General features: G+C 29.4%; 2 protein-coding genes across 2 annotated transcripts; both read right to left on the bottom strand.

Moving 5' to 3' along the window:
* Positions 1-927: 927 nt before the first annotated feature.
* LOC112599238 (ell-associated factor Eaf-like) lies at positions 928-1,299 on the bottom strand. The gene has a single exon (XM_025346057.1). It carries the CDS (start codon positions 1,297-1,299, stop codon positions 928-930), a length of 372 nt encoding a protein of 123 aa, XP_025201842.1.
* Positions 1,300-1,358: 59 nt separating this feature from the next.
* LOC112599239 (pituitary homeobox homolog Ptx1-like) lies at positions 1,359-32,179 on the bottom strand. Its single transcript, XM_025346058.1, has 6 exons — positions 32,088-32,179; positions 31,321-31,686; positions 16,814-16,924; positions 16,381-16,637; positions 3,159-3,347; positions 1,359-1,811 (listed from the first exon to the last, which is right to left on the bottom strand). Exons 2-6 carry the CDS (start codon positions 31,592-31,594, stop codon positions 1,359-1,361), a joined length of 1,284 nt encoding a protein of 427 aa, XP_025201843.1. The 5' UTR covers positions 31,595-31,686; positions 32,088-32,179.
* Positions 32,180-59,844: the final 27,665 nt, after the last annotated feature.

Below are 59,844 nucleotides of genomic sequence, written 5' to 3' on the forward strand. Positions count from 1 at the left end.
TATCGTATACACGCTGTACAAAATACGCATAACATACCGTTTTTACACGAAACAATTAATAATAGTAATAGTAATAATAATGATAATATGTCCGACGGATATATATGTTTATATAATAATATGATAGACTTATATAATATATGTTCATTTAGTACACGATTGGTTGGAGCGTAGGATAAAAAATTTAATATTACAATATACATTGTAACTCGTTGAGATTTGGGGGCTGCGGAGTTTTGGGCTGAATAGTCGAGTGGACCGTCGTTGGCGTCGTTTTCTCGCAATACGCATCTTAAACATACACGGCGCGAACGGCGATCCACTGTGTACGAATATGACGGGTTAGTAAAAAATCGATCGACAAATAGGATAGGTACCAGAAGGGTGGGTGTAGCGACGGGCTGTGTGGGTGCGAGAAGCGAAATGAACATACCTAACGCGATACGGCCATGCATTTTTGAAATAATGGGGCTTGCTCCGCAAGAGTATACGTAAAGTCGCATAAAAAAAAAATAAAATAAATTGTAAAACTTAATGTCTGTCGTTCAAACGTCGAAGATGTTTCGATTTTCCGATAGGCCCATATATATATATGTATATGTATATACATGATAAAATACACATTAATCGTTTCTGTTTGGCGGGGTAAAAGAGATAAGAGGCGTTTAGAGGACAGGACGAAAGGGTAAGAGGAGACGGCGGCAGTATGTACAATTCACACGATATATTATGTACAAAACACGTAAATTATTTACACTTAAATACTGTACAGGGTGCAGGGTTTTCCGGTTTTCTTGGGTGTTAACCACGCGGGAAATCGGTCGTGACACACCCTTTACTTATATATATATATATATATTATACGCTTATATACACAATACAAAACACATACAAACGATGATGACGGCGACGCGCGCAGACGATCGATTAAAGCATGGCCACGGTGGTCGCGTGCATTTGCGTCAATTCGGCGTGTGGCTTGACGGACCGGCCACCGCCGTCCACCTGCAGCTGTTGTTGCTGCGGTTGTTGTTGTTGTTGGTGCTGCTGCTGCTGCTGCTGGTGATGGTGATGGTGGTGTGGTTGTTGTTGTTGCTGCTGCTGCTGGTGGTGATGATGATGATGGTGGTGATGAAGTTGATCTACAGTTAGATTGTCAACGCCCGTGTCCACCTCTTCGCCGTCGTCGTCGTCGTCGTCGTCGTCGTCGTCATCGTCACCGTCACCGTCGAGTTCGGTCACCGCGGTCGTTCCCGTCGGCACCGCCTGCTGCAGACGCACCGCCGTCCCGTCGTCCATTTCCTTTGAACGTCCACAGGCTTCAATCTGTACCGGACGCCTCCGTCCGCCGTTCCGCTTCAGACCGGCGTCCGGGCCTTCGCTGCCGGAATTTCGCCGCCGCCGCCACCGCCGCCCGCGCCTTGTCCGCCGCCGTACTGTTGTTGACACGACGACGACGACGACGACCGGTTGCCGCCGTTGGCCTGCGCCTGCTGCAGTGAACCCGGCGAACCTGCGGGCTGATAACCGCCGAACCCGGACGCGTGTTGCTTGGCCTTGAGCCGGAGGCTGGCGATGCTGCTGGACATGACGTTGCACGGCTCGGCCGGCCGGTGGTGGTACACCGAGTACGGCGTTGTGGGCGGGCAGTACGGTGGCCCGTTCTGCGGCGCGGGCGTCGGCAGCATGGACCCGGCCGCCGAAGTGGCCGCGTTGAAGCAGTTGACCGGCGCCTGGTGGTGATGATGGTTCACCGTGCCCAGCGGGTTCACCGACCACGGGAACGTCTTCGATCCCAACGGGCTCGGCACCTGCACGATACGTCCACACGTTACATGACATTTTATTTTTATTGTACGTATAAATGCCTACAAATACTTTAAGTTATTACTTATAATGTGTGTGATGCATAAACACAATTATCAAACGATAACGGTCATCGTATCGATATTCCATAAAAATAGACCTAGCTACAAACACAAAGACACTCACTCGATACTAAATCGATCACAAAACAAATGAAGTATCTTATGGAAAAAAAAAAAATGAAATAAATTACCTACTGCTTTCAAACAAATTAAGAAGTATAAGATTTTCTATCGTGAAATGGAAAATAAAAGATCAAATGATAACAATCACTCTAGTCAGAATAGGGAAATACGAATCCAACCCTCTCTTTTCTAATCATCAATGAACCTCCCTTAAAACGTGCTGACACGTGTAAGTAAAACGTTACAGTAAATTACATTGTGACTAAATCCCTGATATACACGGAAATACGAAAAACGAATCCTTATTATCCAAGTCTCACTCCGATACGCACTTCACAAAAAAAACTTGGAATCAATACAATTTATTTTCCTGTAATATGAACTTAAGTCAAAAACTGTGCATAATGTAATTTTGTTTTATTCATAATCTGTTTATCTAATCTAAAAGTAAGCCAATAACCATCAGTATATAGCCTTTTAATGGATGATTAAAAATAATAATAATTGGATCTGCAGAGCGATTGCCACGTAGAAATATGAGTGTAATGTGCATTTAAGCCAATTTTAATTTACGATTATTTGGTATTTGGCGACTGTAAGAATTGTGTATCGGCGATGATAGGTTTTAATATCTACATATTATACTATGCATTCGATACCAAGACAAAATTATTTTAAAAATAAACAATATTTTTAATTCTTTTACATTGCCATTTAATCTGAAATATATTTATGATTAAAGAAATAAGATAATTTTTTTAAATTTATTTTGAATTTAATAAAATTGCTTTAACAAAATTGAAATATTATGTTCATAGTAAGTATACCCATATAGTATATTAAAATGAGAGGGAAAATATATTTTAAAAACTGGCCAAACACATTCCTGTAAATTAGGCACTGAAATAGAAATTTGATGATATTATGTAACTTGCAAAAAATAAAAATTTTAAATTTTGTAGGAACTTAAGAAATAAAAATGTGATACATAAAGTAGCAGAGAAAAAACACAAATGCATTACCACGTAAAATATCTGATCGTCGTACATACTAATGATCATTTTTTTGTACTTCGGACGTTTACTTACTATAATACTCGTATGATAATATGATGATGTGATAAAATTTATATTCTATATAATCTATTATGTTTATATAAAATCTCACCTTGGTCGCCCAATTATTGTACGACGTGTAAGCTGTACTGTACAAAGAGTCGGTGTCAGTAAATGGTTGCATGAGACCATTGAATTGCGTTCCAAACCCGTTCTTAAAGTCCACGGCCGCAGCCGCTGCGGCGTTCATCGCATTTCTTTCGCGTTTCCGCCATTTGGCTCTCCGGTTTTTGAACCATACCTGTGTACCATAAAAATATTTTTAATGAGTTTATATTATAGTATATTATGCAATCGTATAATTTTATTTTTATTTTTTTAATAAACAATTCATAGAAATTAGTATATTTTAAAATAATGCCTTTTCTAAATTATTTTAGACTTTAGTTTTCATAAACTATAAAAAATGATTTTTACGCCGGTATTTCTTATTATAAAGAAATTTTTACGGAAAGATGTACGACTTCCCAATATAAGTATCTAATTGTACCTACATCAGAAGGTGTATGTGAATGTACATAAGTATTTCACTTTATTCCATACGACCAGCATAAAATGTATGTACTTTGCAAGACGTTAAAATAATAGAATTTTGACTTTAGGAAAGGGAATATTATGCACTACAACGATATTCAAATGGTTTATATTCATTATTTAATTTCATTATAATTATTTTAAAATTCAAATTGAAAATAAACCTGATCAAGACGTCAAATTAGCATATTTTTACGAATCGAAAACTAGTTCAATCCCCGCAGTGCGGCTGTACAAAAGTGTAAGCGGGCCTTATTTATTATACTTAAAATAAAAAATAATTTAACTGACGCGCGTTTATTATTTTTATCTGTCTACCATACGGTTTCCATCTCTGACGGAGTTGAGGGATAAAACAAATTACAATAAAAACACGACGCGCTCGACTAATAATGGCTTTGATTTATTCTACCGTGTGTATAACACTTGTATATAAATTTTATGTCGGAATCGTTGTTTCCGTGTATAAGATACGCGCGATTATCATACACTCAAGGGGTGCAGTTAACCGTACAACGATATAATAATAAACGATGTGCGTGATAGATTATGCAATACCCTCGCGCACAATAAAACTCGGTAGCTAAAAGATTTCACTAAGAAAATGTGTTTATTTTATGGCCGGTTCAACAGGTGTAAACGAAAATATGCTGTATTAAAATATGCTAACACCACCATGGTTGTCGCTATGTATATCTAATATATAAATATATAATAAATTAGGTACAAACAATTCGTCGACCGGAATATGTTTAGGAATAGACGAATAGAGTGTATATATACCTACTATGATGCATAATATCGTATATTGATTAACAACAAAAAAATGTTTGTAAGTATTCATTTATCTTTCTATTTTTTTTACTTATAATTACAGTTTCCACAATTATCCTCTGTATTTAGTTTCGTATAGTTAGAGATTCTCGGATAAAGGAAATCTTGAACAATAGCATCACTTAGAAAATGCGTATTTTTAAAAAAATTACGAAAATCTAAAATACTTATATAATTAAGTTTTTCCAAAGATCGACAAATATTCGAAATATATTGTGTTTCTGTGATGTGTTATAAAAATGTCGATTTAAAAAATAATATTAATTAAGTGGTATTGCCGTGATAATAGCTTTATATTATTAGAAGTAGTGAAATAAATAATTATATTATACTATAATATAGTAAAAATATAAGTTTGGTCACCGCCGGTCCCAATATAATACAATATAATATGATGTGGACATTTTTTTTTTTTGCGTTTCGGCCAGATGGTGATACGTATATAGGGTGGGGGGGGGGGTCGAAATCCAGACGCAGTCGGTAGTCTCTATTGTGTGATATATAGTGAGTCGCGGCGCGATCTGCGCGCCTTAAAGTATTCGCGGGGCACATCATCACGATGTTATTATGCGCCTATGATACGCACGCGATACCGCGGTGTTTTGGGAATCTTTTTGCGTGCTCGGCGCGGGAAAAAGGGCGCTCCGGATCCGTCGTTATGCTTCCGCCTCCTGCTGCACCGCGCACCGTCACGACGACGGCGACGGCACGTCATTAATCTTGGACCTGATGGGCCGGCCGTAACGCGCTCGCGGATACCGCAGCCAACGCCGCGGAAGGATGGGACCGCAGAGCGGCGATGCTACAGCCACAGCATCCGACGACGACGGTAAATAACGAGCCTCCGACGGGCGCCCGGCGTTGTCAGCATCAATCAGAAAGCTCGTTAATCTTTATTACCTCTCCGCCGCGCACTCACGACCACGCATATAATATATATATATATATATATATATATATATATATATAATGATGTATAGATGACGACGGCGTGATGATGGGTGGTCGCAGGGTGGTTGAGCGTCGGGTACACCCCGCGTCCGCCGCAGTGGTGAATACTCCCGTCCAATACATATATAGTATATATTATCATGTAATATTATCTATCATGAGGTTGATAATATATATGTATATATAATATATTATATTATGATTATTAGAAATAACATTTTTTATGATGTACACGAAGTGATCGAAGTGAACGCGATGAGTTCACGTGGCATTACGTCAAAATATTCCACGACAAATAAATCATATTATTATGATCACAATAACATAACGCAAAAATTATTGTCCAGGATATTTTTAGTAATTTAAACCCTGTCGAACATTAACATTCCATGTAAATTCTACACGTCATCAGTTCTGTATATTATGTAAATAAATAAATATGTCGTATAAATCAGTGCCGTAATCACGAGAGGATTTTGGGTGTCATATCCACCTGCAGTTCTCCACCCATGACATTTTTTTTTTTTTAAAAGACTAGCACATATCACATTTATGTACCTATATACATTCCCAAAACTATAGTATACTTTATAAAAGTAATTTAAGAAAACTTGAATCTCTAAATACAAGCCACATAAATATATTATATTGTATTGCGGGGTGCGAAAATCATCCATTGAGAGGTCGAATATTATTTTATCGTGAAGCAATGACGCACATCAGCTGCAACATTGTATATTATATAATTTATAATAAATATATATTCAGTGAACTATCTATATAGAGGACAGCTGTGGAGAATTAAAAAATGTCCATTATTGAGAAAACATCTAGATACATAGTGGACATTTGTGAGAAATTACTAAATGTCCATTATGGGTAGACGCTATAAAGAATCAGTTATACATAAACACACACACACACACACACACACATATATATATATATATATATATATATATACATTGAAATTGGTATGTATTGAAATATTTATTTATTATTTATTATATTATATAATATGTATGCAGTAAAAAGTCGGTATAAAAAATTTTGTAAACATTTTAACGTAGGTACGTATTCACATAATGTGCAGCTACATTTGATGACTGAACACATAACCAAACCGTTTGTCATTTTTCGAATAGGAAAATCTTTAAGATAAGATAAAAATATATGAATGAAATGTATAAAAGATAAACATAGTATTTTTATTACTTAAACACTTTTGATTGTGTCCATTTTTGAGAGCTAATTTTTAATTTTGGTATCAGTTTTTAGTATTCACGTCCACTATTAAGAGGTTATAACTTATAACTCCTATTATGTGCATACATTTTTTCTGGGGAGTTTAAAAGTGTTCATTATTGAGAAGAGTTTATTAACTATTGAGAGATGCCCATTTTAGAGGTTTCACAGTTTATATATATGCAATGATAATAATAACTAAGTATTTATTTATATATGTTTAAAATTTACAATCAAACTATGTATGACTATCATAAATTTGTAATAATAATTATGAAAAAATATACATAATTTGTTTTACTTGAAATAACAGTACTAGTAGTACTACAGACTGTCCACCATATTGCAGAGTGTCGTTACTATTTCCATAATATATACAGATATACTATAGTATCAACTGTCAGCATTTTTTATTTTTTCTATGTAACTGTATAAAACGTCCAACAACCAAACAATGTATGGCAGAACAGCGGTTACCTATACTTTCCCCTTTTGTTTTTGTTATCCACGATTATTTAAAAATTTATCATACAATTGTTACTTTGACCTCCTAAAATACCAGCCTAATCAAAATTGTTTTTCCAAAAATCACCATTAAAGCTTAATATTAAAACATATTAACCTATTATTCATTACTATTATAACTTACTGCTACCAAAAATTATGTCACAGAAAAAAAACCACATAGTTGTAAGATCAATAAGGTATACGTTCTTCGCTCCGCTTAGAATCTCAAACATAGATACATATAGATATAAAATAAAACTGTAGATGCGCTATCTTCTGTGTAGAGGATCACCGAGTAGCTAGTATTATTAAATAATATACATAATATATTATTCACAATCCGCATAGTAGACCGAACTTTTCGGTTCGTTTTAAATTTACGATCGCGTATAGTTAAATAATATGACGATACATTTTCATTGTTATTATGTATATTTGCCTCCCGTCGATATGGGCAATTTTTCATTACATCGGATTACACGAGTCAATAACATATCGTGAGGAATAGTAATATCAAACGGTATTTATCGTAATGTACGTACGGCGCGGCGGGTATAATGCGTTAATTTAAACGGATTTAGCGTATTAATGCGCGCGCGGAATATAAATAATAATATACACACACAATAAATATATAAATAACAATGTAACGCGCGTGTGTACACATAAATGCCGGCACGTGTACATATATAATAATACTAGTATATAGGGGGTGAGGGACACGGAATATATAGTAAAGAGAAATAAAATATCGGAAAACCGATTGTAATAACGTTCGGCAGATCGGTGGTTAGTATAAAATATATGCACATATTATAATATTATACATATATATATATATACATACATACAGTACACGTTTTAAAATCTCGTCAGGTCATAAATTGATTCTTTTACTGTCTCGGGGGGTGAGAGGGACCACGGCTAGAGCACATCCCTCACGATATACAGAGTGATTCACCCAGTGTGCTTAAACCCTTTTTCTATTATTAAATACTCGTATAGTGTAGTCATTTAAAATCAGATTTTTGAAATTTTCAAGTATACTTTAAGACAACATTTTAAAATTCTTGATATTTTGTTATAAGGAGTGTCTTATGGAGATACAATCTTCTGTTTTTCAAATGAAAACTTCCATTTTCTACTGTAAATTATTTCGTGAACAATTTTCATGTTATTATATAAAAACCAAAATTGAGTTTTTAAATTAATTACATTTATGGAGGTACTATAGGTAATAGATCCGTGATAATATAATAATTTTAGTAATTATGTAAATTAATCTATCAAAATTTAAAATTTGTAAAATTGAACCTAGAATATAATAAATAATAGATCCAATTATATTACATGATTAGGATTTAAGTATTTGTAAAACCAATTTTAAGGACTATATATTTAGTGTTAATATTATAAAAACTAAAAAACTTTTTGTTGGAATTTTAAATAAGGTAGGTACATAAAATTTATCAAAAAATATATCCACTAAATTGTTTAAGAAAAAAAAGAGAAGTTCTTATTTGTAAAATAGAAATAATTTTGATTTTTATATTATAAAAATTCAAAAAATTCAAAAAAATACAAAATTTAATAAATAAATGACCTTGTTAGGTGAACCACTCTGTACATTAAATTATTTACCGACGGGAACACTGTACGATGGAATATAATATGTATACTAGCGTACACATGCACATATGTGTATACAGTGCATTCATTATACGTTTGTTTGTGTGTGTGTATATGTGTAAGCCAGTGCCGCAGAGTGCTGATCGATTAACAACGGCCGAGTAATCCGCGGTGGAGCGCGCGCGCGTCCAGCGAGGTGCACGCCTCGGTTTTCGTCGACGCACGAAACCGGGGCGACCGACCGTAAATAATAAAATATTATTTTATCCACAGTGTCATTAAAAGTTATTATTACGATTTTATTATTATTGGTAATTTCAGGACCCGAGACGTAGATTTATTTAATCGATTTAAATTAAAAAAAAAAAAAAAAAATCGAAAATTGCCTTAGAAAAATAAATCTTATAATGCACTAAAATTTAAACATTTATATATTCGTTTGATTGTATTCGGTTAATTATTAACAATTTCAAATCACAAGATAATTTAACTATTAAAGCGGCCAATATAGATCATTTTGATGTAAAGTATTTATTTGATAGTGTTTTCCGATAACCGTTTCACAAAAAGTCACTCATAATAATAGAGTAAAAATAAAAAATATAAATTTTATTACTCGTGTGTAATAAATATTTATTTCATAAAAAGCTCGATTATACTACATAAATGCAATATAAATATTGTACATTTTTACAAAAGAATAATTTTTAACTCAGAATTCACGTGGTATGTTTTTTTCTATGACATCTAACTACGCGCACCTAATTAACGATGACATAGATACAAGAAAAATATTCTACAATACAATTCTTACGAAATGTACTTTTCTATGATTATTTTATTTGGTACCTATACATTATAAATAATATTATTCTGCGCATATTTATAATTTAATAATATTATATTTCGGGTGTAAGCATATACCAGGCTCTAGAGAATAATTTATTCAAATAACGCAATACCTATATAATGTATAATAATTTGCAAAAATAATAATTGAATAACTTGCTATATTTGATATTGATATATAACACCTATTTTATAACTTCAAATAGAAGTATAAATATAGTATAGTATTTCGTGTATATCTATTTGGCATGTCAACTTAGATCAGTCATTCAGTCAGATCGAAATCCTTTATACTATATTACAAATAATATAACAGACATAACGTAGATACCTACTTTTTAATATAAACAGATCTTTTAAAAATTATTTAATAATAACCACTACAGGTTCTAATAATTTTGATCAAATTTAGTTTTAAAATAATAAAATATATAGTAGAAAACTTACATTATTTCTGTCAGTGAAACATTAAAACAGTTTTATAGATATAGAAGTCACTATAAATGTTACGTTTATTGTTAAAGGTAAAATAAACATTTTCTTGCTATAGATTCTAACAAAATGACTTATTTGCTTAAGAAGAATTTGTTTAAATTCTGAATAAAAAAAAAAAAAAAAAAAATTGAAAATTGTATAGATAATTAAGCTTTGTTTAATATTTTCAAATAAAAAAAAATAACAACCACTTCTCTGAGAATCTTATAAATATTTTAATGTTAATACTTGTAAAAATGTTTACTTGGTTTTCTTTTTACTGTAAAGGGAATAGTAATACTGTTTTGATAACTTTGATAACTAAAGATACGAGCGGGATTCAGTCTTTGGAAATCGCAGGGTGGCGAAATCGATTCAATAATATAATGTGGATTTCTGGGTGCAATAAAACAACGGTTATTGTATAGAATATATATACAGAGGGTTTGTCCTCGTGTTTTATTGTGTTTCGGGAACTTAAGCATATGATCCTACAGGATGGTGGGGCGTCAATATGGCGGGAAGGGGGTGGCAGTGCTTCCGTGAATACCAATAAAATCGGCACCCCCGTGGAGGAAAGAGAGAGAGAGAGAGAGAGTCAAAGAGATAGGGGAAAGAGAACTGAATCCGACTTAATTGAACTTGTCCGCGACCATAAGCGAAGTCATTCGTCAAAACCAAAACTTGCAGTCGAACCCCTAGGCCACGCGACCTTCACAGCTATTCTAATCCGCGAGCTCCCTGTCCGTGTGGTAATCCCGTGTGTGCTTTGATTACTGCACATACCACTGTGGATTTCCCTTTGTCCACTGTGTCCCTTTCGTCGCATCTCAAGTATCTTCTCGGCGAAAAACAGGAGACCTAATATTGGTTTTTGTTTCGGTATATTTTCCCCGGAGGATAAAATTACGATATAAATATGTTTGATCACACGCCCGCTCAATATACGAAAACTATATACATAATTTCAATTGATAACGTCAATAGAGCTAATTTGTTTACAATATATTACTGGGCGTAACTCTCATTTATGTCTAACTGTATTATATTATGATGATGGATTATGATTAAAAGTAGCTATACGTATACATAATGTTCTATATAAGTATATATTTATTGTGATTATTTATCATGTTAACTATAGTATTATATATTAAGCATGCACTATTGCCCTATATTTATAAATATTTATGTTGTGTATAATTTTAAATATTAATTTACATGTATTGTGTGCATTATATACTATTAATATTTAATATTATTTAATATGATTTTATAGGATATAATGTGCTTACTTTTAAATAGGTTTATAATAAATTATAGACGAAATATGTATTTTGCTAAAAAATTTTTATAAAATATTTATCACATTTTTAACACAAATATAAAATGAAAGACATTTCACGATTATCTTTATATAGCTACTATGTATTAATCATATTCATTTGCATATTTTTTGATATTGAAATAGTATAATTTTTTATATTATACATGATTTACCATCAGTATTATTCAATTTTAAAAGTATTTTTGTAATAATACTTAAATAATATCAGTAAATAAAAAAATGAATTTGAAATATTGTAAAAATTCTGAAAATATGTCATTGATTGATTAAGTATTCTATTAAAACAATGTATCAACAAAATAAAATATAAATTAAAAATGTCAAAATATCTTTATCGTATTTAGCTTTTGGACATGTTTTTAAGTGTTTATTTATAGTGTTGTTTATGAATACTCGTGGAATTCATGAATCTAAGAGGTTTGCTTTTATTTATATATATTTAATTTCCATCTGAAATGGACGGTTTTGCTTTTCAAAATGGCGTTTACGGTTATAAATCACTTCAATTGAAGGTGGCCTGTTCTTTCTATCACATAAATCTTCTCTTTCTCCGCAAACGTTTTTATTCATTTTTTATTTAACTAAACCACTCGGAAATTCTCTTCGTTCGTTCGTTTTTTTTTTGTGTTTTTGTTATTTTTTTCCTTCTACTTGGACTAAATTATAATGAATCATAATTTAAAATTTAGAATCACGCGCATTTTAACAATATTGCCTAATATACATATATTTTTTATGATTAAATTTACAAACAATTTTATAACTTTATCAAGTACCAGTATAAACAAGATAAGTACACGAAACTGGTGTGTGTTTTTAGATAGAAAACGACGAGTGGAATACCCGCGTTAGTATTTACCAAGTTGTAAAACACGACACTAGAACACGTTTTTTTTTTCTTCCCATTATTTGTCATCATATCTGCCCTCTTATTTAACAGATAACAACAAACGATTACATGTCGTCGGCGTGTTGACTCTTTTGTTGAAAACGACCGACTGATTAGAGTATTTATTGAGTAGTATTTTTAGTTCTTTTTTTTTTTTGTAAAGAACGCGGTCAAAAAACGACCAATATTTGTGTTTGTTACACATACGTACGAAAGAGTTACAAATGTGCGGCTAAATAGCTTTGTTTTTTTTTCTTCCATTTTTAGTTTACTAAACCTTTGATCTTCAAAAAAAAAAAACCTTTTTTTAAAAATATTTAAGAACTAAATGAACAAATATACTTTATACTTGGAGCTAGTGTGCTTTTAAAAAATATTTAATTTAAATTTGTTTATTTGTTATGTTATTACTTAATATTGCAACTCCAACATTTAAGTTAATAATTAAAATAACGAGGAACTTATAAATTATCATTTTCACGTACAATTTTTATTTTTGTTTATATTATTATGTGTTATTTGAGATATAAGTTAAGTATAATATGTTCATTGCAGTATATATTATACATGTGTAATAAAGGTTTTATTATTTTTCAACTGTCTACAGAATCAATAAATAATGCTGTATTATTAAATTGCTTTTGTTGTTTTTTTTTTTTTTTTGTAAAAACATTTTAACAACTACTAAACTATTAATATATTTATTATTATTAAAATCTTAGTAATTAATCTTTTTCTTCTAATTTATAATTACTACTACATCATTAAAAATAGGTACTACAGAAGAACAACTTCAAAGTTATAATACTTAAATATTAGTATTTTACAAAGCTTATATTAAACCCAATCAACGAACTCACACTCTTCAGATGATAGCTGACTTATAGTTTTACATGTATTATTAAATTAATTGGATCATTATATAGGTTCATGTCTAGAGTACCTACTTTGGAATATAATCTTGAACCTTGGATGAAACGCGATCAAATAATTGAAACAACTAAATAGTTTGCTAATGCGACTTATACCTATTTTAAAAATCCCTTCTGCTAATTCCTTTATAAAGAAAGCGAAGACCTGTTTATTAATTATTTGTATTTAGGTATTTACGAAATTATAAATCGTATTAGATATAAATAGATATATATATAATTATAAAACATTATAACATTATCTGGTAAACACATAGTAAAATAAACACCTCGTGCGAAAGTCAATATAATATATGTATTAGGAATAATTATAATAAATTTCCAAAACGTAAAATACTGGTCTCGAAAAACTGCCGATCGTGTAGATGTACAGAACGTATGAGAAAGCTTACATCGATGCGGTTCGGGGAAATAAAATTTAATTACCCAAACTCAACGGCGGCGGCACTCGTTAAAGTGTTAAAAAGCTATATTTATGCGTCCCGCTCGATGGGCTTATACATAAATACGGGTCATATAAAAACAATAATCTCTGTTGAAGTCCAACCCGGTGACCGTATATCAACCGGGAACACAAAATGGCGGACGAAAAATCCAGATTGTCAACCCCCCGGTTGTCCACCGCCGACGTCAGAGGGATAACGCGCGCGAGCTTTACCTATACAATATATATATTTTTTTTGAGTGTAGGTATATGTGTACAACAATGGCAGGTATTTTAATTCCTAATTTTTCATATTTATCGATAAATTTTGAATAACTATATTAAACGTCTGGCTTGGTTGGTCGCTTTTATTAATGGTGAGAAGAGGATGAGAGGAAGGGTCTGTCAGGGCTGTAAAAACTACAAATACACGCACAAAGTCACAGATATTTTCATCATCCTCTCTCGTCAAGCTGGGATTTTCAATGTAAATACGTGTATATTATAACATTTATAATTGAACGGCCATATACGGCGTATAATACGTATTATACATAATACCTCGCTGGTGTCCATTTCCATGGTTTGCAAATAATAACTATCGACGGTATTTTGCCAACTAATTACATCCGGTAATCTAGGATAAACCTATAGTGGCAAACGCAAATTCAAACCTAAGTCCCGTGTAAAATGCCAATAATATCATCGTTATCACAATGACCGCGAGTACATTTAAAGATTAATTTCAGTCAGTATGTGTGTTTTATATAATATCAGTAAATCCTGATCACAGTTCAATAAACCATATCGCATATATTAACGATCAATTATTATAATTACCTAAAATGTACAAATCACAATATGTATGTGATATATTTTAATATCATTCATTTTCTGAAGTGATTAAATGCATAAGAAGAAAAACAAAATATTAAATACAGTGAGCATTTTATAATGAAACTGTAAATTTGTAACAAATGAAACTCATAGTACAGTAATTAATTGTTTGTATAATATAATATAAAATATATATACATAAGTTATCTATAAGAACTATTGAGTCAAACGAAGTTAATTCAAATTTCAAACTCAAACTTTAACAATGTAATTTTGTATATCTTGATATTCATTAACTAATTTTATACTATTCGTCATTTAAACTTTTTATTAGTAAGTATAAATATCAAGAAACGGTATTATAAATGGCTATAAAATGATTGAGACACTTCAAATTAACAAAAAACTTACCAATAACCCCCCCCCCCCCCCCCAAAAAAAACCCTCAAAAAAACACTACAAATTAACAAAAAACTTACCAATACCCCCCCCCCCCCCCCCAAAAAAAAACCCTAAAAATAATACGAATGAGAACAAATTTACGTGCAACGTTGCCATATTATTTATTATAAAATTATGAAATATATATTTATAGTGTAAGCTAGATATTTTAATAAATTATTAGAAATTTTATTTCCTACATACCACATATAGTTACTATGAATATTAAGTATTCTATCCTTTTGTTTTTTTTGGCATATTTTTTTTTTACTCCGTATCGTAGCTATTTTCAATATTGTTTCTGCTTGAGTTTCAATTAGAACTTTAATAATTATAAATATATTGCTGGACAAGTGCTATAAAATTGACTATTATATCATTCTCTCGTATCTGGTAACTAAGTTACTATTAATATCCGGCTAATTCGATAAAAGTCTAATAAATATCAACAGATTATTGTACTCATATTATCAATTAATTATATTTGGCAACGTTGGAAAATATAAAAAAAACTCGAGCTTTCTCAATCGTGATACCAAAAATAAAGTTCTCAATCGTACTTTATCATTGTAAACATTAAAATTAAATTAAAACATTATTTTTCAACTGAAATATACAAGAAATATTGATACATACGATTTTTATAACTATTATTATAAAGCATTTTCGATGTCAGTATTATATGAATTAAAAAATAGTTTTTGTATTTGTTTTATTATTGAATTTTCAAATAAATTAATAATAAACCAGTAAATCGTATACATAATATACTATTACTATTCGAAATAAAAGAAATAAAATACTAAAAGGATTCGTGATTTAGGGTAAAACACAAAACCGCCCTATATTGGCCCTTGTATATAAAACCAACGTTTCTTTGCGTTCTGGACATGAATACTAAAACAGGGTTCAGAACACAGACTGAAAAACTGACAACGTTCGGACACGCCAGATTTAAACGCATAGTGTACATCAGTATTAATATAAACCAAAAAGGATTATCCCTGTAGCGATCCCCTCGCTTTCTGCCAGTAAATGGGTGACTTTGTCCGCGGGTTTTATTTATTTATTTATTTTTTTTTTTTTTTGTCAATCGGTTACTCATTTTATTCTCCACATACCCTCGTTCCCCACCATCAGAAAAGGGACAATCCCCGGGATTGTTAGGGATTCGAAAACGTTGACGCACTGAGCCCTGTGCAAATCCAATAACCAGTCGGACGATGATAAAAATAATCATTTATACGTTGATGTTAAAGAGAAAGTGAAAAAACCCTCAATGACCTTATAATTTCTAATTTCTTTCTAATCATAGCGGAAAAAAAAATTCTGTGGCAAGACGTACATAATAATATAATGAGCACAATATAAGGTACTCACTCTAACTCTGGCCTCGGTGAGGTTCGTCCACATAGCTATCTCTTCTCTGGTGCTCATGTCCGGATACCGGTTCCTAGTGAAAGTGGCCTCTAGTTCCTGAAGCTGTTGCGAAGTAAAATGTGTCCTCTGTCTCCTCTGTCTTTTCGTGTTTTTATTATTTTTAATATTTGTGTCTTTGCCGTCGTCGGTAACTACGCCAACTCCCGTGTCTATACCTTCGGATTTTATACCGGTAACACCGATCGTGTCCACCCGCCCTGTAAGAAAATTTGCATTTTAATAGATTTTATATCATTTTTAAATCTCAGTCAAAAATTTGTATCCGAAACAAATATATTTTATACAGTGTACAAAATTATGTTTGAAAACCATTTTAGTTTATTGGTTTATTTGTTAACTGTAATTAATTATAATACCGTGTACAATAACTCACCTTTTCTGTCACGGTTTCTACTCCTGGATGAACCAAAGTTAAGCTGTGACGTATGATCCGTAGAAAGGACATGATGATTGTTATCACGGAAGTCTCCTGTCTCTGCCCACACTGGAATCATATTTTACATTATAGTTTATACTCCAATAACAGTTATTTAATGTGTGACACAAATTAAATAGACGTAGTTTTCAAACGTAGTTAGCTATATCAATTACCCAATCAGTAGTTTATATATGTTCCCTGCCGTATATAATAACGGTTGAAGTATTTGTTTGCGTTTCTTTGCACTCAATTTATTGATAATACACGAAACACTATCAACACGCATACGATAATAGTTCTCATATATTTATTTGTTGGCCCACTTCAACACATTCTAATCTAATAGATATCAAACATCATTCTTAAAAAAAAAGATGTCAAAGGATGACATGTTTATCAATAGTGATATTTTACAAGCAGTATAGGTATGCGTTTTAACAATAACATTAAATTAAACACGGCAGCTCACTTTATATACAGTCTAATAATGTTAAACTGTGATATTTCGTAATAATTTAAACGTTAGAAATATAAAAATAAAAATACATACCTACTGCATTTAGATAGTCAATTTTTATTTTATCAAATATCAAACGCCTTAAATTGTATTTACATTTTTTAAACAGCAGTTTTTCTCGTTTTTGAACGTGTCATAGCTTATAATATTTTAACGAAAAACATAATTATTGTAACAGGAACATTAGTACTTATAGGCTAACTAAATCTAATAACACAACTCTTATAGAAATCAAATCAACATAGTCACTAAGCATCTACACCGTACTACGCGGTTTATCATCTCATAAAAAATCAATATAAATTAAAACTGCTTACTGTCGTTTTACAGATATTATGATCAATTTCGTGTATTACGACATTATTATGATGACAAAATATTTTTTGTTATCAGGTATACCTGTTTGAGTTTGAACTTGCAGAGTAAAGCATAGCTAGTATACATAATTATATACTCGTTTTTAACAATATTTTTATGGGATGCAATAATCAAATGAATGCATTTTCGGTAGACAATAGTTGGTACATTAATTATGTGCATATAATATATTACTATGTGTAGAGAACAACACATTGAGCACGCGCACACACACTCGTTTCTCGCGCGTACACCGATGTATAGACTTTATTACTCTTGAGTTATGCGCTTGTCTCCGGGTGAACCGACTTAAAGTCACGTACTAAAATCTACTAGGTTCGCCAAATAACGACCACGGCTATTTTCGTATCCGTGTAAATTACATCTTCCAATCGTTTCCACTCTTTCGACTCTCTCACGCACGCATACACATACATATATATATATATATTATTATATATTTATATGTGATATTTTCAACGCACGCCACTGAAGTGCACGATATGATTTGTGACAAACTGCGATCGGACATGGGTTGATGGAGGGGAAGGAACTCACACATACATACGCTGCGTTTCTTCAGTTGTTGTCGGAGTGATTTATCGGCTTACAAGTTGTAAACAGCTGTTTTAACACGTATAATCGACCGACTATTAGCGGTGCTCGTCTCGTTTTTCTCGCGCCCTACCCCCGCAACGATAAAATATATCGACGACAAGTAAGTACTATTACCACTAAATATACTTGTATATATGTCTGTGTGAGTGTATAGCTACTATCGAAGACGCGCACGCGTATATTACATACATATATATATATATATTTCTTAGGGACACAAATCCCGACGACGGGTGGCTGATGGGTCACGAGATCGGCTTACAGGAAGTTACGGAATACACCGGTTTGTGGGTCGAGGGTGCAGAGCGCGGGTGAGGGGAAAAAACGTGACCAAATCACTCCATCCGAAACGTATACGACTTAAATACGTTTGTGTATATATATATATAAACATATATAGACAACGATCTGTGTTCACCAGACACGTGGTTGATATTCGGTGGCAATTTGTTTTTCTTTTTTTTTCCGCGTGCTTATCTCATAAATCATGTTGAAGACATCAATGTGCGAGGTCTTATCGGTGAGAACTATATATTATACACCTAATATACCTACCTATATCTACCCCCTCTTAAGACAATCCAAACGTTTAAACACGCGGAAACAGAATGTTTCGAAAAGGTTGTTTGTAATACACGGTCATATAATATCTTAAACGGTCTGTCTGGGCATGAGATTTTCGATTAGTTTTAAAAAGTATATCAGCCGACAAAAATGTTCGATTATATATCATCACTGCGGTCAATAAGTACTTAATACACTGCACATGCTAAAGTATAGTCTGTCTTAATATTATTGAATGCGTGTAAGAACGAAACATTCTCACCAAAACTAAAACATGTGTTTCGTGAATAGTATATTATCAAAATGTGCATCATACATCCGATACATGTAACACATGTAACAGTGGCTATAACTTACAATTTATGTGACAATACTTTTTGTTTTTAATGTTTAACAGTTTAACTATAAAAGTTATTACTAATTATTGTGTATAACATATATTAATATAAATGTTCTTTATTTACAAATAAATTATTATGTTTATTAGGCTTATGTTTTTCCTGATCTAGATAAACCATTATCAATAATAAATCATTACCTATAGATAATGCTTATTATATAAAATGTCAAAATTGTATGTATATTGTATTACAAACAAATGAAGTTATTTAATTCAATTAAATAGTAAAATTAATTTATTATAATACATTATATATTTATACATAACTAAATATTAATTGAATAATAGAATCAAAAATTATTGTCAAACAAACTATGTACGCGATATCCACAACCGCATACATTAATATATTTTTGCTAATTTGTTTATTTCCAATTTGTTTTTTTTAAATCGATTGTATACTTGTAGCTATGTATGAATTATATTCGTCTATGCTAAATAATAATTAGTATTAGTACACGTTTCATATACATTAATAATAATAGTATTCTAACATTATAGTTTAGTCATTTAGAAGGATATTATTTAGTACTTCATAAATTTAAATGTAATGAAAAATAACTGACATTAATATAAATAGTTTTGAGTGTTTGTTAGCATGCCCAGATTTCAAAGCAAAGTGCCTCATTTTTCAGAAGCTCTAGGACAATGCATTCAAAATACATAATTAATTTGAATATTTTATGTAACAGAAACTTAAAGGTAAGACTTTTATTTTGAATTTTTTGATGTTATTCTATTTTTAGTATTTTATGTCATTTTTTAAATTTTTAGTTCACATATTAGTACATTGTACAAGCTTTTAGTATAAGTCAGGAAATTCAAAACATTTCACTATAAAAGATTTTTTATAATATTTGCTTTAATAGTTTTTTTAGATATTTTTTATCTTTACCTAACCTAAAGTTTATCATTTAATATATGGATATGATAACATCTTTATCTATTTCTAGCGATTACTGGGCGTAGTGTCTTACTTAAATAAATACTAATTAATTTTAATAATTTATTGGTCAGTTGTAATAATACATCGCGATTACATTTATTTTATGTATAGTAGTTTAATTAAAATAAAAAAAGTATTAAAAATTTCAAAGGTTAAATCATCATTTTTCTATCACTTGTACCTTTAGTTACGTTCCTATAAAATAAAATGTTGTTAATTTTTCAAAGGCATTATAGCATTAAAAAGGCAGTTTTAAGAGAATTTTCGGGTTTTTTTAGAGTATTTTTTAATAGTTTAAACTGTTTAAAGTCCATTTAAATCCGGACCCTAATTTTTATTAAACCGGCATCATGAAGCTTATTTGTTTGAAAAAGTGATAACTAAGATAGGTATTATTAGATTATATGCATGATCTGTGGTATGTACTTATATGTATTTAAGATACATTTTTAGAAACATGTTGCATTATCACAGTTCGTGTAAATGTGACGATAAAAAATTCTTTCACCGTGACAGAATGTAATCAAAAATACTTACAAATATAACTGGACCATACTTACATGGGTATAAATAAATGCTATTTATCGTGAGGGAGAGTTTTCGTGTACGATTGTAGGCGTTTCGCTTTTTTCGAGTGCGTTTGGGCCGCTATACGCATCTTCCAAAAGAGCGAAACTGGATTTATATATAATTTCGAAATCGAACTACCAGCGAGGGACAAACGAATTAGTATCGTAATAATAATAATAATAATAATAATAATACGCTTGTTCTGAAAACCAAGTGGTCCGACTGTTTTAAGCGGAACACAACATTAAATTGTATACAAACTTGATATTATATATATTTATATACGACGGGTGCTTTGCAGCAAATCGACGAGTAACATTATAATTATTATTATAAGTCGCACGCGCGTGAGGTTTCGGACCGTGAAAACCGATGCTTCGGAAAATCGCATCAGACGTGTTTTCACGAGTGACCGGACGTCTGTCGGTCGAATTCGTTTCACGCACAGGCCACCGGATATTGATGGGCAACAAAACAGTCGTATATATAGTATACGATGTATTACCGCAAAAGGGACCCGCCGAAAGGGGACGCCTACTCCAGTAATAATAATAATTACATTGAGTTGGACCGGCGGCGGCGGCGGAAATCTCGTTTAAATGTAAATATATGTATTAGAGGGACGTGGCTCGATAACCGATCGGTTTTCTAGTAGACTGTTGCAGCTATAATACGGGTCGTGCGCTGGCGGAATTGATATACCACCACCAATGGACAATAATAATAAAAGTTGTTGTAGCGGTAGCGAGTATGACGTATTATATAATACCGTATTTTCGTGTTTATATATATAATGCGCGTGAGCATACAAACCAGCTGCCGCGAGGGGGTGCAGCGGTGACGATGCGGTCAATCTACGTATTATATACATATTATATTGTTGAATTAAATTTTGTAACCGAGACGTCAGCGGACGACGATTTCGGACGCACCGATGGAGTTCTCACGCCCCCACTCGGTCACGTCCGGTTGGAGGTCGATCGCGAACGTACATATAATACCGTTATAATCGTAATCGTCGAATGATGTAAATAAGTTATCTTTTATACTTATGTGAAAAAAAAATGATAGTAACACTGCATAAAATAGTCTTATACTCAGAAAATGCACATTTAGTCACATATAACATAAATGCGAATAAAAAATAAAAATAAAAACAATAATTGCTATCATTATTGAAATTCTAAAATGTCAAAATTGCACTACCTATTTGTAGTACTATTTGTTGTATTATTGTCTATTATTATTTATTTTTTTTTTTTTTTATAAGTAATATAACGTGCGCGCAAAAGATAAAATAATATGTTGAATGATAGCAGATTATTTTTTCAAAACAAATTCTTCAGCAATATTTTTATTTTTTAATATACGAGTATAATTTATAGATTTCATATGATATACACATCTGGATTAGAATAAAATATCTTTAATGTGGTTTGGTGTGGCGCGTCGGCTGCTGCCAGTCGCGGAATGCGACTGGGAGTAAGTAACGGCCACAGCTACTAGTTTCCGGATGGATGACCACCCGAGTTCGTAGTGGTTAAAAACCTTGCCACACATATACGTGTATCAACCGTAACAACCATAAAAATCGTGAAAACCAACCTACCTGTACCTACAGTTCATAACCCCTACAACAGCTAATGGCCCTAGTCGCCGGACTTAAGTTCAATATAAAAAAAAAATATATCCTTAAATTCATTTCTTAGTAATAATAAAAAAATTATGTTATCTACATTTTTAATATAATGAAATATAGGTATATATTAAGATGGTCCTTATTCATAGAAATAAGAAAAAAATAATATACCATAATGTAGGACCCCTAACTTTTTTGTTATTGAGTATAAAAAATAATTTTGGTTAATTTTGGTAATGACTACTCGCCCTCTTCTCATACTTCCGGGGGGTTCAAAAATAGTCAACAAGGGTAGTATTGTTGTTTTTTGACTGAAGTAAAGAAATATGATACTTATTGAAAAAAAATTTATAGAGTTTAAATATACGTAATATTTTCAATAAAGAGTAGGTATAAGTATATTATTTATTGTAAAAGTCTATTATTTTCAAAAAAAAAAAAAATTAAGTGTATTTTTAATTTTTTTTAACTAAATTGATAATTTGTAATTATTTAAATATATTTTTTTAAACGAATAGTTTTATATATAAAAAAAGGTTTTTTTAAAAACGATGTCAAATAAAATTTCTTATTAAAAAGAATAAATATAAAAAATTCACTTAGTTGGCCATTTTAGTGTTATACCATATTATTATAATTTATAACATATTTAAATATTATTGAAGAAAATTATTATTTTGTAGTATTTTAGTATAGTTGATAATTATACTTTTTATTAGTTACGATTTAATACAAATTATGGTTTTATCTTAACTACCTACTAATGGAAATGATAAAATAAGTTGATTATATGCGTATTTCTCAGTTAATGTATAGTTTATGTTAGTATAGTATTAGTGCCCCGACGATGTTACACGTTTATTGTTTAATATTTTAACAGTTCTAATTTTGTTTTAAGGATTTAATACTTATTTATATCTATGTATTGTAGAACTTTATGTAAGAGACAGTGCAAAGCTTGTAATAAAAAAGTGTCGATATATTGGGAAAAAGAACGAATACCAACGAAAACGGATACAATTTTTATTAATAAAGTAGAATTGTTATAAAATGAATGAAGAGAATTATTACAAAAACACACAGGAACAGCGGCAAGCTACAAAATAAAAGAACAAACATTTATTTCTATTATAAATAATATTTTTTATAAAACACTCACAGATGTACTAAATATTATAAAAATAGAAGAAGATAAGCAGTTTCTAATAAATCAGCGAAAAGGTGAACGGCCGGGTTATATGTATGAAGTTGATTATGAAATGCAACGGAAAAAGGCAGAATTTGTAAAACAACATCATAATTTTAATTTAAATAAAGCTGGTATGTTTTTATGTTTTTATGTTTTTATTAGTTTATTATTTTAATTTAGAAAATGAGGAGGCATTAGAATTATCTTCTTATAGAGTACCGAAGACGAAAATATGAATATGAATATTGACAATGCAGACATCAATGTAAAGCCTATAATACTAACAATATGAGTAAAAACTAATATTATTACTCCAAAAGTTGTCGAGGCTTTAGATAAATGTAAAATAAGTGACAGAAACGCTATTCATATTTTAGTAGCAATTTTTAAAACATTAATAGATCGTTTATTCATGGTTGTTGAATGAGTTTGCATTAAGAAAGAGCAGATATTATCAAAAACAAATTTAAATGCCAGCGTTTTACATTGAGATGGTAAACAACTTCCAGCTTTAACTGGTAAGAATATTGTTGACAAATTTGCAGTGATTATTACGAGTGGAGATTTGGAGAAAATCGCTGCAATATCAGAAGTAGAATATGATATAGGAAAAGAGCAGACATCTGCAATTTATGACATATTTTTAAATTAAGATATACACAAATCAATAAAAGCATTAAGTTTTGATATAACTGCGGTAAACACTGGTCGATTAAATAATACATGCGTAATATTGGTAGAACTTTTGGAAAAACAATTATTATATTTACCATGCCATTACCACATTTTTTAAATCGTTCTTCGTAATGTTTTTGACAAAAAAAATGAGTAAGTCGGTAGGTTGTGATCTGCTCACTATAATATATAGTATAAACTAGACATAATACATTTCTCTCTTTCTCTTTCTCTTTCTATCTCTCTCTCTCTACATAAATATAAAACAGGGAGAAAATAGGAAACCAACTCTGTTGCACAGTAGGTATTGAGTGTGATCAAAATAATTTTGAACAAAGATGGATTAACTTTTTACAATTATATTAATAAATGTTCGATTTTTTTTAAAACTAAAAAAATAAATAGAGAACTTTCAATTTTGACCTCCTAAAAGTACCAACTACATCCACTTTGGTACTTACCGGACTATTCAACTTATTATACGTTACTGTGGGGTTTTTTCTACTAAAAAAAAAGTAATATTTAATTCATTGCTTGTTATTAAAATTTGCCTATAACAAAAGAAAATTTCTGATAGTTTGTATAGCTTATATAGATTCAAAAACTACTGAGTCAATTTTGATGAAAGTTTCAGAAACTGTTCTTAAAGATATCAGGAAAGTTAGGAGAATAGTTTGAATCACATGCGGAAATATACCAAGTGCTCTATACGATCCACCGAAGACGGATTCTCCATCTTGGTCGAATTAGTTCATAAAACAAACACAAATGACGATTTGTCTGTGAACTGGAGTACATTAAAATCGAGATACATTGATATAACGCAGTATTAAATGTTTGTTCATTATTTCCAGAACAAAATCGGATTTTACTCTCAGTACTTTATAAGTACATACTATAAAAGAACTTATATATCTATAGATATATATGTATATATAATATATATTAAATTGGTCAATATATGTCAATATGTGTGTTCTATTATTCTATTATATAAATTATATGGGTATCATAATACATTACAGTTGCAAACGCAGGATGTTATGTCACTATAGCAATCGCTTAAAATGGCGTCATTGCACTTCTATGTACATTAAATGGTGTCATGTTTAACGATGTTCAGCATATTATGAAATTATGTATCTATTTTGATTTCAGCAATAATGATAATTTATTAAAGTGCACATATATACAATAAGATTATATTCACAAACATTCATATCATAAGTGGTTTTATTACTGCGAATGACGAGTTGATATTTTTTATGGCACCTATATTATTTTTTTATTCGATTTTAAATATTAAAAAACAACTTTTAATGATCATGTATATTATACATACATTTTTATTTTGTTCAATTATAAATTTCTATATAGAATACAATCTATATAATTTTATTAGAATATAAAAACTAATTAATTTCCACCCTAATGGCTAATTTATTATTCATATTAACACATTACTTATTTGGATGTTTCGTAATATATTGTATTTAATTGAATTTGAATTTGAATAGTATACATACAGTTTACATATACATACATCTCCATTAATTATTAATGATTAATACACAAAATTAATACTACAAAAATATAACATTGATATAAATGATTGTTTCTGAAAGCTAGACTTGTTTAATAATTATTAGATAATTTGTATTACTCCTTACAGCATAAATATAATATGTTATTTTTCAGAAATAATTAATGAATATTGAAATTTCGATCTTAATTTACTATATTTATCATTTCATTGAATATTTATTTTATTACATATTATACAAGAACTATTTATTTTCTACAATCTATCTGTATTGCGCCAATATAAACTCAAAGTTTTATAGTATTGCGAAATTCTGCAAATTCAGATACTTATGATTATTCATCTTTGTCAGAGTAAATTATGGAGTAATCAATTACGATTTTCTCGTTTTTTTACGAAATATGTCAACTTTATCTTTGCCATATAAGGTTATCGTGTTATATTGCCTAAAAGCTTAAGTCAATCGCTGACACATGCTGTAGTGTTAACATAAGTATATATATGAAAAAAAATCATTTGTTTCCTTTGTTTGAACTAATTTATAGATATTATAATATAATTTATAATTTAAAAAATAACTTTTAAATATTATAAAAGTTCTGCGAAAGACTGTATAGGCATTGTATTAACTGCATAGCAACACACACATTTCTCGTTAAACGCTATTCTTATGCTTATTTATTATTAGATATTCTGTTGTTCGACATTTAACTAACTTTGACGCCCAACTTACTGACATATATCTTGTCAAGGCAGCAGATCATTTTGATTACAAACACGCCCCCGCCGTATGTGTATATGAATTACATGCCATAGACCATATAAGAATAATAATCGTGATTTTTACACGGACAGTCTGTTCGATTATACACATAAACTGCAACCAGCAGAGGTCGAGGGTGCAATGTAAATATATAAATATCCGAAACACTTGCCGTACATAAATTATCGGATGCTACACAAAAGGGTTGTGTGCGTATATCTTGAGGGAATAATTATAAGGTTGACCGCACAGCTATTACGATGCGTTCTGTGCATATATATATACACACATATATGTGTACTGAAAAGGGGTAATTTGTTTTTCAAAATTACTCTTGTGCGCGCCAACCATAAGCGACTCTGCTAGCCACAGTCCTCTAGGGACTCCGAAAATCCGCAAGTGTATGTGCTTGGGGGTTGCTGGGAGTGAGGTTTCGCCCCCCATAAATAAAACTCTCTCTAAGGGATTTCGGTGAAAAGAAATTATTTTACAAATGGTGACCTTCGCCCACCGCCCTACGACAATTTACAGTTGCCTTGTTTTCGTTATTAATTTATGTTTATTAGAGGATAAAACGTTATCCAAAAACATTAAGGTTACAAGTACGGTCTCGATCTTTTTTTTTTCATGATTTTTATTACAAAACATTTTGGTTGGATAGCTCTTTCGCAAGCTGCAGAACACACCAAAGGGAGAATGGTATGAGTTATGTTCAATTTTTTTATATTTATTTTTTACTGAATAAAATAAAGTTGAATTTAGTTTATGTTTTTGGTCAACTTTATTCATATTCGTAACACTCCTCGTTTACCATCCTAAGAAGTATATGTTGTTGCTGTTGTTTGCACCAAATTACTAATAAAAACATTAAACAACAAAATCTTATGTGAATATAATATGTACCTATAATACATTATTAAAAATGTATACGTATACCTACATGTAATCGTCTATTTTAGAATTCAAATATAGCACACCATAGCTTGTATATCACTTTAATACAGAGTAGTTTTTTAAAAAAGAAACAGACACAAAATGTGTATACACTAGTTACGTATTAAATTGCTGTTTTAGCATTATCGCAATACTTATAAACTATCTTATAGTTATTATATGAATAAATTGACGTGTATTAAAGATACAACCGATCATTGACTATCAGGTTTATTGATTATGTATTGTTATAGATTAATAATATTATGAAAAAATTGGTCTCTATAAAATTAATATTCAATCATATTTAAATTAAATGTCTAAATATAAGAATAACAAGATTAGTATTAGCCATTAGGTATACTATTTACAAGAGCATAAATGCTGAAGAATAATCATTTTTGCAATCATAATTTGGCACACAACATCAGTCACATACAAAAAAAAAAAAAAATAATGAAGTGAATTGTTATAATTAATGAGACTAAAATAACATTTTTCTGACAATGTAATAACTGTCAAATTATTTAAAATTTGTTTTTTAAAAATAAATGTAAGATAATATGCTCATCAGTATTTAAACCTGCGTCATCTCCAATCAGTGTTTCCAGAAAACTTCTCCCATATATTTTATTCTCACCTGTGAATCTCTAAGAAATGTCAAGAACTAGTATAATACATATTACATATAAGTAAAAAAATCTCGTCTGTTTAATTTAATTTGAATTATTCGCAACAGTTGTATATGCCAAGCCAAGACAATTTTATCCTGCATTCCGTACTAAAATAAAATACAGATAGTTATATGTATAGCCTTACATATACACATAATACCTTTTTACCAAGTGAAATCTCAAAATTGGTATGTATTAGCAAAGACGATTTCAATTATAATTATCTCGGAGACAATAGTTTCAAATTATTATATAATAATATGCAATAAAAAATAAATAAAATATTAGACATTTTAATAATTAAACATTATTTAACTATTTAAACATATTTTAAAGGTAGATAAAACATAAATATTCTAATTTTCACCAAATACCATGATTTGATTCTTTGAGCTCAGATTATTTTTATACTAAGTTCAATGTTAAATGACATCTATATTAACTGTTGACACAAAACAAAAACTATCAAACAAAAAAATTTAGATTTTGGTACCGAATGCGATACTATTAAAATTATAAAACTACTACAATTGATATACCAATCGTAAAATAATTCATTATTTGCCCTGTGAACAAATTTTAAACGATAATTTTGCATAAAGAATATTATAAAATAAATAAACGATATCAAATACATATAAAAAGACTGACAATAATGAGGTATACGATGCAACATAAACTATATAATATTAAAATACAATATAACTGTATATTGTGAAAAATTTTTAAGTAATATTAAATTTGCTAAAATTTTAGTTTTTTAATATAATTTCTAGCAAAAGTATATTAATGCAAATTTAAAAATATATAAAAATGAAATTTCAGCATACTTAACGAGCTAAAACCCGTTACATCGAATAAGCTGTAATTTTCGTATATTCATTTTATAAACAATACGTTTTGAGATGTTTTTTCACGATTGTTGTCAAAACCTTCATAATATAATAAATCTTAGAGAAAATTCATGAACTTAGTATATTCCCATATTTTTATCCACGATTAATTAGTAGTCAAAACGAAAATTATATTTTATTAGTATAAAGAAAAAATTCTCAAATTCGAATGCACTTCATGTATAATAGTATATAGTTCGATACCTAAATATAGCATTATACATATACTGTGACCGTTAAGGAATTATATTTATACATTTTGAACGTCTATTGTAGTAGGCGTTTTAGCAATCTAAATTTTCCGACGTGACAATCTTATGGAAAGAGAGAAGAGATAGCTCCTGTCGGCGGCCGTGCAGGGCTTAAATGACCCCGCGAGGCCTGAGAAGAATAACAAAACGACAGATTATCCGGGAAAATTGGTTTATGGGCGGTGGACCTCTTTCGGGCGTCGAATAATAAATATGTGTTTTCGGTCGACTAGCCCGAGTATAGTTGTCGCACGCGTGTATATATACATATAGGCAGCCACAGGGTGTTACACATATATATTTATACACACAAACACTAATCTATTCCTCCATCCCCCTCGGTGAGCGTATATGTGTGTGTGTGTGTGTGTGTATGTGCGTGTATACTGTATATATATATATTGTATACAGTGTACACTTACACCGTTACACACGTATATAATATAATATAATATAGGGCGAGTGTAAGAGAAATAAGTTTTTTTTGTCCTCGCACCCTTCACGTTGTATCATTTTTAGGGAGCTCGTGCGCTGATTTCACGGGGCGCCGATCACGAATATGCTCGACGACTATATAATAATATAATATATATATACAAATATATATGCGTACACGTAGAGTTACATGGGAATTCGCACTTGTTGTTACGCCGCCCATACAACAATGATTATGCTAATGGACACCCCGATAACAATAACGCTCTAAATTATTGCCCATTAAACATCAACCGCGCCGCAGTCGTATATATGATATACGTATATGTATAATATGCTTAATAACCCGCGCCCACCAATGTCATATATTTAACAGCGAAAACACGCAGTCTCTCATATTGCGTGGTTAAATATTATATTCACGATTGACGGGCGTATTTACAGTGAGTTTTTGGAGAGAAAATTTAAAAAAATAGTCCTCAATATTTAATATGAATAGATATAGATAGGTATACAAGCCATACAATACAGTGTCGGCGTTCATATTTTTACGAATATCTATATTGAGCATACCTCCAGTCAAAATACCACAAAACCCTGAAATTGGCCTACACGAAATATCAATAATATAGTATACATACTTCACTGATATAATATACTATCCTCTATAAAAGATAAAATAAACCGACTTATATTATACTTAAAACTCTCGCATAAATTATGTTCATAAAAACAAAATTGAGTAAAGAATAATGTTGAAAACTTCTTCGTAAATAAACATAAGTTACAATATTTTATATTTTATCCATTAAAAACCGCTATCAAAAATAAAAAGTGATTTGAATAGAAGTCCAGATCGATATTTACCAATAAAATGCCGAATGCTAATCGCGGTTATCAGATTTTTAAATTATTAAAGTTATTAAAAATGTTAAAAATATAGTTGAAATATATTGCACGAAAATAAACATAAAATGTAAAGTGTATTAAATACATTTTTGTATAAGAAGTAAGAACCTATTAGGTATTGAATTCTGTGAAACAAGTTGTGTCTGAACTTGATACCTTATATACATGTTATATGCCTACAATGCCTACATAGTAACCCAAAACACATGATTCCATTAAATTATAAATTATGATTAAAGTACGCAAAATGTCTCCTTCGTCCTTTTGAAATAAGAAGCTATACTAATATATTTATATTCAATATTATTCAATAAAGGAATATCTACTTGGTTAGTTATATAAACAATATATATACATATTTTAGCCTTTTACATACTTAAAATTAGATATATTCATGGAAAAATGAATGCAGTAAATATGTAACTATGTAAGTGTATTATATAGTGTATTATATAGTATAGTCTGTACAAATATAACTACCTATATGTTATGATAAATTTGTTACGGTAATTTTTTGATATCGTCGTACTTATCTAGTTTAAAAAAATAATAATAATCTACATACAATTTTCATGATTTTACGCACCTCTCTTAAGTTTTTCCAACGGTTCGTGGTGTAACAGTGACGGCGGACACGGTACAGCCGTGTGATGATGGTGATGGTGACTGTCATGATGGTGCACATGGTGGTGTCCAAGCATGCCCTGATGCAGTCCAGCACTGCCATCGTGCACGGGATGATGGAACGATGCCGATGACGCGTGCTGTAATGCAACGTTGTGGTGATCAGAACCCGTCGACGACACCAAGTCTTGAAGACACAAACTCGGGTCGGTCAGGTTTTCCAGACGTTCCATCATTTTTTGTGTTTTTTTTATTTTCAAATTTCACTTATCAAAAGCCAACGACCATCACCGGATTTAAATGTGGAAAATGAACACTCAGTTGAATTCTGCAATTAAAAACATAATTCACAAATAATATTAAAACTTTGTAAATCAAATGCACATCATAATATACACCTACTTTACTACTAAAACTCAATTAATAACTTTGATATTTATTATGAGAACCTACCATTAATTATCCTATTTATAACCATTAAAATCATTTGGATAGACTCGCGATAATTAAATGCAAATAATACTTGTTATATAATACGCGTCGTATTTGAATTTTATATTGCGTCTGTGTATTTATAACCTATACACTATAATGAGGCTATAATAAAATAGTAAGTAGGTGCACAGTTCTAAGTATTTTTTTAATACCCGCAGTTTTTATAAATATTGTAGAAGTGATCGATTTAAAACAAGTGTTTAATTTTTACGTTCCGTAAATAATAATACTTACAGACAAATTAGCCGAATTGTTTTAATAGATCGGATAAATGCTAACGCATTTTAACTGTAATCACATCGCTTATAAAAATATATATATATATAAATGTTATAAGCATTATTGTTTCTTTCAGCACTGGAAACCATACTTCACAAAACTAATTATCATACTAAACGATAGAAATATAAAAACCAAAATTCTTTAAACTCGTTTGATAATTATTAATTATTTAACTAAATAAAAATGTATATACATATACATACTTTTCTAACAGACATTTATACAGATTGCAGTAATAGAGGTGTATGCGCACTTGTTACAATGCCAATCGTTTACAGTATTCACAATATCGGTATCATCAATTTCTATAATATTATATCTTGACTGACGTCTTGTATAGTTAAACAATGAGTACCGAACCGAGTATTATATAGGAGTGGTTGTGATAAAATAGGTTTTTTTTTCACATGATAAACACGCTAGTTCTCAATATTGCTATTCTGTATAAATATTTTTTTAATTTAATAACTGAATAAAAACGCAATATACAAAACAATTACATAAATATATTTTATATTCCTATGCAATCTTCAAATAGATTAGATTGTTTACAATTAATAGAGCGATTATTACAAACAAAATTAGTAGGTATGTGATGCATCTAATATGATTACTAAGATACTGTTTATGTATTATGTATAAATTATATACATATACTCCAGGCAAATATTGATAAATCAAAACGATTTTTATGGTTTTATGTGTATATGTGTAGATTAAAATGCTTCAACAGAAATATCATAACTAAATCCACGTACGCCAAAGAAAATCTAAGAATTACTCTTATAAAAGAAAAGGCAATCATAAAACACGCGTTTAAAGACTAAAAAGCTTTATTTTATGATTCTAAAATCTCAAGTTAATCAATAAAACTTAAGTTGTTCAAAGTAAATAATATTTATATCCCTAAAAATTATATTAGACATGTAGGTAAATTTCAAAATTCGTATTTTTTTTGTTTATATGATATTATTTTAACATGTTTATATTATCATACTTTTTACGAAATAATAAATATTTTAAATTTGCTACGAAAAAAATTACCACTTACCAAATGCATCGTGCTTAAATGGTCACTCAAAAAAATAACAACAAAATAAAATATACACTTATTTGAATATTTAATAAGTACCAATTTATATTGATGACCTTTTTTTAGAACAAATTATTAAGTCCTTGTAAATCGAATTAAGCCAATCACATAAATATAAATTATATATACACGTGCGTGTTTTAAAATGTGTGTAAAAAAAAGAATCATTTTATCGTAATTCCACACTGCAATTTACGTCATACAAAAACCTTCATACTCAAAGTTTATCTTTTAAAATTTCAAACACGTTTAGGTACACATATTTCTAACTTTCTAAGAGACTATTAATATTAGGTTAATAATTTATGCGTATATTATATTTTTAAATAACCTAGAGTGTACTACTTATTGCAGGCTATCATTATGAATAGTTTTTTCATATTTTTTCCCAACATTATCTTTTTAAAATATAAACACATAGTAAATACAAGAAATTATATGTAAGTGTCTATGTCATTCAATATTATTTTTATCATACCACGACTGCGTGTTTACCTAATTTATTTTCCTAAAAATATTTTAATTATGTTATATAATATTATATACGAAAAAATTGAGCATGTAGATCAAAAAACATTTTAATATAAATACTTATTATTTTTAATATTTTAAAAACATACTAGTAATTATTCTGAATTTGAAAAAAATTAAATCTACAAAAAAAAAAATGTTATTCTTGTTAAAATATGAATGTAATTTAATTTATAATTTACAAATTTTGTAAAAAGCTTACAAATCAGGTTGAATAATTAGCAAAATTATTGTAAAGACTAAAAGACTCAGTATTTTTATAGAAACAAACAAAATGACATAAAACGCAATAATAAAAATAAAACCTATTTAAGCTACTATTTAGTATTTATACTATTATAGCATTAACAATATTAACATACATTATAAGATTTTTATTTTACAAATAATTATAATCATTAGATTTACTAGATCAATTTTAAATGTACAATTAGTTTAAAAATATTCATGCGATTTAAAAGGAAATAAATTGAATTAGGTAGAAATATTATGTATTTTTTAAGTATTGGTATAATTTATTGTTAAATTTTCGTTAAACGCACGTGAAGAATACGCAGTGGCGTTCAATTCGAAGTGTTTGGATACAGTACCAATATTAATTATATCTTACACTTAACTGCAGTTTGTTAATACGTATAATTGGTAACGATAAAATATTATAATAGGATGATTAAATGTAATTGATCTCCATTCGACAATCCTTTCATCATCACTTATCCGCTCTTTGTTTGAAAATTCACCGATAATTCAGTAAAACGATAGCATTGAATATATTAACTTAATTCAAAATAAGGTTCTTCACTTTATATGCTACAAATTTAATACATGAAAAGCTTCCCTACTGACTACGAAAACGTACTAGGGATTTTAAAAATGAATTCTTTAAGAACACGTCGAATTCTGAACTGCTAACAAGCAACTCTTTTCTCTTCAAATTATTGAATAATGAAATTAATAACTGTTTTCCATTCAAAATGATAAACTTTAAAGTTATATTAACTATTAACCTGCGGAACAACAACTGCACTCGCAATAGTCATTTATTTATTATATTCATTATTTCTCTCAAAATTATATGTTCACCCCATTACTATTTTAATGTTTATGTTAATAATTTTATATTTAAGTACATTAAAGTATCTCTTTTCTTTTAATTTTTAATTTTGTAGTTGATGATATTATCATAAAATATATAAATTATATACAATATACATGTATTGTTTGTCAATAATCATTTACGTATACGTACATTTTTTCTTCTATTTTATTTATTTTTATATATAGCTAAGCCATTTACTTAAACTTGTTGATTACTTATTACTTATTATTACTGTAATAAAAAATGACCAATTATCCGTAAAGCAAATAAATAAAACATAATTTATACGAATTAACTTACTCCGAAAATTCTCGAGAACGTCAGCGATTTTTCGGAATCATCGGACGATATGATGTATAGAAGTACACATATATAAATGACAAATGCACATAATATTATTATCGCGTCTGTCATACCATACTATCGTCTGCGCTGCACGCAGATGTACATTTGTAGATTATATTTTAGATATTATTCTAAACATAATTTTTGACACGCACGCCAAAAAATATACCTATGCTCAGAGTTATTCACCATGTACACTCGCCCCGTTTTTCGTATTTAAAGACTATACTTCCAAATTCCTGAGCTTTTTGTACTACTCATGAAATGCTTTGTCGAGATTACAAACTGTATAAGTAATTTTTTTTTTTTAATTTTGATGCATTAAAATAAAAATTCAAACGAGTGCCTTTGAGCTTTTTAATTTTGTTCACTAAAAAGTTTAAAAATATGTAGACTAAAACGATTTGAAAATTTTAATAATCGATGCTAGTTAACATTTATAATTTGTTAAAATGATCGTTGTGTAATAAATATATTAGATCAGATATTAAATTAAATTTTATACTTTTGTAAAGCCATTAGACTATTATTTGTCATACAAACATTATAATAACTAACAAACTAATGTTCGTTTAAAATTAAAAAAATATCCACTACTTAATTTGCAATAAACTGGGAGAAAGGGAAGTTTTCATTTGGAAAATAGAAATTTGTATCACTACAGAACTTCTTAAGTACTGAAAAAAATTTCAACATCGCATAAAATATGGCCATTAAGTGTGTTTAAAAATTCCAAAAATGAAAATATGAATCGTACTACAGAAAAATATTCCGAAATCTGTTTTTCATCATTTATATTATTTTATTTCAAACGTACAATCTATATTATATATTTATGTACCTATGCCAAATGTCTACATTATGAGTTTATAACGATGATTTCTGTGTGCAAAATAACTATAATACCTAATAATATATATACCTGACTTTAGATACCATCAAACAACGGTCGCTGCAGACATGCTCACGACTTACCGGTTATCTTTTGACGCGTTCGTGCCCGTCATGCAATATCGTTTCGACGCGTGAAATAAAAAATATAAAAATCAAAATAGCGATAAAATCAAAATTTCGTAACACGCGAAAACGGGAAAACTTTAACGGCACAATGCAGAAAATTATTATTGTTATTTTACACGATTATATTGTAATAATACCGTTGATCCGACTCGGACGAGATACAATAATCGTCACGCACACGCACGGGAAACGGAACCGTTACTTACGCACAATGTCTGTCCCGTGTAAATAATATAATATTACGTATAATGCGACAGAGTAAAACGTTTATTATAACACATACGCGTATGTTAGAGTGCACGTTTATTATTATTATTATTATTATTGTTTATAGTATATTATAATAATAATAATAATAATAATAACAACACGCGAGAGCCGGCCGCGCGGAGTTTTAAAGTTAAGCTAACAAATTGACCTCAGATTAGGTCGACTATCCGCGGTTTGAGCCCCCCGGCTTTGAGATATATGGGAACCGATCGGCGACGGCGGCGGCAGTGGTGGCGGCGGCGGCCACCATCCCGAGTAATGGGCGGGCCGTCCTCCCCGCCGCGTCTGCCCACTCGCGGGCGGCGCTTGCGCTCTCTAGCCGCCGCCGCCGCCACGTACGCGCTCCACGCACGAACGATATTTTCCTCTTTTTGTTTTCTTCCTTTTCGTCCCCCTGCCGACGACTCTCTCGGTCCCGTCACTCGCCCTCCGCGCGCACCCATCGCACCCACCACCAACAACGCCGCCACCGCACTACCACTCTGCTGCACCCTGCACACTGCACCGCACCGCGCTAGTGTACCGCCGCCTATATAGTACGCTCGGCGAACGGGTTCATTTGTTTTACGGTTTCGCGCTCGTACGCCGTCTTGTCCGCAGACGATTTTTCATACGATATTATTACCGCGCGCCCCGCCCGCGCACCACCTCGTCCACGGTCGAACCGTCATCCACCGCCGCCGCAACTACCGCCACCGTTGTTTTTGTCGATCTCGCGCGCGAAGGTCGTCGTGCGCCGTTTTAATAATAGTAATAGTAATAATAATAATAATAATAATAATAATAATAATAATAATAATAATAATAATAATAATAAAATGATATGTCCGCGGCCGCAGCTTGAAACTCTGCGAAAAACGACGCGTTTTTATGTAATAATAATTATTTACGTCGCGTCAACGCGTGCAAAGGCCGGTCGCACTGTCACTGTATGCGCTGCTCAGCGGTACGTGTGTGCGTGTTGACCCTCGTCAAAATATTTCGTACTAGCGTCACGGCGCCGACGAAACCATATAACAATGTAATAATATTATTATTATTATTATTATTGTTGTTGCCGTTGCGTTTTCTGTGTGACGTATTGTGCGCCGCTATGACACAGAACGATATTATTATATTATGGCACGAAACGTTATGATGATATTATATTTTAAGTGAACGTGCCCCGACCAAACTGCTAATATATCAGTGGGTGTACACGCACGATATTACAAGACCCTGCCCCAAAGACAATTTGGTCTTTTAAGATATTGCAGTCGTCCGCAATTACGGAGTGCTGCAGAAAAATCGAATATAATATCATACCACAGCAAGATACAACATTTCCAATGGGTGGGTATGCTATCATTGCGTGATGTCGATTACAATATAAGCGACCTTTCACATATCGAATCTTTTCCGTCCACTCGGACTTGAAAATTCCAACAGACTCAGAAGTACCGACATCTACCGCGAAAGCTCTTTCGATCCCGCTTCGCAAAGCAACGATGAGTAGCTCTTTGCCCTCGACTCCGCGGACAGATATACAGGAAATCCTTCGAAAAAGCTTAAAAGAATCACTAATGCGATAAATAATAATAATGATTATAATAAAACAAATAAATACATAATAATATATAACGTCTAAATTATTATTCCTGGATGACTCCTCTTTAATCATTATATCATTCGTGTTTAACTATATAATCTACAATAAAATATGCTTATTGCAAATAAATCTTTATAGATTGTATATTTATAAAGAACGCGTTAAAAATAAAAATTATTTACAATAATATGTTTTCGTTCCGTACTCGAGTTCATGTGTTATTATATTGTAGGGTTTTAAATTGAGAGAGGGTGAATAAAATACCGTCTCTCAGCGCTCAAAATTACACGACCCGAATAAAAATCTTATTTTGCTTTTCCTAAAACCGTAAAACTGCATTTATACGGTTAGAGGGTTTACCAGTATATAGAGTATATATATAAATTAACTATAGATTAGATTTATATATATATTATACCTACCTATTTATACATGTATACCATTCGTGTAAAATAATATAATATGTTAAACGCGTATGTATACATTATATAGGCACAAATCACTTCTCAATTTTATTTATTATTATTATACAGTTAAAATGGATATTATACATAATAAATAAACACATATACTGTAAGTATAATAATCGCAGTGAACACTACATAAGACTAACAAAATAATGTTAATATAACCATGCAGTGAGTATACCGATAAATTCGCTGGTGTGTTGCTGTATTAAATTATATATACTTGTCGTAATACGGTGGAGAATTTACAATCGTTTAAACTAACAATAATATATAGCATATGCTTCAAGTAAACGAAAGAGTAAAACTCTACATCATTTATAGTAGGTACTCGCTATATATTATATATATATATATATATACCTCTAAATTACTATAGTTACTACCCATTTCCAAAATCACTACTTGAACATTTAATTTTATAATATTGAAAATATAATATGCTATTTTATATTATACACCTGTATGAAACATCATATGCAATTTATTAACATTCACATACTTCGATTTTTAATTTATTCAATATTAGTTATATCATTTGAAAATAATTTATTAAATTTCTTAAATTGTTATATTTTTTTGGACTAAACTTTAGTCACTAAAGCGTCACGGAAAAAAAGCTTCGCTCAAGAGCACTTCTAGACTTTAATAAAGAACATCTTTCATTTATCAACTAAGATATACAGTACATTAAATACCTATAATATATATATATATATATAGGTACACGCTAAAAATAAAATTATTAAATTTTTCTCATTTTAATGGAAAACAATTTTAACTACTATACCTACACAATATACGTGTATTATGTTTTAATAACATTAATAATAATTTAGGTATAACATAACATTTCTATTTTATGAAATTGAATTAATTGTGACAGTTTATAAAAATAAAAATAAATATGTTTATGTTTTATAATAATTTAAAATTTAAATGATTGAAACTATCGTATTGCAGTTACGTAGAAAAAAAAATTAAAAAATTTTAAACTTAACCCTCTTTACGTAAAATTATCGTACCTATACATCATAAAATATATTTAAATTATCAAGTAAAATTTAGTATAATTTATTCTTTTAAATAATAGTTTAAAAAATAATGTAGTTGACTAATAATTTTTCAATTATTAAACAATTTTTTCGATACAAAAATTAATTTAAAATATTACATAACACGATTATTTTTTTTATCGATTATAAATATAACATAGATGTTATTAGAATATATTGCTATGTACAATTATTATTTCTGAATATATAGATATTTTAAATAATAGGTACTTAATGAAGTTAAATATTGATAGGTAACACTACTAAACAACTATAAATTATAATACATTTATTATTGAATTGATATGATTTATCTTGTTATAACATACATTTTAGGAGTATATTAAATATTTATGTTTAATTACAGTATCATAAAACAATTATTTGCAGACTAGAATATGTTAGATAAATAAAAAAAAATATTGAAATTAATAATGACACTCGTATAATAAACTAAGTAGGTACATAGAATAAACAGGTATTAAAAATTTAATCAGAAATTAAGTACCTAACTATATCTTTAATATGAATAATAAATGTATATTTGTATATATTATGTCATTTATATAAATAGTTTTATAATGAAATAATACTTAATAGTTTAATAATTTACCATAATAAAAGTTTTAAAAAGGTTTCAGCAAAAGTTACAATCTTACTATTATATAATATTACCTATATACAGATATTACTTTCTTTAAAAAAAATTAAATCTTCGATTGATTGATTAGTTAAATATATATATTAATAATAATAATATGTTTCTGAATTTAAAATATCTTCTATTTAGACATCCTAACAATAGATTATTATTATTTATAGCATTTTAGAAAAAACTCAATCTTATGAAATAGATAATGATCGAAATATTCTACGTTATTATACTCTATATGCAAGGTGAATTATGATAATATTTAGACTAGAATAAAAGCGGAAATAGGTACATATTGAAAAAAAAACAGTAGGCCAAAACGAAAAATCGTTTGAGATCAACTGTGATCCGCTGGTATTAAGTCGGCTTTACAACTCGAAAGAAAAACACTAATAAATCCCACTTACTCCTCAGTACTGTGTTTTAACAGAAGAACTCGTGCGAATTTTAATTGCTGTTCATATTATTTTACCCCATGGTTGTTTTAATGAAAAAACAAATTGATTCAAACCAATTATTAAAAGTTATAACATATTATTTTTATTATAACTAAATTAAATTACAATAATAAGAATATTTATGTATAATCATTAATCAACATTAAACATATTGGGAGTTAATAACAGGATCTTAGCACTGCAGTATATAATGATTACTACTTAAAAATTTCTGATAGCTTAACATGAAACTTAGATAATAATAACAACAAAAAACATGTTGATTATTTGAATTTTTATTCTAGTAGTATACTGTGATAAATTATATGCTATTATATTATTTACAATATTTTGTGATAATTATAGGTGTACTGAGTATTTTTACACATAATTAAAAAGGTAGTTATTTCCAACTTTACGAATATTATACACCAAATACCAATATATAGTACAGAACACGATATGTGTTTTTATGCATGAATACATTTAAAAGGATTTTATGAAACAATTTTTTTCATAAACAATATTTAAAAATGTGATTAAAATTAATTTACCTAAATAATACATAACATTTAGTATTTTTAAATTAAAAATTAAAATAAACTTAAATTTTATTTGACATTTTTTTTTTTTTTTAACTTCATATAACTACATTATATATGTATTAAATGAAAAACTGTCATATCAACAAAAGGTTATACGAGATGTTTATATTATTATTTCTTCTAAAATAAAATATATGTATATTATGTGTAACTATTCAATTGCATTCAAAATATTAGGTGTTAAATTAGTTTTTAAATTTTTATTATTTAATTAAAACTATTTAGGTACTTTATACATAAATAACAAAACTATTTTATAAATTATATTTTCATTTAATTAAAATTATAAAAATTAAACTATTTTTATTGGTGTCAAATTTCATGAACTAATACTTTGTTTAATATAATTTTCTAGAATGGGTTTTATAAACTATATAATAATGTACATTTCTTAGTAAAATTTTAACTCAACTATAAGCGTGGAGAATTTTTCAACCGTTAATTTTACACTATGAAATAAATATTATAAATTTAAATATTTGGATAAAAATTATGTATCACTTTAATTTATATTATGCGTAGTAAACTAATAACAGTAAGATATATTATATAGACTATTTACTGATTGAGTTATCTACCTACTTAATGTTTCATACTCTAACTTAAATGTATGCACTAATATAAAATTATATTTATTTAAAATCAAGTTAGTTTTCACTGTACCTACATAATACAACAGTGCAATAATTTTAGTACCTATAGCTTTATGCACCTACTATTCCTATATGTACCTATAGGTATTATTTTAAAATTCTACGAATTTAAGTTTATATTAAATTGACGAAATTTCGTCACGCAATATAATATATCATAATTTATAATATACATAATGATATTATATCACATGACGATCACGAGTTAGAATCGAGGGGTATTAGGCGGAGAAGGAGCTAAAGTGGTAGTGAGTGGAAAGGGAGGACGAAAAAGAGCAAAACACTAACCTGATACTGGGTAGCCGTTCCACTAATCCAGCGGGATCAACATGCTAAGCCTGGGCTATCCGGCGGCGCACTGAGGGCGACACTCTCAGAATCCTCATCCCTTCCTTCCTGTACCGGCGTCGTCGGCGGTCCAACTCCACCCCCTTTTTTCCTCGACCGGAGGGGTTGAATGTACACGCCGCTGCTACCCCTACCAGCAACAGCAGTAGCAGCATCAGTACTACCACTACCGACACTCGCCTACATCGAAACTCTCGATCCCCTCCGACCCCCTGTGCTGCAGGTGTGTGCACTTTGTTTATTTATATGTATATGTATTTGTATATAAATACATTCCACGCTATCTCGTGCCAGTATCTTCGTTGGTGCAGTTACTAGTTGCATTAATAATTATATCATATAACGCCTTGTACATACTCAACAATAAGCTTATTCTGATTTCCAATTTAATAAAATAATATATATTCGAGGAACCATAGATGTTTAAACGTAGGTTATTATACATACACATTAATGAAAAAACTTGCAGATAACGCAAATAATTTTAAGCACTAAACATAATATTTAATTAAATGCATATCTGTATGTAGTACGACAAAGATCTACTAGTGTTTAAGTGATGAAAATATTAAACAAATCATTAAAAATATTTTACATAAATTGTACGAAAAGAATAAAAGAAACTGTTTCATATAGATCCCTAATATATTTACAATCCTATACTAATATAGTAAAAACTAATAAGTTTACGAAATGATTTCCTTTCAAATCAAATTTTAAATTTATTAGTTGTTCATCAAATTAATTGAAAATATATCTTTAAAATTAAATTATTTTATTGATTCATAATGTTCGTATATACCACCCTGGGACCCTATAAGTTATATTATAATTTATTACTTATAATGAACAATATTGGTATTTCTATGAATGATACAAAATATAGGTACAGGTATGTATAATATATTATATATTATATTATACTTTTATTCACTATAAGTATATAATTTATGTTCTTCAGTCCATATACGATAAATTTAAAGTCAGTTTTATTGAGGGTCAGTAAATGTATAATAATCATGTCAAGCATTACCTGATGGCCATAAAGAAGGGAGTAAACGTGCATTGTGATTGGTCGTTAGAATCAGCTACTATAATATTTTTTCCCAATCAATAAATCACTCTTGGATTTCGTTCAAACTATAGTGTCGAATGTCGATATACACTATGCCAAGTGCTCTTCATTTATAATGACTATAAAACATATAATTAATAAACACTCAAGATTACGAATTATTATGATACGTGTATTATTCACGAAGTAGCTTTATTCCTTAAAAATATGAATTTAATTTTATAATATAGACTGAAATGTGTCTTTTTATTTACAATTTATAATAAAGACCAATAATCACTAAGTTTAATTCCAATCAATTAATGACTAAAAAACTATTATCTCTTAAACCCTGTACTTATATATATGTACAATTATATATACTATTATAAGAAACAAAATAATGCTATCTAATAAAAGACACAACATTTTAATGTTTTACATATATCAAAAACTAATTTTTATTTAGTAATAATAAGCTAGTTTATCGTCATCAAATTAATTTCTTTAAAATTTTAAAAATGTAATTATTTACTCAAATTTGTATTGGCTATTGAGTACTTATAAACTAGATCATAAATGCTAATATTTATGGTTTATCTAATTTATATTATTATATCTTCATTAGCTATGAAACCAAATTTATAAAAAAAAAAAAATGCAATCAAAAACATAATATTGTTAATTTTAATAAGGTATAGATAATACAAGTTAGGTATACGTATGTAATATAAATTGTAAGACTATGAGAAAAAAAATAAACCAAATATGTTTATTTCATGTTAAAATATTTCAATTAAATATGTACAAATATAAACTGAAATTACTTTAATATTTCCAAAAATGAACCAAATGTTTAATGCCGGTTGCGCTAAACTTATTATCTATCGGTAAATTTTTTTTTCTACTGCTAAATATTAATCTAATGATAAATTAACGTTTGTTAATAAAAGTTTTGCTCAATCATTATTTAATATTCAGGTTATTACTAATATACTAGTTATCAAATAAATGGTATTTCAAGTATCTGCAATACAAGTTGATATTATCACAGAATAATATTGTTCTGTGATATTATCATCATAATCATATTACAAAACAATGACAACGAAATTTTACCATACATAACATTTTGTATAACCTCTAATTCAACTTATGATAAAATTTTTAAAACAAATAAAATTTAAAACATGGTCTATTTTGCAATAGATTTTATTTTAACTTCTCTTAAACAAATTTATCTCTGTATAAAAAATTAGTGCAACTGGGCATAAAAAATATATTTTAAAATAATATAACTGCATACAGTTTTTTAAAACAATATCAATAATTATTGAAATATTTAATTTTTTATAATTCTTAAAAATCCATTTTATACGACAAAACCGCTTAGAAATCTTAAAATCGATAAATATAAGTTATAATAAAAACGTATTACAGTTAACATATATACTATATAAGTACATATATATATAACTATAAATTCTAGATAAATTTAGTACTAAACATATAATCAATTCTTCTAAGACTTATCCTTAAATCTTAAAACATATTTATTAATGTTTTCGATAAATTTTATACCATATACTATATAAAAAGATTTCAAAGTTTTGCGGTGGATAAAAACGCAATTCCTGGTGTTCATTTTAAGTGCAAGGGCTGTTTTAGTTTGTTCGGACGTTACTGGGAAGTGGAATTAAGGTTAATCCTTAAGAAACATGTTGGCAAAGGTTCTTGTTTCGAATATACCTTTAAGTAGTTTTATCATCTATTTGAAAGACGATTAAGTAAAAACAAAACCTGGTGTACAGTAGGTTTCGAGTGAACCATATCATTGAGTAAGGCACTCATCAGCTAGCTATCATCGAGAAGTAAATGTATTAGAATTCAAAGATTAATTGTACTTAAATTAAAACCTATTTCAAAGTAATAATATATATACCATTCAGCTAAGCGGACTTTATTAACTCCAATAATATTTTTTTTGAATTACAAAAAAATAACTAAAATAAATTTAAACTAGCGAAAAATCATAATTTATTGCATAAATATCAAATTTTGTAAAAACTCTTATACCTATAGAAAAACTATGCATACTTAAAACAAAAAGATATTACATATAAATATTTTATATCTTAAAATAACTGCATGTAAAATTACTTTGTATTATATTTGCAAGCATTAGATCGAGTCATTCATTGCTCATTTCAACTAACTAGGTACAAATTATCTTATTATTATTATTATTATTATTATTAATTGATAGTAGGCTTCAGGAGACAGGAATAATAGTGTTAAGTACTAATAATACTCATTTTTTAACATATAAATAAATTAAATATGTTTCTTATTAAGACATGAAACTGATAGTCAATTTTTTTAAATTTTGCTCTTTGCACTAAACATTATCACGGTAAAACTTGAACAATTATGTTGATGTTCAAAATAAAACTACTTTTTAATTATTATTACTTTTTTTTTTCAATTAGTATGTTTTCTTACGTTGATTATGTTTAAACAACCAATGTTGTCCATTGTAGTTCATTTTTAGTCGTGATTTAATTTGAAAATTTCTAATAATTGATTTAAAATAACTTGCAAAAAAGTTAGCACTATCAATTGAAAAATTCAAATGGTACATCTTATTTAAGTTTGTCCATTATTTAAATACTTTATAATAATTATAATTTTGATGATTTTGATGAATTTTGTGAAAATTTAAACTTAAAATTCCTTTAAATAAATATAACCAAGCTTATATATTTTAAATATTTTTATACTGAATATTCTATCACATTTCCGAACACATTTTGATCAAGAATCAAGTAAAAAATACTGTTCTCAATATTCATCCAAAATATACGATAATAATTTCAAATGCCTATATATAATCTCTATTACTTTTATAGATTTTCTTATTTATTTTAAAACGTACTGATCACTTTTTATAATTTAGATATTATTATTGCTATTAAAATCACTCTCTGAGTTAAAGATTTAGGTATTTTTCTGCTTTAATGCATGATGGTAGACACAAAAGAAAGAATCAAATAACTGTAAGACTTGCAAAAGTTGCTCATTCGAAATCTAAAAGTAAAAAGTAAAATTTAAAACATGAAAAAATACACAATAATACTATATTTTTATGTTTGCACTGCAACATGCGTATAATATTTTATTCTAATCATAATGTATAATTGAAATCGATTCTATAAATACTGATATCACATGTGACACAATTATGTCATCAGTTTTTACGAGCTGATTCAAGTGGTAAAAGCACATTATCGTTTTGCCTCATCACTACACTGATCAGTGATCAATTTGTTATTATAATTATATGTAATTAATTAAATAATGTATGTGTATTGTGCATATTCTTATTTGGCTTACAAAATATAATAATAATTACAACATTTACAACACACAATTATAGAAGTAGAAGGATATAATATGTTATAATATGAGTATAAAATGTATATTGGACCTATGTACCTAGTTTTCGTATATATTTATTGACTTAACTCAAATCAACATGCATGAAGAATGTAAGCAACCTATCCATTAATGAGTTCACATAAAAAACATTATTTCACATATTTTAGACATAATCTTTATAAGAATATAAATTTTATATTTAAGAATATATTTATTATTGTATTGAAAAATAATAGTTGTTTATTTCTCAAGTCCTATTTCGTCGAAGGAAAAAAATGTTTTTGATTAAAAATTAAAATGAAAGGAATCTTTCAAATTAGAAAATTGTTTAAAACGTGACTCAGTTTAATCATTTTACCAAAGAAAAAGAGTGTAAAAATTATTTTCAAGTTTGAGCATATTATTACTTAATGACTAATGAGTAATTAATGAATGGTTAACGTAAATATTATAAATGTATATAGTTTTAAATAAACATATTTATATACTAATATACTTACGTGTATTTCTTATTGATCTTATGCACAAATACTAAACTATTTGAAGTAAAAAAAGCATATTTTGCCAGTTTAAGGACTACTAAAAAATATTTAAATATATTTTTAAAGCATATTAGAATCATATTTTAAATTTAAAAAAAAAAAATCCGCTTTTTAATTATGTACTTAATATACATTTAGTGTGATATTTTATAGTTAATAATATTAATTGTCTAACTACATACATTAATATTATTTATTAGAATTCGAAAAGTTTAAACATAATATTTGTATTTTTGTAAACACCTATGTGTAGGTCTACGCAGCAGCAGTAGCAATATAATTTCGTCTCGTCCTGTCTATCGTTTAGAACGGAGCACTGGATGACGGCAATAATCTCGTTTTGCCAAATTATTATTATTATTATATATTCCTATATAATATGCACACCGACCGATGGCTTAAAATACGCGCGCATTAAGGTTCGACCTTTTGTGACAATCGGACGGATATACACGCGCCAACGACGAGGGACCACGCGATCGGTACGCCTCGTCCTGCACGGCCCGTTATATACTGTACATGTAATAATAATATATACGTATCGCGTCGTCGTTAATCCATTTGACGGCGGCAGCGTCTGTGTAAGCGGGACTTTTGGAGCGAGGTATTTATATATATATATATTATGTCCGTAGATGAACGGGGGACTAAACGGACCGGAAATATTGTCAGATCACAATTATTTCGGACTTAGATTACTGTATATCAGGATTGAGACGAGCCCACGAGTGCGGGGAAATTTTTCGATAATATATATATAATATATATATATATATATATATAAACGTATAATATAATATATTAAGCGATATTTAGTGTGTATGTGTGCGCATATTGTTTTGAGTGACGTGCCCGTTGTGTTATTATATAAGAGGTAAATACGTTGTCGCAGGACTGCACCACAGTGTATATATATTTATTGTAAAACCCACTGAACGCGCTCTGATCACCCCAATTGCAGACTACTGTTGTTACACGCGGAGAGGAGACGTCTAAAAAGCGATATGTGGAATTAATGCGACTGTCATAATATACGTTGTCGTTCGATTGTTGTTTTTTCTTTCTTTTTTCCCACTCCCCCGCCTCGGTACGGGTCGTTATGTTTTAGTTACATATGTCCCCTATCATATTATTCACTATCGCCTCGCTCACACGCTGTACGACTCTACTACTAAACATATATATATTATTATTTGTGATGTCGGTGTGAGCGTATGTATAGTGCATACGTACCATATATATATATATATACACGCACCCGCGATTCTTTCGCTTTCCGACGACGGCGACGGCAACAACGATGACGACGTTGCGGGGGCGACTGCGCTACAGTACGGCAGTAGCTAGTGGAGGCTGCAGTTGCTGAACAGGCGGGCGGGCGGGCAGGCAGTCGAGTGCGTGTTCGTCCGGGGGCAATAAATTTCTGGATGGTATATAGTTTTAAAAAAAAAAAAATGAGCAAAGGGTTTATAGTCGGCGGTGCACGAGTAAAGGAGATATATTATTATCTACCGACTATATATATAAGACGTTCGTTTCAATTTGTTTCGTATTTGACGGTCCAGTTAACCGCGCGCGAACCACTCCCTTGGTCATAACTCGGTCCATTAGATGCGTTCATGTGTGTGTGTGTGTGTGTATGGTATAGTTTGTTGCAGAGTTCACACGAGAGGGATGTCATTGCACATATATGTATACATTACATCACGCAGTTATATGATGATGTACCGCTGTGTTCCAATCACACAGAAAACAAAATAAATACTACCTACGATATAATGTAAAGAGAGCCGAGTGGTGCATCAATATTATATTATCATAATTCGTAATAATATGTAAAACAAGGAAAAAAAAAATTGAACGCGCAAACTGAATTATTGTTATTATAGTAGGCTGCTGTAGGTAGCGGGTATTTTTTTTTTACGTTTCGAGAGGTCGTTAGTTTCCATTAAATAAAAATTACCATTTAAAATCCAACACTCTGAACGAGATAAAATATTACACCACAGCAGTCGAAAACGCGATGATCGTATTGTGTGTACCTATATAATATATACCTATATGTATATGCAAATATATAAATGTATGTAATACATATATATTATTAAAAAAAAAAAAACTGATACTTTTTTATATCTTCTTCCAGTGTGTTAAAAACGTATTTATCATAATCCTTCTGGGATTTTATTCATAGTTAAATGTATATTATTTCGTTATAATGCATTTTCATCAATTTTCTTCAATCAAGTAGTTCATCTTAATACCTCATAAATAATAATGAATATAATATTTTAACGTATATATAATAATTATGTATATATACGGAACATTTTCGTTTCATTTAATACATAACTTAGTCACATTAAAAATAACTTAATAGTTTACTCATAGAATTATTTTTATAATTTTATTGAACTATAAAAGTTTCAATTTTCTAAAAAAAAAAAAAAACACGCCTTTGAATATCTTCGTCACTAGACCTCATCCATAAACATAAACACACATTATATGAATATATTTTTACGATTGATATCTTTTCTGTTTAATAATTTACATAAAAACGATTTAGTATCACCAAACAAAACTAACATTAAAACTATAAAACTTACTTATTTTATTAACATCACTAATAGCATACTTAATTATATTTTCAGTGTATCTACTACTCACTTAAAACTAATAGGCTTGCGTGTGAATGAGTAATACTCATTGGGTATACACTATCTTATTTTAAATTAGTTATTGTTTTTAACCATTACTGTTATGCGACCATAAGAGTTCTAAATATGTTTTTACATTTGTGATAAACGACTACTTATAAAAATATTATCATTCTATAATGAAATAATATCATGAATAATTATTACTCAATATTTATTTCCCAATACTAATAATTGGAATCACTGCGGGTATTGAAAATTGCATCACGGAACATATTGAAACTAATTGAAAGTTATACCTTTTGGAAGAATATTTAAAAACAATAGTCGACACTTTTTTTTTCATGTAATAATATAGTAGGTAGATAATCGAAAAAGGTCATTGTTGTAAATCATTTTCAGGGATTTTCGAAAAGTATGTATATATAATATATATATATATATAAATGTGTGTGCGTAATAAAATCACGGATACCTATAAATATACGTACGTAGATATGTATATTATGTATTATAACGTATGGAAAATAAAAACGACAACTACGACGAAACAAATGGTTCGACATTCAAAAATGGGCCATTACCGGAAGGGTTTAATGGTTTAAATGATTTAAATTAAATTTCATCACCATTTGTGGTGTAATTTTTATAAATATCAAACCCCTAAACCATATCAACCACACCTACATAATACATATATATATATATATATATATAGGTATATATGCGTATATAGTATATACCGATGCGACTACCGCGCCGTACCCGAAAATCCACCGCGGCTGCTGCTGTCGTTATACCATACGCGTGTGGGTTTTATGTATCCACCACTACCAGTGGCGGCGTCGTCGTCGTCGTGTGTGGAAATCATAAACCCACACACAGTCACACGTTATAATAATAATCATAAAACTATCGTTGCAGCGGACCGGTATCATTGATTTATGTACAAATGAAATTGTGTGTGTGATATTATATCTGTATATCATATATAGATCGTCTGAATGGGAATATGCTAAATTGGTATGTAGGTGCAATATGTATAAAATTATACTGTGTATGTGTGTGTGTGTGTGTGTGTGTGTGTGTTCAAAAGCGGCGGCAGTGGTGGCGGGCACGCGACCGTATTGAATTATAATAAAACGACGACGGCGCGCATCTAAGTGCGAGTGTGTGTGCGGGTTGTGCGGGTGTATGAGTTCGTATTATAACGGGTGTCGTCAGAGCAAACACGCGCACGCGGCGCCCTCCCGCAGCAGCACCCCCTCCCCCAACCACGGACCGCGGCTGACGCTTTTGGCAGACCACCGAGAACAAGGGGATGACGGCTAATGTGTCGTGTTCAATTGGCGTGCGCGCGCTCGCGCAACACTAAAAATAATATTACGCTAGAACCGCGTGATATAATTGAAAAATCCGCGCGGCATACGTCCCGTGTTTGCTCAGAGAAATCGCAAATGGGAACCGGAAGGAAAGAAAAAAAATCTGTTGTCCCCCGTGCGTACGTATGCCCGTTTATTCGTGATGCAGTATGACATACGGACGTGTACACACAATAATATTATCATAATATAAACCACTGCAGAAAAGAGCAAAACGGCTGCGCACTCCCGCGCGCGCGGATGTGTGTGTATACAGTACGCGATGGAGGAAATATTATTAATATCATTCAATGGTTGTTTAATTATTATCATTATTTTTTATTATTTTTTTTTATCATTGTTATCGTCACTCGAGACCGTGAGAACGACGCATATTACGAATTTGGCGTAATGCAGTTTTTGTCGTGGTCGTATTATATGTGTCGTATTGAACAACTTGCTGATACACGTCTACTCAATATACGATTTGGATTAGATTATAGATACCCCTTTAAGGTACATAGATAGGTCGTATTAGACGTGCGCATCACTTGCAGTCCGACGGACATACAGATTAATACACCATTGTACGTATTTAATTACTTTACAATGTTATCTTTAATCTAATTTACTTAATCTCGTAATCCTTGAATTAATAAAAAAAAAAAACTGCATAGCGTTATTGCAATAAAATAAAATAAAACCAAATTTTCTATTCTATTTCGGATATGTCTTACTCGAGTACGAAAAAGCAAATGTCATTACATGGTATTACATCACATAAGTGTGGTATACTTTTGGTCATCAAAAAAATATTACTTTTATAAGCACTTATAACAAATATTAACAAATGCAAGGTAAATTGAAGTATTCCATTAAAGCATATTATTGTTATATCATTGAACTACAGCTGTATTTATGGGTTAGTAAATAATAATTAAACATCGTTAAATAAAATTATTATTAATTTATAAATTTAATTAATCAAACTATGTTTTATATTTTATACTATATATAATGTTTACAATTTCAAAACGCCAACAAGCATTTATTTATCAACTTATTACACCGTTATCTGACCGTATATGTTTTATAGTAAACATTTACTAACGAACGTCGCTTATAATCGATTTACTTTGCACATGAATTTAAAAGAAGTTTTTTTTCCTCTCAAAAGAAATATTAATGGGTATGAGGTGTTTTATTAGGGTCGTTGACGATGTAGATACAAAGAATGCTTTAGATATTTTTTACTTAAAAATAAACGAGGTCACTTCTTCGGATTAAATTAAGATTAATACAACTAATATAAATAAAAACTAGTGTTTAATTTTATTTTTATACCACCAGGGGTTTTAAAAAATCGAGGGTAATTATGGGATGGAAAAAAAAGGAAAGTTTCAGATGCTTGGTAATTATAGCCGTTTGTCAGTCGGTGGAAACTCCTGCTGCTTCACAGTACCCTTTGCCGTGATAGTGGATTTATTGCGAGGAGATGACTATATACGTACAAGGGTTGTTCAAAAAAAAAAAAAAAAAAAATAGTAATAATAATAATAATAAGACTGTTTTAAAAACATTAAACAAAAACTTATGTTTTCCTATTACGGGAAAAAAACATCGCTAAAACATATTCTTGTGTTTACCTTTACTTGCAGAACTAAAATTCATATATATATTTAAAAAAATAATATTACCCACTATTATTTTATTTTCATTAAAAAGTACCGTTTATGTTTAGTAATGATTTCTAACAATTTTAACCTATACATTAACTTTTATAATTTATTTGAATAAAATTCTCTTTCACATATATAAATGTAGATATTAATATATTATAAATTATAATGCATAATACATACAATTAATAAAAAATGTTAATCAATACGAAGACAATTACTATATTTTACAGTAAAAATAAGGTATCAAAAAATATTTAAAAAAATGTATAAAATACTAATTTTATATATTTAAATGCATTAAAATATATACGATGATTATATACATTTTAACATACAATAATATTTTGACTTTATGGGATTCACTTAGAAAGATTACAACACAGTTTTATGGTTACAAATTTACGTTTAAATTATGTATTTATATTTTTAACAGTTTAGCATTGGTGCTCATACATTATGCACATATAGTATTTAATTTTAATACAGGTAATTATTTATAGATAAGCTAAACAAAAATAAACTCGCATTTGTCTTTGTACTATTATAACTTTACCACTTACCAATAAAAATAAATATTTACTAATACACTACACCCAGAACCAAATTTTTAAACGTATTCTATTGTAGATCAATTTCATCATCTTAATTTAAATTTTATAGACATTAAAGCTTTACATCAAACATTTAAATACCTTATTAAAATAAATATCACTGGATATTCAAACTTTTTCAAACATCATTCATGTTATTTATATATATATTTAGTAAACACATTACTCATTTGCATTAATTTTTAAACTCTTAAGGTTTAGTTAGGAAAACATCCTAAAAACTTATGGTTTATGTTGTTGCGTTCAATATATTGTTTTAGAGTTTATTTTATTTACCTTATTATACCTTATAATTTAAAATAATAGAAAATAGGTTCTAAATACTGCAACTTTATGTAAGAATAAATGACATGAGAAGGATATCGAACACCTACGATTTCCATATACATTGTATTTAGTTATAAATTATAATATACAATATTAATTGTATTTAAAATATAAATATTAAAACTATAGATTATAATTTATAGCAATAATATGTAAATAAAAAACATACTAGGTATATGAGTGTACTAAAAATTAATTAGTAATTATACCTACATAGGTATACAGTATACACACATAGATTTTATGAAGTTTTTATTTTTTTCAATTAAGCATTAAAAAAGCGATATGTATAAATAGGTAGATACTTATATAAATTATAAAAATTGTAGGTATATGTAATTATCATAACTATATACATTTGATAAGATAAATGTAATAAATGTGTAAATGGGTAAGTATACTTAGGTACATTTATGTTTAAACAAATTTAAATCCGCAGCAATAAAATTCAGAAAATAAATTATCTCATCATATAATAAAATACATTATACATACAACCTTTATTTAAAATAAATTATTTTACAGTGGTTCTCAAAAAAATTTATAAAATATTTTTGTTTTAAAATCGTTTTTTTTTAATTATATTATAAATAACTTTTAATTATACTATTTAAAAACAACGTACCACGCATAGTGTCTGATAATGTATAATTATTGTATTAAAACAATTTTATTTCAATTTAATATGTTTATGATTGTTTATTATAGGTAGGCACTATACATACTAACATACTATGGTTGCACAGTTTAATTATAATATTATATTATGTATAATTTAGTGTATTGTTTATAAAATGTTATGTATAGGTATACCTAAATACTTACTGCAGTCCTATAGAGTAAATAGGATCAAAAATAATGTAAACTCTAGATTATAATTATATAGATGCTATAAAATACAAAATTGAATAATATAATACACAAATGTGCAGTATAGTTCTATATAATAGTTTTGTAGCTTACAAAATTATAAAAGTAGTAGTTCCTAGTTGCATAGTTATTATTTGTTCATGTATGAAGATAATATTTTTTGTCTTTACTAAAACTATAAAAGTACTATTAATAAAGTTACCAAATTTTATGTATATATATATATACATCTTATAAGTATAGGTACCTATACTTAGTACTTACTATAATATAACGGTAGTCATGAAAATAATTACAAGTGGGTCCGGATTACAAAGACTCTTCCTTACTATAGATTCGGGCTTGAATTTTATATGATAATATTATTATGTACATAAACATAGATCCGAATAGCGGAAGATCTGAAGGACTATAAAGCCTATAAGGCCCTATAAAAAAAAAAAATTGAAGATTTTACACCACATTAAAATAATGAAATATAGGTAGGTACCTACATGAAAACATTTTCATTTCTAGATTAAAATCGGCAATCGAATAGAATGATCAAATGATTTTTAATAATGAAATAAACCTATATGTTAACTGCATTCAATGGTAAGCAGTGTTACGTGTTAAAACAAACAAAATTTTTGAATATTTGTAACACCTAATATTTAAAAAATAAGACTAAATTTAGGTAGCTAGGTAAATTGGTTTAATGGTATCATACAAATATAGGAACGGTGAAACAAAAATGACCTGCTGCGATCGCGCCATTATTATTATAAAATTGAGTTCACAACGTTTTAAACAAATTTTCAAAAATTTAAAAATAAATAGGTACATTATTAACACCTATTATTATTATTATGATTCTTATGTATACAAAAATGAATAATATGCTATTTAATATTATCATAATGACTTGAGTGTTTAAAAATGAAAAACATTTAGGTAATTATTTTATTAAAAAAAAAAAAAATGATTTCTGACTGAATTAATATGATGTTTAAATATTTATGATTTGTATTATTCGTTCGAGTGTAGCGAAAACATTTTTCAAGGGAGCTTGTAATACCAGAAAGTCCCTACCCCCCCCCCCCCCCAACAAATCTTAAACTCTACTTGCGCTTATGTATACACCATAAGTACCTAATAGGTATACTTTTCGGCCGACATACACTCATTTACTTATATTATCTTTACAACGTATTGTGGTAGGTACATAAGCTACACGCGTATATTAGATTCAGGAAATGTAACTATATATTATTATATTATATCATATATATTTGTATACCTATTTATAGTTGGACATTGTAGAAAAATCTACACTTGCTTGATAATCTCTTGATCCGTAAAATATTGTTTATTCACGATCTACATAATATTATATAATATATGTTATTATTATTATTATTATTACCGCGGTTTTTAGATAGGTTATACGAATAATATAACATATATATATATATATATATATAAGCGCATTATATGGTTGCTGCGACGCACACGCGTTAGCGATACGCTCTCTATATATAATATACGCTATGCACATCACGGACGAAGACGACGACGATGTCGGCGGCGGTGGCGGTGGTGGCGGTGAGTCGTGCCGACTGTAGCTGTGGTGGCGGCGAGTGGAGTGGCGGTGGCGGACCTGCAGCACACGGCTGAGCATAAAATATTCGATAGCCGCGCTGCCGGCGGTGTACCGTCGCCGCTCGAGGGATTCGTGACACTCCTATCGAGCTCCGCCCAGTTTTCAAAATGGCCGATACCCCATGTGCGTGGAACGTGAGACGGCGGTGGCGGCCGGTTGCGACGGTATATGAAAAGGCCTGCGAGAACAGAGGAAAACAAAACTAAATACATACATATATATATAAATATTGTGTGTGTGTGTGAAGAAAAGAAGGAGAAAACACTCTCGATTCGCCAGTCTCTTTTGCAAGCGAATTTTTTTTTTTGCCTCCCTCTCCCACTCTTACCGGCAATGACGTGGAAAACCCCCAAGTCCTCGACCCCCGCGCCATCGAGCAAATATAAATAGATATACGACGACGACAATGAATAGTTGATAAATTTCCCTTTTTCTTCTCGTCCGCTGTATATTTATATATATATATATATATTGCCACGGTCCGTGTCTCTTGCGCAATGTCCTCACTCCTCCTTATCGCCGGGTCTCCACCACCCGCACGTCATGCCAACGATGCAGGCGCGCGCGGCAGTCCTGCGCAAATGGCTCGAATAATGGACTCCGCTGGCACGACGGATAGGGTAATCATGGCCGGAATTCCGACTTGTTCAGAACAAAACCACAATAACTTTTCTTCCCCGTTCCGCCTTCCACACTTTTCTCCAAAGCAAACGCTGCAAGCATTTGACGAACGATCGCCCCCGCCGCCGTTATTCTTTTTCACTACACGTACATATACCGACAGACGTCGTTCTATATACTTATATAGACAAACGATGTACCTATATTATAATAACCTTTTTCAAAATATACGAGTATAAGTATATATAATATATAAGTACTTTATATGGGATAATTCACCAAGCATACTGGTGCCCCTTTTTTTTCTTCGATACAACGAAGTTATTCAAAACTTAATTTTTTGGAATGCTTAAAGATCGCATAGAGTGTGTTAAAATTATTCAGATTTTTTATATTTACCATAGCTATATTATCCTACGGAGATGAAAACTTCAGTTTTTCGAATAAGAACATTTATTTTTTTATACTGTAAATACTGAGCAGTCATTATTAATAGATCATTTTTCTGAAAATGTTTTTGTAACTGCAAAATCAAAATTCTAACAAGTATTTACAACACGTATTTTTTGGTTTTTAAGAAGTTTATGATAATAGATTTGGAAGATACAAGAATTACGCGGTGATTTGAAAATAGAAGAGAATATATCGAACATTTTAAAATATTATTACCTTTCATATGTTGTAGGTATATTGGAACAGATTCTTTGGAGATGAAAAAGAAGTGGGTAAGGTTCGCGCATAATCTATTCTGACTCAGGTTATAATAACCTGTCTCTAATTTTTAGACTTAGGAGAGAAATTACATTCTTTGGTGGAAGGCAATATGTATTCTTATTATTATTTAATTGTAGGTCGCGTGTTACTATAATAATTATTAGGTGATTATGAAATAAATTTGAAAATTTTATTATAAAATATATGTTTATAAATTATAATATTATGCTGGTTTCTTAAATATTGATCTTTAGGTACACCTCTGTTCATACAAGTACTATCTATGATCTTCAAAACTGAGAAAATTAATCATTTTTTACAATAATTTCTTTCAAAGCGAATACTAAATATTATGTATTAAGTATTTAGGTATTTACTTTAAAAGTATTTATTAATATCTTTTGAATTTTATAGTCTTATCTGATATGAGTATTAAACAATGAGTATTTATAAAATATATATTAAGTTTTAACTACAATAAACTAATTTTAAATCTCCTAAACGACTTGTTGGAAATTGTTTAAACGTGTATAATAGGTAGTTTAAACTCTTAAGTATTTGTTGGTTTACCAAAACTCAAAAGAACAATATTAACTGCATTTTTATTTTTATATTAAATTAAAAATCTGAAATAGCTAATTTATATAGCCGATATACATGACTAATTTATGTAAATATTTTAAAAGTTTAGATATTACATTCCGTTAAGTTTTAAAACATATGTATATATACAGAGTGATTCAAAATGTATGCTATAAGCTATAGCCATTTTTTAAAATAAATAATATTCATGATAGATAAATATGTTTAATTCAAAAAATTTTTTATTTAGAAATACTTAAAAAATAATTGTTTATAATTATAATACGAAAAAAAAATTCCAAATAATTGAATACATAAAAATCGAAATTCGGACGAGTAATTTATGAGTTATAGATATTTTAAGTTTAGGTAAGCAGATTAATAGATAAACATTTTTATGGGTTATCTTATTATATCACATTACTCTGCTTATTTTAACTATCAATACTTATAACAGCTAGTTATAACTCATAAACTACTTATCCTAATTTAGATTTCTATATATTAAAATACCCAGAAAAAATTCTTTGTTATGATCGCGAAAAAGTATCGGTTCCCATTTAAATTTATTGAGTTGACTCCCAAAACCTACCTTAAAATATTTAAAAAATATAAAAAAATTACTTAGACCTTTTTAAATAAAAAAACTTTCATACTAAAAATTGTTTTCTATTATAAATATTTTATAATTATATAATAAAATGGCTGTAACATAAATCACCATATATGTATAATATTAATGTATAGGCTGCATCAAGGATATAAATAAAGTAACAGACGTATATATGATAAAGGGCTGCAAGAATGCTAAAGGACAAACACTGTAAGACATCCTGCTTAATTGTGTATGGCCTTAACCAGAGGCGTATTTACCATTTTGGTGCCCTTTTTTCCACTTAAAAAAAAAATTGTCGGGGAGAGGGGCTGATTAATTTTTACACATCGATGACCTAAAGAAAAAAAAAAGCTTAACCCAATATATCTTATTTTTTTCTTAGTAATATTTTTCTAGCGCAGCGCCTCTTTTAAAATTTGGCGCCCGGGAGCAATTTTTTCTCTTCGCCACCACCTAAATACGCCCCGGGTCTTAACATATATATTATATAAATATTTAATTATAAATAATTCTATACAGTTTATAGTAACTGCATATTATACACAATACTATTAAATTTTTTACACGTCTATTAGTTATTGTTATAATAATCATAAAGCGTTAATGTTTAGGAAATATTTTTATATTTTTTTTCATTATTGGTGCTATGTAACTTTTTAAACATATAAATAATTTCCATCGCTGATCAGTGACTGAACAAATGAGATAGTTATAATACTGGTTTACGATTTAAACTAAGCTAATATAATACCCAAGCTTTAATGCTTCGTTAGGCTTTTTTTTATGCTTGTTTATAAGCATACATAATATAATATCGTTAATTTTT

Source organism: Melanaphis sacchari, unplaced genomic scaffold, assembly GCF_002803265.2.
Source record: "Melanaphis sacchari strain LSU unplaced genomic scaffold, SCAv2.0 Contig4_pilon_pilon, whole genome shotgun sequence".
Lineage (NCBI taxonomy): Eukaryota > Metazoa > Arthropoda > Insecta > Hemiptera > Aphididae > Melanaphis > Melanaphis sacchari.

Coding starts and splice junctions, on each gene's coding strand:
- LOC112599238 (XM_025346057.1), bottom strand. CDS start 1,299: ATGGACGACGGGACGGCGGTGCGTCTGCAGCAGGCGGTGCCGACGGGA.
- LOC112599239 (XM_025346058.1), bottom strand. CDS start 31,594: ATGATGGAACGTCTGGAAAACCTGACCGACCCGAGTTTGTGTCTTCAA. Junction 16,925..31,320: donor GTTGGAAAAACTTAAGAGAG/GTGCGTAAAATC, acceptor ATATGATTCCAG/TGTGGGCAGAGACAGGAGAC. Junction 1,812..3,158: donor ACAATAATTGGGCGACCAAG/GTGAGATTTTAT, acceptor CGTATCGTGCAG/GTGCCGAGCCCGTTGGGATC.